This window comes from Lactuca virosa, chromosome 3 (assembly GCF_052849685.1).
Source record: "Lactuca virosa cultivar CGN04683 chromosome 3, Lactuca_virosa_CGN04683_v6, whole genome shotgun sequence".
Classification (NCBI taxonomy): domain Eukaryota; kingdom Viridiplantae; phylum Streptophyta; class Magnoliopsida; order Asterales; family Asteraceae; genus Lactuca; species Lactuca virosa.
The window spans coordinates 23,444,533-23,516,621 of record NC_136428.1 but is presented as its reverse complement, the minus strand read 5'-3'; the positions used below and the strand labels follow the sequence as shown (position 1 = coordinate 23,516,621).

The following is a 72,089-nucleotide window of genomic DNA, read 5'->3' as shown; positions in this document are numbered from 1 at the left end:
AGAAATCCATCTCATCACAGCGATCGGATCCTGCGTCCCGTCAAACTCTGGTGGCTTCGTGTTGCTGAACTCTCGAAGCAACAACGAGTCACCTCCCTGAGTCTGGCAGCAGCTACAGCAGCCACAACCTCAGTCACCGCTGCGTACCCCTCATCAAAAGTCTCAATCAATGTGGTCTTGATAGACCCAAACATCTCCGGAATCTCGGCTCGAATCGCCGCTGCCACCTCATCGTGGATCATCTGACGAAGCTCCTCGTCACTCACGCCACTCGGCTCGGGTCTGTGACGTGTCCCAACCATGATGTCTCTGAAATATAACATAAAAATATCAGAGACTCGCTCGAGCATACTTGCACTCGATAACTCAACCCTACTTGTTCCTTAGTACCCAAAGGATTCTTACTTAGAGTGCGCACTGCTCCGGTGTCTTCAGTAGTACGGGCCCTATACTACCGTCCACACCGCATCAGTATTCACCCTAAGTCCTCCTCCTTGGATCCCAGATCACAAGTACTCTATATCTCACTGGCATAGGCTACCCTTGGTAGACCCCTCATCAGCTCCTCACTGCTACCTACTCGCTCTCAAGCATCACATAGCAGCAAAATCCTTCCTAGGCTAAGGCATCACAAAATCAGGCCACTCTAGTCCTAATATGAATACCTAGCCAACTCTATCATGCATATCATATAATAACATATCTCATAACACATAATGTAAGGGTATTTTGGGAAATCACCGTTCAGGCGCTGGCTGATCGTACACACTGCTTCCTTCTGCCTTTCTCAAAATCTTTTACTCTCTAAAAAAATTGTTTATTTTATGAAAAACTTTCTCAATTCCTCAGTTTGAGTTCAGATTCATCCGAGATGCACCCGAATCCCTCAAACCAAGGCTCTGATACCAACTTGTAACAACGTAAATTTCCAAAACAATTTTTCATTTTTAAATCATACTTTCAATCACACGATAATCACAAAACATAATGTATCCACTGTGTCATAATAAAACATGTCCCGGAATCTCAATAACATAAACTCTATAAGTGTGTACGGATCATGTCGGCGCCTTCCCGCGATCATCACTAGTACCTGAAACACATAATATAACAACTGTAAGCATAAATGCTTAGTGAGTTCCCCAAGATACCACATACAACACATACGCCTTTCCAAGCCATAACTCTGTAGGATCTTCCGATCCATTTGTCTCAGGGGATTTCCGTCCCGAATCCCGGTAGACCTTCCGGTCCTACCCGTATCGACCTTCCGGTCCGTAACCACTTGACCTTCCGGTCCATATCATCTTGACCTTCCGGTCCATATCATCTTGACCTTCCGGTCCTTATCGTACATAACATACATAACACATACATATCACATAACAACATACAGCTCATACATCTCATAGCATATAAGACCTTCCGGTCACACATAGGTACCCTTCCAGGTACAGTATAGTGAGAAGACTCACCTCAATGAAGTCGGATAAACTTTCGTGCTCAACGTCCCGACTTAGGCTCCTCCTATTATTCAAATAACATCCCCAATCAATATTCTCTCGTGATCTCATCTCTACAGATTGGGTAGAAGGCTATTCTACCCTTCCCTGAACTCTCTTGAATCAGTCTTGACTAGAACCCTAAGGTCAACGAAAGTCAACGGTCAAACTTTGACCCGACTCGTCGAGTGCACAAGGGCGACTCGGCGAGTCCATGCGGGTCCTCTGAATCCTTTCAGCCTCTCTTGGCTCGTCGAGTCATCCTTCCACTCGACGGGTTACACCTGTCACGAATCGTGGGGCAACCCCGACTCGACTCGTCGAGTCCACTTATGGACTCGGCGAGTTGCTCCCATAACAACTCTCAAATGACCTTCTGAGGTCAGATCTGCTTCTCTAAACTATAGATTTGGCCTTCAAGTGCTCAAAGGTCACGTAAAGGTGCAACCTTTACGTGCATGCAACCCACATCAAGTCATAAATGGAGAAATAACTCTAAAAATGGCAACCTAGTCTCCAATCCTCCATGAACAAGCATAAAGCAGAATGGGAAAGGTTCTCTGGACCTCTATGGGTCCAGATCTGAGGTCTAACCCAGCAAGGGACCATAACCTCAACCTTTCAAGCCTAAAAAGGTTTATAGAAAACCCTAAATCATAGATCTTAACCCAAAACAGAAGGGAAGTTCGATTTGATACCTCAATAGTGTAGATCTGAACTTGAAACCCTGGATCCACAGCTCCCTTGACCTCCTCTTGTTTGAAACTACTTCTCTTTTGCTAAAACACACAAGAAATGGTGAATTAGCCTTCCTCTTGCACCACAAACCTTCTCTTTCTCTCTCTAGGGTTTCTCAGGGGTGAAGTGGCCGCAATGGAGGCTATAAAGGCCTTTAAATAGGGCATAGGCCCCGAGAATTAGGGTTTCACTTAACAGCGCGGACTCGCCGAGTCCACGCATCGACTCGTCGAGTCCTTCATTAAATCAGACCAGAAATGCGCGATCCCACTCGGCGAGTCTGAGCGCCTACTCGTCGAGTCCCTCTCTAAAATTCAATATAAATACTTAAAATAAGATACCTGGGAATCCGGATGTTACAAAAGCCCCCAAATTTACATAAAAAAACCGGTTATGCCCAAAATCAATTTTTTTTGCCACAGATGCCTAACATTTGCCCCTCATGTTTCATTTTAATGTTTTTTACCGGTTCCCCTTTACCAACCGGTTACATCCACCCTTTTAACCCCCAAACATCATCGTCTTCCGTTAACATCGATCCAAAGTCTTTCCCTCCCCTGTCTTCTATTCTCTCCCCCGTCTTCTACCCTAAGTATCTGTAAAATGTCGACTTCGTCTGCCAAATCAAGCTTCCAAGGTGGTCCAACATCGAGAAAGAAAAGAATAGTTAGATGTGGATGTGGAGATGTGTGCAAGGTATCTGTTGCTCGAACACCTGAGAACTATGGAAAGAAGTTTTACGGGTGCCCTAATTACAAGGTAAACAATTTGCCGTAATTTATAAATTTCTTGAGAAACCTTGAAAAAAGGTATGTAATTCATACAAATTATTGTTTTTCTAGGTGGAAGAAGAGGACTGTGGTTTTTTCAAATTGTACAATGAAGAAGATGGCCACATTATCGACCCAACTCACACAAAGCAGGGGCAGGGGCAGGAGCATGGACAGTTGAAGACTTTGGTAGAAATAATTGTAGGTCTCTTAGTTCTTATTTTGGTAATGGTGACAATAGTTGTTTTGAAGATGTAAATTATTTTGGATTGGCTTTTGGTAGAATGTTTGGATCGACTTGGCTTTTGGTAGAATGTTTGGATTGATTTTAGTTGCAAATGGAAGTACAATGCTGAAATTGGCTAGTAACGGTTGTTTTGGATGAAGATTTTAGATACAAATTATTTGTGAAATGCAAATGGTAAACTACAATGATGAAATGGTACAATGTTGTGAAATGGTAAAGTACAATGAAATGGTACAATGCTATGAAATGGTACAATGCTGTGAAATGGTAAAATACAAATTATCTGTGAAATGCAAATGGTAAACATAACAAACATATGGTTCATAATATAGATTAAATTGCTAAATGGTAAAGTACAATGCTGAAATTGGCTAACTGTAGTTACAAATGATACATAATATAAATGCCAATGGTATGGATAAAAAAAAACATAATATTAAATAACAAACTTAACAAACATATTATAACCATAATGAGGGGATTCATTACATCATATTCATGTACCATTACAAAAGATTACAAAAGATCAACTAACATGTACCATCCATCCATTTGTACCAAATTGCCAAAAATATATCCCAAAAAGGCAACCCAAAAGGTACATGAGAACAACTGGATGAAAGGTGCACTTAGTGGGTGTATAAACTAAGATGTACAAAATGTGCCAAAAAGGGCTTGCTGTGCAAATGCCCAAGTATACCATCTCCACCTAAATCCCCCATATACATAACTAACTACTCCAGATTCACTGGATTTGAACATGTGGAACCACCCCCATCTTTATCAAAAACTGCCTTTTTAAGCTTTAGTTTAGTGATCCTCTCTGATGGCTTTCTTTTCCTTGTCTTAGGCACTATCAGATGACCTTCATCATCAGCCACATTCCCATCATCAGCAACCTCATTATTTAGAACATCACCATCAGCCTCATTCCCATGATTAACACCTTCACCTTCAATCACATCACCATCATCTTGATTTTCAACACCTTCAACTTCAATCACATCACCATCATTTACAAAGTCAGCTTCACCTTCACCTTCAATCACACCACCATCATTTACAAAGTCAACTTCACCTTCACCTTCAATCACACCACCATCATTTAGAACATCATTTACAAAGTCAGCTTCACCTTCATCAACATCATGCTCATCCTCATTTAAGTCCTGATGCAAGAAATAACTGTTGGGTTTTAGTATACTACAACATCCTATGGTGCACATACAACCCTAAATACCTTGGATCTATGTTTTCTCTATTATACATGCAAATGGTTTCCAAGGCATTAAACCTATAACTAGCATGCATATGACATAAACCATATAATATACTAGTTAGGGAAACATACCTTTTATGTGGCTTGAAGTCTTGATGTATTTGGCCTTAAGAGCTTAGCACCAATAGTATGAAATGCCACAAATGGAATCACAACACACCTAGGACAAAGGTGGCTCTTGAGAGAGAATTCCATGCACCCAAACACCTCCATATTTCTCTAAGAAAAGAAGTGGTGATTTTGGCTATGGAGTAACCTATTTATATGTAGGATTCCAAGGGTCATGGGTATAACCCATAATCCATACCCATGGGTTTTATGATCCATGGTTCATGTGGCCCAACTCTTTATGTATCCATACATAAACTTGGTCCAACATGGATCATAAGCCCAACACATATAAATATAACTAATTATCATAATTAGTCCTATAGATTTAATTAGTCTCTTTTGATCACTAAATTAATTCCAAATTAATTCTTGATCGATACTAATTAAAACATATGATTTCATATTAATATATTATAACTTATAATATATTAATAAACCATAAATAACCTTCTCTCAAAAGTCCATCCTAACAAATTGTCCAGATGATATGCAACCCAAATGGACCATGCTACTCTCGGGTCAAGTACATACCAATAATAGTTATGGGCTTAGACATCTAATCCAACAGTCTCCCACTTGGATAAGTCTAAAACTATTATTGCAAGTACGACTTCATAACCCGACTAGCAATCGTAGCTCTTAAAGCCGCTGTCGAACTCTGAACAAATCAATGACGCGTCCATTAGATAAGGGATCATATATTCCTCCATTCTAGATATCATATGGACTGAGACATGGATTATAATCATTCTCTCTGTCCATTTGTTGTTTCCCGATTTTCGATTTATGATGACTGACTGATTGAACAAATCAAATCAGTCCTGGCTTGGCCAAGCACTCACATGTGTCATCGCTAAATCATCGAGGGGCCCACAGATATCGCTTTTATCCCGAAGGTAAAAGGAATGGATAAACTTCGACTCATATGGCTTGTTCTACTACTTGTTGAATCATACACAAAGGCACGTTTTATAACATCGAGTTAGCAAATGCATTTTCTTGCAATCAATGTATAACCAACTCATAGTAACAACTCATATCTCTAGGTTTGAAGAATATAAGATATTATCGTCTCATGATCACTCGTGATAAAATCCATGAAGTGATTCAAATGAGCGCGGGTTGAATCCAATACTCAGAACTTATGAGCACTCATGAGTGTTGTAGCACCACTTTGTCCACCAACTTGGACCTCTACAAACCAACCCATGACAGTCTTGATTCATATCTACTTCCAACATATGACCGACTGTGGATGGTTTGAATAACTTAATCATTCAGGAAGAGCGACTTAGTTATTCTGGAAGTCAAAACATGCAAAGTGAAACACAAGAATAAATGAATCAAATATGGTATCAAACCCTATGAATATAAATAAACACTTTTATTTATCACCATACTGATTACTCATTATTCATTGTTTCGGTTTTATCAACTTTATACTTGAATTAAAAACACAAGTTGTCCCATGCTCCAAGCATGTACACTATGTTTTTCTTAAACAATAGCTTTGCTATACACCAAGTATGCACTCTATGTTTGTCTATGATCCTTACTTTGTGAAATAAACCAATTGAACATAATTTCAATGATTCTAATTTCACACTCCCAAATCCTTATCGAAAAATGTGAGAATTTCAAATTCCTATCATTTATCGAAATCTGTTTAGATTTTAAACTTATATGCACTGACCCTCCTGTAATGAATATGTACAAAGTCACAAAGACTTGTCAACAGTCATTATAAGGTATTCCAATGGAGATCAACTCCATGGAAACTAAGTCTCATATTCAAAGTACATTGCTTTGGACATGCTTCTTGCATTAAGTTTTCTAATCTTATACAGATAACATCCACCTATGGAGACAACTCCATATTCTCATTTTGACTATCACTTCTGAATAAGAGATGCCTCTTTTCAGAATATGTCAATATGGTCCTTCCAAAATTAGCACTATACTTCCAACTGTCCCTAAGCAACCAATCTTTGGTAAACCTCATATTGTCCTCGACAATTGCTTAATCATTTTAGTCATATCCAATTCTAGACCTTTTCCCTTCTTAATGCCTCTGGGCATTTGGAAAAATTTAGAAATGACAAATATTATAGCACATGCAATCGATCCTGTACCCAAAGCAAATGGTACACGATTCATGATGTCTCACATAAAGACATGATTCTAGACCAGTCTTTTGCTACAATATTTTTATTTGCCATGTTTTCAAAATTTGACTATGAAGAGGGATGCCGTAATCATAATCGAATTTTGAGAACGCAATATATAGAATTTCCTTAAGTTGAACCAATCCAACATGAAATTCATATATATATTCTTGACTAAAGATGATTAAGGTCTCAATCTAAGCCTTTAGAACTGAAATGAAGTATATCCTCTCCCTTAATTATAGCAAAACAACTTTTTCAATCCCTGCAGCCTCACGAATTGAAACTTTTGTTTTCTATAACTAACATTGCTAACTTGCAACACTAACAATAATTATCATGCTCCCACTAACATGATGATTATTAGCATAACACTTATGCTCCCACTAGCTTTGACATGTACTCAAAAATCAGCTGGACTTCTAGAAATCAATACTTTATTGACTTTCTTACCAAAGTTCAGATTTCTGATACGAGATGCTTTGATAAAACTTTATCAAAATCATACACCTTTCCTTAGATAGCATGCATGTGTGTCTAAACAATTTCAGAACTATGAAAAGGGATGCCGTAATCATAGTCTCAATTGTTTAGACCTTTTGCCATCTGCTTCAAATCTACTTGGTGGAAGTGTTTCCTCACCATCATTTTCATGAATCGGAGAGAAACCTTATGACCCTTAGATTTTATGGTGTATGTGTTCTTATCCATGTGAATCGTCAAAACCATAGTCACAAGACAAGGATAATGACAAATCCAAACTCATATGGACTGAACTTATGCAATCTTAACTTCTTGCCACCTGGCAGTACAGGGCCTGCCATTGCTTCCAAGTTGTTATGCAACCAATTGAGAACTTTCAGAACTCCTTTGCAAAGCCAACTTTAACTGGAATGGGCACAGAATATGTCAACACGATAGGTTATAAACCTCAAGTCGTGTGCTAGTGAAGAAGCTCAGGTTTTATTCTTGATTAGTTCTTGAAATTCTTTTTAGGATCTTTAAGACTCCCACTATCCTCTTGACATATAATACTATGTTGCCAAATATTCAAGAGATAGTGCGGATTCTTTATCAAGACAAACACTTCACACAATTGGCCTTAGTTGGTCTTTGTTTTATCCAAAACATCACAACTTACCAATTTCAAATGTACAAGAGTAGGACACTTTTACTCTTACATTTGACAAGTGTTTTAAACCTTTCTTTAAGATATGTCACTCAAGTTACAATCTTGGAGTATGACTCTGAGAATTGTTTTGGAACGAAGTATGACTCATCTTCCTGATCTAACCATTTCAACAATTCATGACTCCTCTTCTTAGTCATAAGAATGCACTAAGATGACCTTTAGAGGACTAATTGTGATATGATTTCTAAATCATTAATATGATCACAAACATGATACTAAAGTACTCTCCCATCTTTTCAGATTTGAGAAACTTTTATCTTTCTGCCTAATTTGATTCTTCCCATTCGTTCTGCCATACATTGAGACTTTTCCAATGTTTCAGAATTATACTTAAACTTGTAAGTATAACCATATTTACTAAACTTTAGTAAATCAAATAGTCTTAACGAGCTTTGTGGTGGACATGACCAGTGCACAAGAATGTGTACTCGATCCCTTTAGTCCTTCACTTGACTCACACATCCATGTGAACAAGTAATTAGTCTTGATTTTCCAATGCTTGAAAGTTCTCATTCATCATACTATTCAACTTGCATGATTCCAAGTTTCATTCCAATTGAAACTTGGGTGATGAGAAACTTTCCTGATTTGGTAAATTTAGACACTACCACAAATGAAAGAATCAAATCCATTTTCCAATATTGCTGTCAGTGGAATCATATAAGCAACAATTTTCCACAAATGTCATTGTAAGGATACTTCAAATAAATAAAATTAAACAATTTTCTTTTATTTTAAAACTTTGCGGAAAAACTTATCCTTACAATCCACATGGAAAATTGTTGTTATCTATTCCTTAGCAATATATCATAACTTCTTAAGCAACTGCTCAAAATTCTAATGCGCTCGAAATCCACCTTCGCGATCAGAATCAGCATATACTTCCTTTAAGATTTCTCTCTATTCTTTGATTCTTAAAACATCAACATGTGACCCAGTCACATCATGTAATGAGGATCTCAGAATAGAACTTAACAGAGTTAGATAATGGGCTCTACCTGATGTAGAGTCAAACTTATTGACTTTAACATCCTTAGGTAAATTTGGCAGCTTTGCAATCAACGCCCCTTCCTTTGGCAGCTTTGCAATCAACGCCCCTTCATAGTAGTCCCAAAGGAACTCACTATGTGACTTATAAAGTGATTGAACATCCAACTTTCTCAAGACTTTGACACCCAACTCTCCCGCTTGTCAATATGTGACTTCATCTCTAAGATGTGATCACACATAGACCTTGCTTGCCATTAGGGCTTGAGTGACCTTGAACTTATGGGTTAGGGAGAATAATTGGAGGAGGTGGAGGAAGAGAAGTATGACTTCCATGAGCCAAACTTGGGAAGTCATATTCATTAGGAAAGCTTGGTTTGGGAAGATCATTGTTGTCTAAACCAGACATCAACAATGGGAGAAATTCACGTAAAGTTGATTTAAGTCCTTAATATAACACCCAATATGATATATTAAGGCTAGGACCCAACAAAATATTTTATAACTTGCAAGAGGGATGACGTAATCCAAGCTATAAAATATTTGAAGGTAGGTGAATGACGATTCACCAATTTCCACCAAGATAAACGAAATGTATTATTAGGTTTTAATTGGTTTTGAAACTCCTAGATTCTTTTGAGATTCATTGAACTTTTCAATGGCATGTTTCAATCTCGAGTGTGCCCTTTAGGTTTTGTGACTGGGATGCCGAGGATCACAAAACAAGGTGTGAAGTAACCATGCAAATATACTTGGTACCCTTAATATTTACCCCTCAATCGATGTGCCGGTTAACCACACACGCTCCAACGATACTATGATAAACATTAAGTTACCCTTTGCCTACCTTGTTAAGTCCAGGTTAGTGTGCCGGTTAACCACACACGCTCCACTAACAGCTTAAACAAAGTGCAAAGTGTAATTTCATGGATTAGCACCTTATTCACATTTTCCTAAGTAACTAAGATTGGGAATTTATAAGTGTTTAGTGTTGGGTTATGAGCATTCTAACACTCCTAAGTGTACATGCAACCCTAAATACCTTGGATCTATGTTTTCTCTATTATACATACAATTATGAACATCCAAGGTATTATCCTAATCTAGCATGCAAAATAATAAATATAACAAGATAGAATACATACCTCTTTGATGTAGAATGTCTTCATGAAGCTTGAGTGCCTAGTGCCCCAAGTGTGACACCTCAAATGGTTCACACAACACCAAATACACTTGGAATAACTTGAGAGAAACTTGAACACTCCTTGAAATCGTCTAGCCCTCACACTCACACATTAGTGCACGATTTCTTGAGCCATGGGATTCTTTTATATGGTGGCTATTAGGGTTACACCTTGTAACTCATAACTTTACCCATTCCTTATGCTCCATGGATTTTAACCTCCATGGAGTATCCATGGGTCACCCCATGGACTTAGTCCAACATAAGGAATCTTGGATCACAAGCCCACATATATAAGAATGAATGATTTACACAATCAACCCATATATTTAATTAGTCTCCTTTTGATCACTTAATTAATTCCAAATTAATTCTTGATCAATACTAATTAAATAACCTTATTAATATATTGAAACTTATAATATATTAACCAACCTTAAGTGTTATTTCTCTCATTATAGTCTATCCAAATGCATGATGTCATGCAACCCAAATGGACCATGCCGGGTCGGGTCAAGTCTTACCAATTATAGTTATGGACTTAGACATTAATCCAACAGTCTCCCACTTGGATAAGTCTAAAACTATTATTGCGTATGACTTCAGGAACCGATCAGCGTAGCTCTCAAAAGCTTCTGTCGAACTCTGACCTTGTCGATGAACTCTGACCTTTGTCAATGACTTGTCCATTAGATAAGGGATCATATATTCCTCCATTCTAGATATCATATGGACTGAGACATGGATTATCAATCATTCTCTCTGTCCATTTGTTGTTTCCCGATTTCCGATTCATGATGACTGACTGATTGAACAAATCAAATCAGTCCTGGCTTGGCCAAGCACTCACATGTATCATCTTTAAATCATCGAGGGGCCCACAGATATCGCTTTTATCCTGAAGGTAAAAGGAATGGATAAACTTCGACTCATATGGCTTGTTCTACTACTTGTTGAATCATACACAAAGGCACGTTTTATAACATCGAGTTACCAATGCGTTTTCGTGCAATCAATGTATAACCAACTCATAGTAACAACTTATATCTCTAGGTTTGAAGAATATAATATATTATCATCTCATGATCACTCGTGATAAAATCCATGAAGTGATTCAAATGAGCGCGGGTTGAATCCAATACTCAGAACTTATGAGCACTCATGAGTGTTGTAGCACCACTTTGTCCACCAACTTGGACCTCTACAAACCAACCCATGACAGTCTTGATTCATATCTACTTCCAACATATGACCGACTGTGGATGGTTTGAATAACTTAATCATTCAGGAAGAGCGACTTAGTTATTCTGGAAGTCAAAACATGCAAAGTGAAACACAAGAATAAATGATTCAAATATGGTATCAAACCCTATGAATATAAATAAACACTTTTATTTATCACCATACTGATTACTCATTATTCATTGTTTCGGTTTTATCAACTTTATACTTGAATTTAAAACAATAGTTGTCCCATGCTCCAAGCATGTACACTATGTTTTCTAAACACTAGTCATGCCATACACCAAGTATGCATACTATGTTTGTCTATGATCTTTACTTTGTAAAATAGATCAATTGAACATCACTCCAATGATCCTCTTTTCACAGTCCCAAATCCTTACTGCAAATGCAAGAATTCCAAATTCATGCCATTTACTGAAATCTGTTAGATTCTAAACTTATATGCATTGATCCTCTTAATGATTATGCACGAAGTCAGAAAGACTTGACAACAATCATTACAGAGCATTCCAAAGGAGATCAGCTCCTTGGAAACATCCTTCTTTCATTAAGGTTCCTAATCTTACACAGATTGAATAATTTCTAACTTTGAAACATTTCCATATTCCATTTTGACTATAACTTCTGAACAAGAGTTGCCTCCTTACAGATTATGTCAATATGGTCCTTCCAGAATTAACATTATACTTCCAACTGTCCTTGAGCAACCAATCTTTGGTAAACCTTAGATTGTCCTCGACAATTGCTTAATCATTTTAGTCATATCCAATTCTAGACCTTTTCCCTTCATAATGCCCCAGGCATTTGGAAAATTTTAGAAAGGATGAATATAGCACATGTAATCGATCCTATATCCGAAGCATATGGGACACGATTCATGATGTCTCACATAAAGACTAAACCAGTCTTTTGCTATAATATTTCCATTTCAATTTGCCAAGTTCTCAAAATTCAGATTATGAAAAGGGATGCCATAATCATAATCGAATTTTAGAACGCAAATAATGGACCCATATATAGAATTTCCTTATGTTGAGCCATTCCAACATGAAATTCATATATATATTCTTGATTAAATACGATTAAAATCTCAATCTAAGCTTTTAGAATTGAAATGAAGTATAATTTCCTCTCCCTTAATTATAGCAAAACAACTTTTTCAACCCCTGCAACCTCACGAATTGAAACTTTTGTTTTCTATAATTAACATTGCTAACTTGCAACCTTTGTCATAATTATCATGCTCCCACTAACATGATGATTATTAGCATAACACTTATGCTCCCACTAGCTTTGACATGTACTCAGAAATCAGCTGACTTTCTTACCAAAGTTCAGATTTCTGATACTAGATTGTTTTGATAAAACTTTATCAAAATCATACACCTCTCTTAGATAGCTCACATGTGTGTCTAAACAATTTTAGAACTATGAAAAGGGATGCCGTAATCATAGTCTCAATTGTTTAGACCTTTGCCACTTCTCACAAGTCCATGTTAGTATGCCGGTAAACCACACACGCTCCACTAACGACTTTGAGAATGCAAATATCACAATTGTTATCTAGCTAAAATCTACTTAGTGAAAGTGTTTCCTCACCATCATTTTCATGAATCGGAGAGAAACCTTATGACACTTAGATTTAATAGTGTATGTGTTCTTATCCATGTGAATTTGTCAAAACCATAATCACAAGACAAGGTTAGTGACAAATCCAAACTCATATTGACTAAACTTGTGCAATCTTAAATTCTTGCCATTTGGCAGCTCAGGTGCCTGCCATTGCTTCCAAGTAGTTGTGCAACCAATTGAGATCTCTCAGAACTCCTATGCAAAGCCAACTTGAATAGGCACAAAAATTTCAACACGATAGGTTATAAACCTCAAGTCGTGTGCTAGTGAAGGACTTTAGGTTTTATTCTTGATTAAGTCTTGAAACTTTCAAGAGCTTTAAGACTCCCACTGTCCTCTTGACATATAAGACTCCCTTGTCAAATATTCAAGAGATAGTGCAGATTCTTTATCAAGACTAACACTTTACATAATTGGCCTAAGTTGGTCTCTGTTTTATCCAAAACATCACAACTTACCAATTTCAAATGTACAAGAGTATATAACCTTTTACTCTTACATTTGACTAGTGTTAACAAACCCTCTTTAAGATATGTCACTCAAGTTACAATCTTGGAGTATGACTCTAAGAATTGTTTTGGAACGAAGTATGACTCATCTTTTTGATTTAACCATTTCAACAATTCATGACTCCTCTTCTTAGTCATAAGAATGCACTAAGATGACTTTAGAGGACCAATTGTGATATGGTATCTTAATCATTAAGATGATCATAAACATGATACTAAAGTACTCTCCCATCTTTTCAGATTTGAGAAACTTTTATCTTTCTGCCATACTTTGATTCTTCTTATTCGTTCTGTCTCACATTGAAACTTCTCCAATGCTACAGACTTATACTTAAACTTATAAGTATAACCATATTTACTGAACTTAAGTAAATCATGACGAATAGTCTTCTTGATCTTTTGTGGTGGACTTGACCAGTGCACAAGAATGTGTACTCGATCCCTTAGTCCTTTCCTTATTCACATAAGGAATTAGTCTTAATTTTCCAAGCTGAAAGTTCTCATTCATCATACTATACAACTTGCATGATTCCAAGTTTCGGTCCAATTGAACCTTGGGTGATGAGAATCTTTCCTTATTTGGTAATATTAGACACTACCACAACCGAAAGAATCAAATCCATTTTTCCAATATTGCTATCAATGGAATCTTATAAGCAACAACTTTTCACAAATGCCATTGTAAGGATACTTAAAATAAATAAAATCAAAACCTTTTTTCTTTTATTTTAAAACTTTGCGGAAAAACTTATCCTTACAATCCATATGAAAACCTTGTTGTTATCTATTCCTAAGCAATATAAATATCATAACTCTTAAGTAATAGCCCAAAATTCTGATCACCGAACCATGCGATTGAAATCCATCTTCGCGATCAGAATCAGCATGTACTTAATAGAGTTAGACAATGGACTTTACCTGAAGTAGAGCCAAACTTATTGACTTTAACATCCTTAGGTAAATTTGGCAGCTTCGTAACCAATGCCCCTTCCTTTGGCAATAGTTACCTATGGATCCTTGATAATGGGACTATCTCAGACTTCGCCTCTCTCTTTACCATTGGGTCAACAGAGTTGACTATGGCTGATCCCTTTCCATTGGGAAGAGAGAGCTTTACTGGATATCCAATGGCATCATTGTCAATGTCCATAGCGTTTTAGGAAGTTGATCTTAGCAAATAGATAAGATCATTAAGGGTCTTGTCTTAGTCTGTTTCATAGGATTCCCAAAAGAACTCACTATGTGACTTAGAAAGTAGTTGAGCCACCAACTTTCTCAAGACTTTGACACCCAACTCTCCCGGCTTGTCAATATGTGACTACATCTCCAAGATGTGATCACACCTAGACCTTGCCTTGCCAATAGGGCTTGAGTGACCTTAAACTTTTTAGGAACTTGTGGGTTAGGGAGAATAATTGGAGGAGGTGAAAGAAGTATGATATCCATGGGACATCATCTTCATTTAGGAAAGCTTGTTTCAAGAGATTTGGGAAGATCATAAATGTCTAGACCAGACATCTTTTTGGGAGATATTCAAGATAGTTGATTTAAAGTCCTTAATATGACACCTAATATGAAATATTAAGGCTAGGACCCAACAAACTATTTTATAACTTAGAAGAGGGATGCCGTAATCCAAGCTATAAAATATTTGAAGGTAGGTGAATGACGATTCACCAATTTCCACCATGAAAAACGAAATAATTTATTAGGTTTTAATTGGATTTGAAAGTCCTAGATCTTTGAGATTCATTGAACTGTTCAAAGGCATGTTTCAATCTCGAGTGTGCCCTTCAGGTTTTGTGACTGGGATGCCGAGGATCACAAAACAAGGTGTGAATAACCATGCAAATATACTTGGTACCCTTAATATTTACCCCTTAATCAGTGTGCCGGTTAACCACACACGCTCCACCGATACTATGATAAATATTAAGTTACCCTTTGTCTACCTTGTTAAGTCCAGGTTAGTGTGCCGGTTAACCACACACGCTCCACTAACGACTTAAGCAAAGTGCAAAGTGTAATTTCATGGGTTAGCACCAAATTCACATTTTCCTAAGTAACTAAGATTGGGTATTAATAAGAGTTTAGTTACTTAGTATTTATCATTAATACTTTTAATGAAAGGAGAATTATAGTCCTTGTCCTACCCGTTCGGCTAACGACCCTCCACCAGTCAAGGAAGCGGTGGGTGAGAGTGGACACCCATTAAACTGTCATTTTATAGGCAGTAACCTTATACCCCCCTTATACATCGGCTTCGTGAATGAGACCTACTAACGGTAAGACTGACTTTACTTTTATACATATATATATAAATATTATTAACTTATAATATTATAAAGTATAAGGGTTGAATTTTAACTTTTAAAATTCTAAGGGCTAACTTGGAATTAAAGTATTCATAAGTGAAAACTTTTCAAATTCCAAAACTTGAGGGCAAGTTTTGAAACTATTCAAAACTAATTAATTCCATAACTTATGAGTTTAAAGTAGTTTTAATTAAAAAAAAACTCTTCAAGTTCCATAACTTGAGGACAAGTTATGGAAGACTTTAAACTAATTAATAAAAAAATATAACTTTTTTTTATTGTAACTTATGGAACTAATTAAGGTTACATTTTTTTTTAATTTAATGAAGAGACTCTTGAACCTCCATAACTTGAGGACAAGTTATGGAGTCATAAAACCATTTAATTAGAACTAGACTCTTCATTTTGTAACCTTTGCCAACTTTTATGAGTTTTATGATTCTTAAATGTGACTTTTCATATAACTTGAGGACAAGTTACAAAAACACACTTTGGAATCAACTCTTAGATTAAAATGGATTGAAAACAACTATTTCACACAACTTTTCTATTAATCTAAGAACCTCATAAGAACAAGATAATTCAAATCATCAATCTTCAAGAAATTAGCATGAACATACAAACTAATACAAATCTTGAAATTATGACAATTATCTTAGAAATTGGATTAGCATGAACATTACCACATCAAAAACAAGTTTATAAGTCCAAAAACATGTTAGGGTAATGTTCCTAGTCCAATTCCAGCCAAAACAATCGAATATATGCATTCAACTCGATTTTTCAGCTACTTTTGCAAGTATAACAAGAAAACAAGCCTAGGCTCTGATAGCACTGTTGGGTTATGAGCATTCTAACACTCCTAAGTGTACATGCAACCCTAAATACCTTGGATCTATGTTTTCTCTATTATACATACAATTATGAACATCCAAGGTATTATCCTAATCTAGCATGCAAAATAATAAATATAACAAGATAGAATACATACCTCTTTGATGTAGAATGTCTTCATGAAGCTTGAGTGCCTAGTGCCCCAAGTGTGACACCTCAAATGGTTCACACAACACCAAATACACTTGGAATAACTTGAGAGAAACTTGAACACTCCTTGAAATCGTCTAGCCCTCACACTCACACATTAGTGCACGATTTCTTGAGCCATGGGATTCTTTTATATGGTGGCTATTAGGGTTACACCTTGTAACTCATAACTTTACCCATTCCTTATGCTCCATGGATTTTAACCTCCATGAAGTATCCATGGGTCACCCCATGGACTTAGTCCAACATAAGGAATCTTGGATCACAAGCCCACATATATAAGAATGAATGATTTACACAATCAACCCATATATTTAATTAGTCTCCTTTTGATCACTTAATTAATTCCAAATTAATTCTTGATCAATACTAATTAAATAACCTTATTAATATATTGAAACTTATAATATATTAACCAACCTTAAGTGTTATTTCTCTCATTATAGTCTATCCAAATGCATGATGCCATGCAACCCAAATGGACCATGTCGGGTCGGGTCAAGTCTTACCAATTATAGTTATGGACTTAGACATTAATCCAACATTAGTTACTTAGTATTTATCATTATACTTATAATGAAGGGAGAATTATAGTCCTTGTCCTACCTGTTCGGCTAACGACCCTCCACCAGTCAAGGAAGCGGTGGGTGAGAGTGGACACCCATTAAACTGCCATTTTATAGGCAGTAACCTTATACCCCCCTTATAGACCGGCTTCGTGAATGAGGCCTACTAATGGTAAGACGACTTGCTCTTATACATACAATATATTAAACTTTTAATATTATAATAGTATAAGGGTGTATTTTAGACATTTAAAATACTTGGTGGTTTAATCTATTAATTAAACCATACTCTTAATTTAATTAAACTTAAACCATGTCATTATGGAATTATTAATTCTCTTTTAATTAAACACTTTAATTATCTATTAATAAAGTCCATAAGAGTTAATTGAATTATTCAATAAAAACATCATAATTCCAATTATTAAATTCAAAATTAAAACCATTTAATTAATTGTTTAAGTTATGAACCCAAGAGTTTTAGAATTCAATTCTTTTTTTTTTATCATCAAAAAAACTTTTTCCAAATTCTAAAACTTGAGGGCAAGTTTTGTAATTCTTGAAAACCTTTGGATTCCATAACTTATGGAATTAATGGTGTTTTATGATGAAACTTTCCATGTTCCATAACTTAAGAACAAGTTATGGAATTCTTTAAAACATTAACACCAAATTTTGTAACTCCATAAAAACTTTGAATCAAATTTTTTTTTTAAAAAAAACTTTCATATCCATAACTTATGGAAGTTTCAAAAACCTTTAAGATCACAACTTTAAAAAAACTTTTGAGCTCCAAAATTTTATGACAAAATATGTAACTCCTTAAAACATTTAGATCAAACTTTTAAAACTAATAAAATAATCATATCATTTTATCTTTTACTAAATTTGACCTAATTCAACTCATATAACAAATGATTCAAATTTTACAAATAATTCGTTTTTTCATAAAATCAAGTAATTATCATAAAATTTGACAAACTTCATGTTTTTTTTTTCCCTTCAACTTGAAAAAAAAATACATTTGCATCAAATATAATAGAAAACAACCCATGGCTCTGATACCACTGTTGGGTTTTAGTATACTACAACATCCTATGGTGCACATACAACCCTAAATACCTTGGATCTATGTTTTCTCTATTATACATGCAAATGGTTTCCAAGGCATTAAACCTATAACTAGCATGCATTTGACATTAACCATATAATATACTAGTTAGGGAAACATACCTTTTCTGTGGCTTGAAGTCTTGATGTATTTGGCCTTAAGAGCTTAGCACCAATAGTATGAAATGCCTCAAATGGAATCACAACACACCTAGGACAAAGGTGGCTCTTGAGAAAGAATTCCATGCACCAAAACACCTCCATATTTCTCTAAGAAAAGAAGTGGTGATTTTGGCTATGGAGTAACCTATTTATATGTAGGATTCCAAGGGTCATGGGTATAACCCATAATCCATACCCATGGGTTTTATGATCCATGGTTCATGTGGCCCAACTCTTTATGTATCCATACATAAACTTGGTCCAACATGGATCATAAGCCCAACACATATAAATATAACTAATTATCATAATTAGTCCCCATAGATTTAATTAGTCTCTTTTGATCACTAAATTAATTCCAAATTAATTCTTGATCGATACTAATTAAAACATATGATTTCATATTAATATATTATAACTTATAATATATTAATAAACCATAAATAACCTTCTCTTAAAAGTCCATCCTAACAAATTGTCCTGATGATATGCAACCCAAATGGACCATGCTACTCTCGGGTCAAGTACATACCAATAATAGTTATGGGCTTAGACATCTAATCCAACAATAACAAGGTTAATAAACTACCATATCATATAAATAGGAAAAAACATATATTTAAAATTAAAATTACAAGGTTAATAAATTACCATCTCAACTGGTGGAGTGTCATCAAGTTCAATTTCCAACCACCCCATGCTTTCAATTTCAGCCATGGAATATCCTGCTTCAAGTAAATTTGCTATTCCTTCAACACTTATCTTGATTTTATCTGGGAGAACATCTGATGCATGTCCTTCAGTGAATTCAGGTTCTTCACCACCTTCATTCACCAATGGAACATCAGATGCATCTGATTCATTTCCAAAACCAAGAATTTGATCAATTGCATCTCCAACTTCATCAAGACTTTGTTTTAGATCTTGGGCAACCTTTACTGGAACATCAACTGCTTCTTATTCTAGCACCATAACTTCTTCTTCTTCTAGCACCATAATGTCATCTTCCTCTTCTATCACCTCATTCACCAAAGGAACAACATTAACAGTAGGAACTTGAGCAACATTTTTTGGAATATCATTAACAACTGGAACTTGGTTATTGACCAAATGAACTTCATTAAAAACTGGCTCTGGCACCTTCACTGACACCTCAGTTTCTTCCTCTTCTATCATCTCATTCACCAAAGGAACATCATTAAGAGAAGGAGCTTGAGCAACCTCATTTGGAACCTGGTTGTTGACTTCATCCTGAAATTTGGTTGTTGACTTCCTATTTTGCCTTCTTACAGCCAATTTCTTCCTTCTAACATCTGGGACAGTTACTTCACTTGACTGAGAACCCACAGATGCAATGTCACCAACTCTGAAACTTGGGCCTCTTAAACCTAATTTCCTCATTTTTTTGCCAGTGTTAGAACTTGAAGCATGTAGACTGTCCTGTTGACTTGCTTGTTGACTAAGTTGAGTAGTTGCAGTTGATGTCATAGGTGGTTGACTGCCCTGTTGACTTGCTTGTTGACTAGACTGAGTGGGTACAGAAACATGTGGATTGGATCCAGCTACATCACATTTCCTAGGCCTCCCAATCTTCTTTGGTGGCATAGGAATTGGTACCTTTTTTTCATTCTTGCAGCCTTTTTTATTATGCCCATACTCAAGACAATTAGCACATCTTACTGTCCTTGGGGGTTTCACCCTTGAAGTGGAACTAAACTTACTCTCTTTCTCACTTGCATGCCTCCTTCTTTTGGTTCTGGGCCTACCAGGCATTTTCCTACCAACAGGTGGCAAAGGCTTGTTGTATCCAGTTAGAGGCCACATATTACTCCCATTCACAGGACTGATGTTTGTAGAGTAGCATTCCTTGAATTTATTCACTGAAAAGTAGTCACTAATATATCCATCTGGAGTTTGATGGATATAATTAATGGCTGCTATGGCATGGACACAAGGGATTCCAGATAAATCCCATAATCTGCAAGAACAAACCCTACCATCCAAATCTACCTTGTAACTAGCACATGCTCTTCTCACTTCAAATACATTTCCTAGGCTATGCACTACTAACCAAAGCCTGCATGAAGACAAAGAGTATGTATTAGTCACTATATATCAATTGTAATGACAGTTAGAAAAAGAAACAATTATTTTGTGTCTTACCTAAAGTTCTTTCCAAAAAGATTCATCTTCTTAATCACCTCTGGACATATATTACCTTTCCATTTACTGCATTCATCATTCATAAAGGAAAACCTGTCCATTATGTATATCCTTATCTCTTCAAGCATTGTAATCAAAGGTTTTTTCCTAGCTTCTACAATTATGGAGTTGAAACACTCTGAAATACCATTCTCCACTGCCTCACAAGCAAACCCTACACTCATGTAAGCTCTGCACCATGTTTTGGGTTCTTTTGACATTAGATACTCATATGCACTAGGGCTTATGGTCTTTATTTTTTCCATGTTTCTCAAGAAGTCACCTTCAACAGAACTCATTGCACAAGCCCAAAACAGCTTCTTCAACTCCAATCCAGAGAAAGCTTTATTAAAATTTGCATAAATGTGTCTAGCACATTGTCTGTGCTCCACATGTGGCAAAATAACCTTAACAGATTCAAGCAAACCCTGTGAACAAACATATTATCTTAGTATTTATAACCATAATGAAATAATCAAATTGAAATATACTATGATTATTAGGGAACTTACTTTATGTTGATCAGAAATAACAACCAAATCTACACCAGTACCAAGGTCAAGATCATCCTTCAGAAGCTCCAGAAACCAGATCCAATTATCCTTGTTTTCCACATCAACAACAGCCCAAGCTATTGGGAACACCTGGTTATTGGCATCTCTACCTATGGTTGTGAGTAATTCACCTTTTACCTGGCCCTTTAAGAAGCATCCATCCAACCCTATTACCTTCCTACACCCTAATTTCCAGCAAACACTTAAAGATTTGAAACATATGTAAAACCTTTTAAAATAATTCTTATCATCTGGATTGTTAGTAACACCAACTTTGCATGTAGACCCAGGGTTTGATCTCAACAACTCTTGGGCATAATCCCAAATTCTTGCATAGTGTTCATTTAATTTACCCTCAATCAGTTCTTTTGCCCACTGTTTTGCCCTTCTAACCTGTCCTATAGATACCACACATCTATACCTTTGTTTGATGTCACTGATCATCTCCCTAAGTTTAACTTTGGGCTTATTTGCTATCTCAGTAACATAGTGTCTTCCAATTCATTCCGGGGTAACAATAGACCCAAATTTAAACACTCTAGAACAAAGATGCTCAGAATTTATTGCCTTAACCTGGAAGGTTCTGTCATTGTACATCCAAGCTGCATAAAGTCTAAAAGGGCATTTATTATCTTCATGTCTCTTACCACATCTTGCAACAATTCTTCTATTGTCACTCTTTTGAAAGTATATTTGGTACCCTCCATTTACTACATAGTTTGTCACACAGAATTTCAGTTGTGCAGGTGATTCGAACACGTCCCCTAACTTAGGTTCCATCTTATCTCACCTAACATTTGGATCATGTATTCTGTATTTGTTAGTCACTTCTTCCTCTGCCTCCTCATCATTTTGCAAATCATTACCATGGTCCACTCAATCTTTCACCTCATCAGTCATACTTGCATTTCTAATGTTCGCATCACAAAGTAGAATGTTAAGAAAATGATCCTTACATTTATCAAGCCTTGATACAAACTCCTGTCGTGGTTCATGATCCATGTAAATCCCATGCAGCTCAAAATCCATCTCATTTAACCCGGAAAATGGCTCGTAAATTCTAGCAAATGGGTCGTCGTAACCATCGTCTGAAGAACCCATTTCTAACCCCTGCATAATCGCAACCATTATCATGAAAAGTAAGCAATTAATGGAGATGATTTCTCGTAAAAACCATGATCAGACCCTAATTTCTTACCTCTTGAAAAACCCTAGCTTCAGACAATGGGAATGCTTCAACAGATGGAGTGTTAACGGAGGAGAAACGGAGGAGAGGGGCTTAACAATGTTACCGGTTGCAAATGGGGATGTAACCGGTTGGTTAAGGGGAAACGGTAAAAAAACATTAAAATGAAACATGAGGGGCAAATGGTAGGCATCTGTGGCAAAAAAAATCGATTTTGGACATAACCGATTTTTTTATATAAATTTGGGGGCTTTTATGACAAAAACCCTTTTTTCTGTTCTTACTCGTTGCAGGATCTTCAAAATAGAAATCAAATCCCCAATACAAGTTAGAGATGACGTAAACAAGTCACTTCACACACCAAACCAATTCCAATTATGCACTAAAAAAGAACATTTAAAGAAGTCATGCTCTATGGATTCCACATCACAGCCACACCAATTGCAAGACAACACGTTAATCATCCATGTTGATTTGGTTATCTATGCATTTCGTCTCTTTTTGTTTATTCGGACGATTCTTAAAGTGATGGTTTGTTATTGTTTTATCCCCTGACAAATAGAAAAACTTTTATAACCTTTCTGATTTTTAGAGCTTTTCTTTTTATTGTTTTGATTTTTTTAATAAGATTAATATAAATGTGCCTCGTCCATTCCCCACCCCTTTTAAACATGTATCACCCTCATCTTTTATTTAAGAACACCAAAAAAAACCTTCATTGTTCCTATTTGTTGTTGGGGCGGGTGACCTTCATTCTCTTTGCCACTAATGTCAGTGACCGTATCGGGATGTAAAAGCTTCGAAAAACATATAAAAAACTTTAAAAAGTAAACTTCGTTTGACGAAGTTTATCACTTGATGCCTCTTAACAAGAGGTAACTCTGAATCTATAACTCTATAAGATTCAAAGTGTTTGTTTGCCACTTTATAAATTATCTTAATACTAAAAACACATCTTACCAAATCTGACTTTAAAACTCATCTGAAAAAAGAAAAAAAAAAGGCAAGCTCTCTCTCTCTCTCTCTCTCTCTCTCTCTCTCTCCGCCTTTACAATCGACTCTCCACTTCTCCACATCGTCTCTCTCCGGCCTTTTCTTTGGTCGCCGCCGGCATCCCCTGAAACTACCTCCGGACAGCACCATCCTCTAGCCCTTCACCACCTGCCCTGATTAAAACAAAATGCGACTTTTTTTCCTTTCTCCTTCGTCGACACATTGCCCCTTCTTCTCCCTCCCACCCATTCTCCTACTTCTCCGATCTGCAGGCGTCTGCTCTCTCCGCCACCGGTCATCTAATTTCTTTGTAACATTTTTATTGAAAGTGTGAATTGATGGTGAGGTTTTTCGGTTACCATTTGATCCGAAGCAAATTGCAAGTGTGAATTACATCTAATTTCTTTTTATGTGATTATTTAATTTGATGTATGTGTAGCTTCCATTTTTCTTAATCTGTGAAATAGTGAATTTGATTGCAATTAAGATAGAAACATTAAAGCAAATGTGGTGCTTACATATCAGATATGCATCAAACAAGTCTATCGTGACACCTTCAATGGTGAGTTCCTTTCATCCTAGTATTTTATGAATGGTTTAACTGTTGTTTAATGAATTGTGCTTTGGTCCGGTTTGCAATTAGCCCTTGTTCTTCTCATTGTTAATTGCAATTTTTGTTGTGTTGGGGCTGCCATAATTCGATACTATTAATAGTTTAAACTTTAAAGCTTATTGATTTTGTGTGTCTCATTATTTATTATCAGGTTTCTCTTTGTAAAACAGGTTGGCATAGTGAATAAAGAGCATTTCAAGATTCATGATTTTTAATTAGTATGCTTGTTTTCCATCGTTATTGTGATTTTGTGTTTTATGTTGTGCCAACTAACAATGGATCCTTTTAAATTTAGGTTAGAGATGATTAAAATTTATGTGGAATTGTTTATATATATATATATATATATACAATTGTTTATATATATACAGAAAATTTAAAATGTAAAGTGTTTTGGTTTTTGAAATGAAATAGATTTAAGCATGTAAATTAGCTACGTATTGTTCAAGTATCCCAATTCAAACTTCTACATTTAGCTTTGTCATAGCATTGTACTTCCTATTTCTACCCAATTAGAATAATTGGTTATAGTTTTAAAGTACGATGTTTTAATAAGATAAATGTTGAAAGTATAATGTTGTAACGGGAAGAAGTGATACAGAAGGATAAAATTATTATTTTAATCATTCAACACAATAATTCAGAGATTCAACCAAATAGCATATTAAAAATTCAAACTCTTTTTGAAATTCATACATTTTAAAAATTCCTAAAGAGCCCATCATCTTCCAACTCTTGCTCTACCACTAAGGCTGTGTTTGATAAGTGTCTGACCGAGTCGAGTCAGACAATTTTGGCTGACTTGGTCAGCTGAAGGCGTTTGATAATTCAATTTCGGGTGTCTTTCTCGGAAAGAAACGTCTGAGTGGGTTAGAAGATAAAAACTTGCTGAGTGAGAAAGGCATATGCGGTTTCCAAAATTACCCTTGTGACCTAACGTTCCCATTCTTTCTTCTCTTCCAGCAGCGCCTCCATTCTTTCTTCTTCTTTCAGCGCCTCATTCTTTCTTTCTTTCTTCTTCTTTCAGCGTCGGCAGAAACCTCTTCCTCTCCTACCGATTGAATCGTCCTTCATCTTCTCTCATCAGGTAAGCTTCTATCTTTTTCCTCCTAATCACTTCCTTTGTTCTTTCTTCTTATTTGCTGAAACAATTGTTGTTCTGTTGCTGTTATGTTGTTATAATCTTGTTTTATAACTGAATATTGTTGTTATGTTGCTGTTATGTTGTTGTGATGTTGTTGTTTGTTGTGATGTTGTTTGCTGTTTTGTTGTTGTTTGAAGTTCCGATTTTTATTGTTATGTTCCAATTCAATTCCGATTTTTGATGTTATGTTCTTGCTTGCTGTTTGATTTTTTAACATTTATGTTTTGTTTCTGAGATGAAGAAGATGAAGAACCCGCAAATTGATGAAGAAAATCTGGATGTGTGTATACTTAATTTAGACCGATTAGATAATTTGAGAGGTGAATTGAATTGGGGTTTTGATGAAATGAGAAGTTGGAGTCTGAAATTGCTGGGAGTCAAGAAATGTGAAGCCATTACTGAAAGTCAAACTCTTAACAAAGAAGATACAATTTTTTTTTTCTGGGCCTTTAATGAAATGTGAATATTAGTTTGAGGGTGTGGACATGAATTTGACAATTGGCACAATTTTAATATTGCAATTCATCACAGTTCATATTTCATGTGAATTTTAGATTTTGTGTTTAAATTCCGAGTTTATATATTCCAATGATTATTAGTTTACTTACCTTGGTAATTTTTAATGTTTTTGCATCATAAATTGTAGTAGAAAGCTTATTTTTGTCAAAGTTTAATCCTCTGTGTAAAGCAATTTCATCTATCATTGTATAAAACATCAGGGGTAAAATGGTCATTTTGCATCGGTCAACACATTCAGTCAGATGTACAATCAAACAACATGGTTTCTTACTTGGTCAGAACTTATTACTCAAACAGACATTTCCCAGTACTTTTTCAATCAACAACTATCAAACGGGACCTAAGACAACTTGGAATCCTACCAAAAGACACAAAAATCCTGCTAAAAGAACTTCGAGTCTTTCTCTCCCTCTTTCTCGTTGTTAAAAAAGAAAAAGACGTTGCAATAGTCACATCAATCTGCCCCATTTCCAGGTTTAATTTGACGTTTGATTTCAGATTTGGTTTTGGTGTCATTGTATTTGGATCAAGGTGGGATGAGATTAGTGAGTCCCAATAAAAATATAAAACAAATAATAAAAACTGAAAAAAAACACAATCATTTTTAATAAGCTAAATATGGTCATTACATGTCACACATGACGAAACCAAAAAAAAAATAATACCACCCATCCGAATGAAAAATAATAATAATAATAATAATAATAAAAATAAAATAAAATACCACACATCCTAAACCACGGGGAGGATCCATGCAATTTCCTGATCTTCGTTATTTTATTTATCTACATCAAACAACGGATACCCATATAAAGTTTATCATATTAACTTTTAACCTGGGATGTATGTTTAGCATTTTATAGCAACAAAAAAACAAAAACAAATGCAACTAAGGTCAGTTTGGTTGATATGCTTAGCATTTTATATAATGTGAAACTCTGCATTTCATCATCAGAAAAATCAAACTTCTTTTTGTCAAATTTTCATTCTTTCTTTGATTCCGGTATACAAAAAGAAATCATAATCTGCAACTCTAAATCTGGATATTCATAGGCACAAAAATACAGTCTTCAAATACATTTAACTATTTCCGGGTTCTACCAACTACCAAAGATTTGCTTCAAAATTATAAGTTTTTAATTCAACCTTGCCTCCATTTTGTTGATGGCTTTCTCTATTGCAGGTACATTCTTGCTGAAAGTTGACCACTGCTCAGCAGTCAAACTGATACCTATGAACAACAAGGTGAAGCTCTCAATTCAATGAACAACAAACAGATCACAGCAGAAAAAATATGGTAAGATGGATCATGTATGTTAATACCTTTAGAACTAGGAAGCTCTTTGCCATCTTTTTTGTAGTACTCCCTTATAGACACCAAATGTTTTCCTTTGAATTCAGTAAGAGTCACCCTTCTTTTATCTGACAGCTGCAATATAAAATATTATACTCAACATAGTTACAGCATTTGCATTTCCCCCAAAATTTATGTTATACCATTACTAGCTGTCTAATTCATGAGTAACTCAACTGGATTTTGTGTTCTTTTCTTTCTCTTACTTATTAATGAACTACACTGAAAACTTTTTTGATTTATCCAGATAATTCAAATTTTTAGGGTTGTGTGTAACTGAAGGGTAACCAAATTGAGCAGTTTCTAAGTTTTACTTAATTTAAGGAAGAACTTGGTGAGCATAACCAGGTGGATTTGATGATATTATCAAAAACAAGTGTAAGTACATTATGGACCAACAAAGTTACCATCGTATAGATGTTAGGGTTTTTGTTGAAATCAGATTAGGATTTAAGTTCCAAACAGTTAACGCCAGAAAATTTTGAAATTAATCAGAAATATTTGACGTGAAGCAGATAAAAATACATTTTATCCCCAAATTTCAAAATTGGCGGTGTTTAAGAAACCAAATTAGGGTTTCAAACAGTAAGAAAAAATTCTCAAACAAACTTACTCTGCAGAAGATAAGATCTCCTTCTTCGTCGTATTCCTTATCGCCTTTCTTCCTCTTCTTCTTTTCATCCTCGCTATCTTCTTCTTCTTCCTCCTCTTCCTCTGGTTCATCTGCTTCGACCGCCTTATCACCAGCCTCTGCTTTCGCCTGTTGTTCCTCAAGGTACGTCTGGACGACATTTCGAACGAGCTTCTTCCGTTCAGACACCGATAAATCCATTCCGAGCTTCTCGGAAGCTGCTTTCCGAACTTGGAATTCCGTCGTAGAATCCATATCTGAATCCTTCAGCACCTCCAGCACCGTTTCCTCAATCTTCTTTGCCATTTCGGAATCCATAATTGAATTTTAAGATGACTTTTCCGTTTGTTGCCTCTCTGAAACAAACAGCAACCGATCAAACACTCGTCTTCTAGCACTAATCTGGGAAATGTCCGAGGATACTTCCAGAAGGTATTTCAAGTATTTGAAAGTTGAAATCAGACATGAAAATATAAATTGGCCTCAACCATTACCATTGCTATAGATTCTGGGCTTACACTTTGGCCCATTTTATGTACAGTTTACTAAAAATCGTCCATTAATAATCAGATACGTAAACTGATTCTTAACAAAATAAAATTGAAACATCTTGCAAATTACTACAGTATCACAGATTTTTAGTAATAATAATCGATAAAGAAATCTATCAATATCTAGCAAATGAGTGTTACTGCACAAAATGGCAAATATTTAAAGAATTTTGTACGAAAATGATACATTTATTTGGGCGAAACGTACTAAATAGCAATTTTACCTCCTATGATATTTAAGTAACTTATTTTGTTAATCTATCCCTAATAGAAACTAATCTATAATTTGTCCACAAATAAGAATATGCAACTTGAAATTTGGTTACGGATTATCGTTTGCAGAGTTATTGAGTTGAATGCTTATGTAGCATATGACATTTTATTGGTAAAATTTAATACCGTGTGGTAAAATGATAAATAAGATTATTTTGATTCGTTTATTTTTTTCTCAAAATATAATATTATCTACTAAAACTTATTTAGTTGTATGATATATATCTTCCACTTGAATGTTGAATATGTTTTTTTAAACTCTTCTTCATTCTTATATTTTAAAAATCATATTAAAAATTTCTTTGGCCATAAAGGCATTGATTTGTGTTCAATCAGTGGCGAATCTAGAACCCAAAACCACGTGGTTCCTTAAGTAAGTGAAACAGAAAAAAGTAAGAGAGTAAATAATACTAGTGGCGGGCTAGTGCCTGGCGGAGGAGCGGTGTTGGGCCGGTAGTGATGGTCGGACGGCGAATGACAGATGGGTGGAAGCGATCATCAGGATGACATATTTCAAGCATTTTTTTGCTATTTTATCCTTTTTTGTTTAATTTTAAATGGAGTGGATTATTGTCTAATTATTACATTGTAAATGGATCGAAGCATTGAGTTATTTTAATTGGATTGAAATATAAAATATAGGGTTTATACACTTTGATCCATTTTTCATTTTAGCAAATTTTATAAGGTAGATCATTGAAAATTTATTAGGTAGTTCCTCCTTTTTTATGCACAATTTATACTATTTAAAAAAAAATAGGTGGGTCCTAGGACCCACCTTCACAAAGCATAGATTCGCCCCTGTGTTCAACTAGAAAGGGACTATAACTGTCAACAAGGCTTTTTTATTTGGTTTTGCTTAAACGGTCATCTATCAAAATCTCACATCTTGTTAGATTGCCCGACCTTTTTTAGAATGAGATCAAATGTTACAAGGTCTTTGTAACCGGATTCAACTTAGGCCTGATTCGAATTAGTTGACCCTTTGTGCATCTCTAACTCGATGTAACACAAACTATTTTGATAGAACTCCTAAAAGGTTCTCTAATGTTTATTAGTTGTTATTACAAATTATATTTGTACCTTCTAAATTGTTGCGTTTTTTGAAATGATCAACATGCTCTTGGACCAAATATGAATAATACAATAGAATTCAGGTCTCCATCGCCATAGATATAGTAGGCCTCTCATCGCCATCACATGTCTCCTCTTTGTGCAAACCATATAGCGGCCACACCAAGTCTGCAACCCATGTGTAATGATTATGTGTTTTTTTTTTCAATTCTTGTTTTTTGGTTTTAGATTTAGGATTTGTTCTATTTTTGCTTGGTTCTTTTTTTCAATTCTTATTGTTGAGTTTTAGATTTAGGGTTTCTTCTATTTTAGAAATAGGTATTATTTTTTTTGGTGGGGTGAGGGGTTGTTTTGGGGAGGAGGAGGTTAGCTTTTTATTTTAAAACCCCTAAAAAAATTTATTCTATTTTGTGTGATGAGGATTTCATCTCCTCTTCACCCCAACCCCTAAATTTTCAACTTAGGTTTTATTAAGAAAAAACGACAATCTCTGCCTTTGGTTTGGGTTTCTTCAATTAGATTAAAGCTTGTGATGAAGAATGTGATGTTAGTATTTCGATTAGATGAAGGTGATGTCAAATAATCCAAATTTAGTTTCAACATAGATTTGATTTTCTGTTGTTTTTGTTGTAAAATAAGTAAATCAAAAGGAATGACCTAATATGGTAATATAGTTATCGTTTTGTACAAAACGTTTAGTTCTTATTGTTTTTTTGTAAAATAAGCCCTTGAACGTATTATTTTTGTACATATTCAGCCCTTATGACCGATTATTCCAGGTTAGGTTCTCAGTTTGTACATATTTAGTCCTTAATGTTATTTTTTGCAAAATAAGTCATTGTTGTTTTTGTATACATTTAGTCATTATGATAAGTTTTCTTCAGGTTTTGCTCACATGGCATCGTATGTGGGACAATCACTAATGAGGTGTTCTCATATGTGACTCGTCTGGGATGTGGAATCATGTGTTTATTGTCTTCGTATTGGTAATAACATTGTAGTTTTGATATTAGTAATTATTATAGTACAATATCAACTATATTTAATATCAATACAAACTTCATTCAATATCAATACCAACTACATTACATTATGTGAAGAAAATACATTATTCATAATGATTTAAATTGTTGGAAATAATGTACACGTTCATAACAATTTGTAATGTTATTATTAATAACAGAGTCCTTTTGCGTTACACACAATGACAAATTTAAGCAATCGTTGACATGAGAGTGATCAAAATTGTTAGTTTATTAGTGATTAACAAATTAATAGAAGTTTGTGACGCGTCTCCTTACTCCTCGCGACAAAATCTTAATCGTTCTAGGGTTTTAGTATTTTGCGATTCAAGATGGTTGAGACAGCCCCCTCTTTAACAGCCGCAAACTCTTCTTTAAAATTCAGGGTCAACTTGAAAAGAACAAAAAACTATTTGCTGAAAAATTGTCAAAATCGACATACCAAGGAATTAAGGAAGACACGAAACTTTTTTTAAAGGTGTTATTTGTCTTGGAAGTGCAAATTCGAGTTGGGAGAAAACAATCATAAAGAACACATTATTAATGAGTGTGCCATGTAGGATGTCATATGAGCAAAACCTAAAGAAAACCGGTCATAATGACTGAATGTATGCAAAACAAAAAAAATATTAAGGACTACATGTGTACAAACTAAGAACTTAACCTGAAGTAACCGGTCATAAGTATTGAATATATACAAAACAATAAGTTAAAAACTTATTTTACAAGAAAAAAATCAATAAGGACTAAACATATACAAAACGAAAACTATGCCCGGCTAGTTTTTCATAAATCAAAATTGCATTATCAAAAATTAGAGACATGACAAAGGTAAGAGGTGAGGATGGATTAGAAACTTAATAAAATTAAATAAATAAACAAGAAATTATAAAAAAAATTCATTTTACATACTTGACGGTTTGTTATTAACAATATTAATCAAAAAGGCTAAAGATGCAACAAAATAAAACAACAAGGACTTAGTTGTCTTCACCATTCAATAGTTTTGTCAAACAAGATGGACCTAATTTTGTCTACAAATACAACATATTTTAGGTCATTTCTCATTGTTGTCCCATACAGGCTTTACATATTGTGATATTGGCATCATTCATTTCAGATATACACATATATGATAACAATCTCGAATTGATATCGTAGCCCTAACCCATTGAATTGAAAACAACTTGTTTGAAGATCTTCTCTTCTCTTCATCTCTTAAATTTCTTTGGCCCTTGTTTCTTGTCGCTGCAAGGATTTATGGGTGACAAAACTCAAAACTATCATCAGTTGGATAAATAAAGTAAAGAAGGTGCTACTGCGGTTTGACTGAAGTCAAAACTCGCTACTATAAACTTCAAAAGTTAACTACATTGAAGTTTTGTAAATTGTAGTCCGAACCCAAAACTTGTTTGTGTTATATTTCCAATAAGATTCGTTGAAATAGTTAATCTGAGATTATCATGCTTGAAAAAGAAGCTAAGTTGATAAATGATAAATCTACAGCTACCTTGATTGAGTTTCTTCAGTGGCTGCGGAGGAGGAGGTGGTGGTGGTGGCTGAAATTCTTGGGACGCTCCCAAAGCCAGCAACTTCATCCATGCTCTGGCCTTGGCGGCGGTAGCGACCACCGGTGGCCACAAAATCAGGGCAAGGCCTGTAAGCCTTTATAGGCCACCAACCAAACCCTGGTACGGTTGCAATTCCACCTTGAATCCTTCCTTCACCATTGCATCCCCACCCTATCTCTGCTTTCCCACATGCCTTACAACCTCTACAACGCAATTCAAAATTAAATTTCTTAGACATTAAATTCATATGAAATTATATATGAAAAATACCCTGATTGGTTAGTAAGGATGTCAGATGAGCTACTTTCCTCTTCTTCTTGTTTATCGACAGTGGAACTGGAAGTTGAGGAGGAAGCTCGGCCTCGGAGGAGTATAAATGGAGATTGGGCCCGCGAACTTTTAGAACCAAAAGAGGAAATAGAAATTGGGTGTTGATGGGGAGTTATCGGAGCGGAGAAAAGGGTTGTAGCAGCCATTTTCGGTCTCTCGCTCTCTCTCTCCGCCGTGAAAATTGGGAGTTGAGGCCAAGTCGAAGGGAACCGTATCTTGAATCTTAATGTGAGGTTGAGAAGAAGCGATTTAATTTTTATTTTCTTTCAAAAGCAGATAATATTATTTGGCCTAGGTTTTTTTTTTTTTTTTGTCTTTCTTTAAAAAATAATAATAATAATGATGTGTATTATTCATTAGTCATTAACAAAGGATCTGTAAGGTGATTAAGCTGAATCACTAAAATGCATTTACCCATCGAAAACAAAAGAAAAAAAAACAAAGAAAAAAGTTTCATATAGGATCTGATGATCGAATCCAAAGTAAAACAAACATATATATCCTTGAATCCTAATTAAAACAACTCTGTACCATTTTTCCCTAAACTCATATAAAAAGAAACTCTTGCTTCCTTGGTTGCTTGTAAGTAAGGTGTGTTGTCAGGGGGGCAGCATGAGCATCATAGGTTGTGGTTGATCTGCAGCAGCATTAGCAAGCATGAGAGAGGTATGATGATGAACCATGTACCACTGGCCATTATGAAGCTCAAACACATTTGTCACATTCAGAGGCCTCTGCTCCATTCCTACATAAGCTTTCATTGTCACCCAAGCCACGTCACTCAGCACCCTTGACCTCACATCCCTCACCTCAAAATCAATCCCTGCTTCCCCCCCTTCCCCTGCTTCCGCTTCCCAGTTAAATGCCAGCTGCCAGCTCCCTATCACCCCATTATACCTGTGCGTAATCATATCTTTTGTTAATAATAATTATATAATGAGAATGAGAATAATAATAAAAAATTCATAGCTGAGCTGACCCACCCGGTAAAGAGCTCCCCTGAGGCATGAATACATTTCACATAATCTGCATTAAGCCAAAGCCGACCCATGTCTGGAACAGATCTTTCTCGAATCATCTCAAAAAATTGTTGATTTATATTCACAATTGCTCTCGTAGCTGCGTAGTACGCCTTCCACCCGTTTGCAGGTGTTACACTATCTTGTTCCATTGTAAAATCCTGCCAACAATACATACATCCCATTAACATTAACAATTAACAATTAACATCTACATCTCACTCAATCAATCAATTTCAACATAAACCAAAACAGGAATCAACATAACTTTTTCTAACATCTTTATTCTTTAATTAACACATCACGTAACCACCACATCACCATTGTTCCAAAATGAAATCCATATATATTATTTAAAAGCAATCTTAACTTCCATACTTCACACCTCACTTTACAAACAAATCTCATACCATACATTTCCATCTCTCAACACTTTTAATTAATTCAAAACCTACACAACTTCTCTACACTTCTAGGAACATATTATATGTCTCCCAAATTATATTTGAAGCCACAAAACGCAAACGCATTTCCTATATGTATAAGAAATCAGTAAGGATCATCTTCTACAAACAGTGGATCCTCATAATTAATATATTAAAATCAAGTTCCTTTATCGAGTAGATATCCATATCAAAGTAAGCACCAACAAATTGAAATAGTAATCTGGGGAAACATGACTTCCATTTTCAGAAGATAAAAAATCGGATTATGATATTAGACATACTTGTACAGTTTCAGCAAAACAATCTCTATTCTCGTCTCGCAATCAAATACCTGTAATTTTCTTTCAGGTCGATATTTTCATGGATCCAAAAGACCAATTTGTCGGAGAGAAGTCTAAAAAAAAAAACTCTAGATAGGAGGGAGGTATGTGTAATTATGAATACAGGACACATAGCTACAAATACCATATGTGTCCTGTCCATTAACTTAGAGAGTTAGGGCAACGGTTTCCACGTGTCAAATACACTCTATTTTTTCACTGTCTATTCAAACAATTGTGCTTATCATACGTTACACTTTTTGTTGCATATTTATTGCTTCATCTTATACAGCTGCAAACTGTATGGACCTTCAATTATACATTCAAATTGATTGCCTTGTTGTTAATGGCTGCATACTTGGCAAACATGATAAATAAATCAACATAAAACTAGCTATATATAGTCTCACCAAAGCCAGTATAAAAATTTCAAACTATTTTCAGCACAATATCAAAACCCTAGCTCAGTTTTGAGTGTCCATTATACCCTTTGATGATTCCAAAGCTTTAGCCGTGGTACCATACTTGACAGTTGACACTCAATTGCATAATTAGATGCAGGACAACAACAAATTTTTAGTCAAAAAGCAGACCAGAAACCTAACCGAAAACATATATTATCCAAATTCAATTCGATAACGACAAATGATGACATCGCACAAAGTTTCTAATTATAAGAGGACAGGAATCCAAATCACACAATAGCATAAATGTCTGTCCTTTCCCCTAGAATTAGGCTAATATTTGCAATAGCATACAAATGGCAACCAATTGCACCAAAGATCCTCAGCTATGCAAGGGTTTGGGATAGGCAGTCTTTTCCCTTGCCTTTTGAAAATAGGCTGTTATTGTAACTCAAACCCAAGAATAAAGAAAGTTTCACATAACATGCAGCAAACTATTAAGCAGATTATACGAAATACAAAGTAATTTTGGGAAAAGACTGAAAGGATAATAACCTTATGATAAAGGGCCTTCCAAGCATTATCATCATTAGCAGCCCTCCGCATGGAAGAATTGGTCATTGACAGCCTACAGAGACTAGGATAATCCAAGTAACTCAAAGCATGTGTGGTGATTTCCGGAACTAACTGTTCCATCATTGACGCACCTATCATCTGTTGCCGCTCCCTCTCCACCATCACCACCTGTCCTCCACCGCCTCCACCATTCATCATCCTCGCCGTCGCCGTAACAGCCATAGAATCAGTAGCTCCAACAAACCCCTTAGAATTAGAACATGCACAATTACAAGCCTTGGTTTTATCCGATTGTGAGAATTTGAGCAATCGGAAGGGTAGGAGTGAGACGAAACAACAGACTAGAGTCACGATTAGGGCTAAGAAGAGAGAAACAAAGGGAAAATCGCCGTTACCGGAGAAAGGAAAGGACATCTCCATTGACGATATTCATAACACATGAAAACTTCAGCAAACATAAACCCTAGAGTGAGATAGAACTCCTTGTAAGGCGATGATATCACACGACCTCTTCTTCTTTTCTGAAAAAACCTAACGTTCCGGTGGCATGAGGTGCCAGCAAGCCGCCCTGAAGAAGAAAGGGAGATTTTAGAAAGGGAGAAGAGACGGAGGTTTAGAGAGAGAAAGGGCCGGTGAAGACGACCTGTAACTGACGACGAGAGTATGAGTAACGCTGGTTAGTCATGGTACTGTCTATGTTGGATGCCGTCAATGGTTCCGTTAAGAAATTCACACAACTTTGAAGGGTGATTTTGTCTTTTGCAAAAATCAACATGTATTATAAGAAAGTCAAACACGCCATATTCTCCATGTATATTTGGTTTAAAATAGTTAAAGAATAAAATAAGTAATTACAATAAAGGCATTTGTGATGTTTAATTTTAGGCTTGAGGGAGTTGTTTATGCCACAAAGGTTGCTACCTCGAGCCACCCTCGACAAACATCGTCTCATGGTTTGTGCCAAGGGGCTCATTGGGAGTATAGCGATAAGAGAGAAAAAGATTTGGTGGTTGGGAGGTGGCCGGATTTTGACTTTTTCATTTAGACCTTTTGGTATACCGGCCACGAGCCGGTTCGTGGTCTACGTGGCCACGATAGTGTTCCGTGCACACCACCCCGGGTTCTCGTGGTCGGTCGTGTTCGTTGAGACTCGTGTTCGGGAGGACGATGGAGAACGGCGAATGGGAGAAGAGGAAAAGAAGTAGTCGTTGAACGGCTACTACTTTTAAACAATTTCTATTTTTACCTATAAATACCACATTTTTACACTCATTATTTACACCATTTTTTCTTTCTTTATACACAACAATTTTATATCAATCAAAAATGGATCCAAACCGAAACAGAGGAGGGAGAGAATGGCTCTGTGCGATTTTACGAGAGATAAGGCGATCCAGAGGAGAGAGTGCAGAAGCGGGGTATTCAAAATTGTAGAATTTTAGAATTTTAGACGATCCCTCTTTAAAAACGCGTGTTTAGTTAAAAAAATATATATAAAGCGGCATTTGTAGATGACACACACTTATAATAAGCGCCCTCCGTGTTTTTAATTTTGTTTTGTTTGACACTAATTTTAGGGCACGCACAAATGCGTGTCCTCTATCCTTCAAATTTTGGAAAACTGACATTAATTTTTAGGGCACGCACAAATGTGCGTCCTCTATCAGTGTGTGTCATTAATTGCGCGTCGCAAAAGGCTGTTTTTCTAGTAGTGGCTTATACTTATAAGACTCAAGATTATGGGACCAAAGAACATGAAAATCAAGAATCTAAAGGGATCTAACATATTGACCAACAAGATTCAAGCTTTATACCTCCTGGTAGATGTTGAAGAAGAGTAGAGTCTGGATCTACAAGCCTTGGACTCCCCAAGCACACCTTTAATGACCTCCTTCTTCACAAAACACACAAGGAAACACTTACATGCTTCAAAATCATCCCAAGATGGCTAGGTTTTCGAGTTAGGTGCTCAAGAGGGTAGAGGTTGGTGATAAGAAGGATATCAAGGGGTTAGAGTCCTTAAATAGGGCTCAAACCCCAGAATTAGGGTTTTTACTATGCGCACTTAAGCCCTGCGTAACATAAGCTACACCCCACATAGCTGAATAAAATTGTGTCCCTCAGCAAGCACTACGCCCCTGAGTACTTAGAGTGCGCCCTGCGTAGTGCAAAACTTCTATCTTTAAGCTCAACTTCAAACAACCATAACTTCTTCGTTCCACCTCCGTTTTCGGCGTTCTTCATATGCACGAAAAGGTATTGAAGAGCCCCATAATCCTATCTAGTTACTTTTGTCTTATCACATACCGAACTAAAACCATAATCCATTCAAGAAGCCCGATCTATAAGTTTTCCCTTTCTACCCTTTGGTTCCATCACACAAATCAAGGGATTATATCTCACAACCAGCATTATCAACCTTCAATAAGGTCTAAACTTTCCTTCCTCAAAGCCCAAATCCTTTTCATGATCGAATTTCGGTCCACAACCCTGAATTAAGAAATGATCTGAAATAGGGTGTTATAAATAAACACATGAACCTTCACATTTCAACACACATAAATCACAAATACATCTCTCAAAACCTCCATCATTTTATAAAAAATGTCATCGTCGTCATCATCATCATCATCATCTTCTTAAGACGATGCTATCGGGAGCGTAATATAATCAATCATTGCCTTACGTCATATGCTAGAACAACAAATTAATAGTCATGAAGCGAGCATTGCGTAACATAAACGAAGAATATATATCCAAAGATAGTGTGAAGCACCCCACCAACGTCTCATGCATGATTATTTTGACCGACATGCTCTCTTTCAAGGATATTATTTCTATTGACGGTTCTGAATGCATAAAGATTTGTTTATGCATATTGTCAAAGGTGTGAGTGGAGTGTATGGTTATATCTGGTAACGCCCTGGCGCAAGAGGTACGTTACGCTTTGATCCAATTCAAAAATGTATAGTTGTATTTCGTATGTTAGCATATGGCACCACTCCTGATGCACTATACGAGAGTTTTATGATGTATGCACATACCGTACAAGAAAGTCTTCAAGAATTATGTAGATCTACCATGTCTTTGTACGGTCCACGAGTCATCCTATTTCCAGTGACATACAAAAGTTGTATGCTCGTCATGCTAATGTGCTTAGCTTTCTTTGGATGTTAGGAAGTTTAGATTGCAAGCATTGGAGATGGAATATGTGTCTAAATGTATATCATGGACAATGCACAAAGGACAATTATCATTATACGACAACCGTACTTGAAGTTGTAGCCTCATAGGATTTATGGTTCTGACATGACAACTTCGGTAGTCCCGGTTCAATTAATAGCGTTAATATTCTCAATAATTCACTAATAGTCAACAAAATGTATGACACTACGTTAAAACCCTATATTCTTAATAAAAACACACTATATTATTTTTTTACTGCGTTGAAACCCTATATTTTCTGAGATTGTCTAATTTAAGACTTTGATACATGTAAACTCTAGACAGTAGAAAAATGCTAGGTAAATCAGATCTTAAGGGTTTGTTGGTTATAATCCCTTATATTAGGAATTTTAAGAAAAAAATATGGAGGTTCTAGCGCACCAAAAATATCATATAGTGGTTTTTTTTATGTTTGGGTGAAAAAATGTTGGGTTTTCCTTATGTTAGAAAACCTTAAATTAGACTTTCAAAAAAAATATATGGGTTTTAATACACAAAAAAAGTTTTTTTTTTTTTTTTAGAATTATATGAAAATATGTTGTATTTTTTAGGTTTGCCCATAAAAATTGAAATAGCATGTTATGATAATGTTTTTAATTTTTGGCATTTTGTACCATTTTGAAAATTTTGAGGCTTACTTTTTTATTATATAATTTTTTATAATATATATATATATATATATATATATATATATATATATATATATATATATGATCAAATAAATTATATAATAAAAAAACAAAAATAATATATAATATAACTAAACTGTAAAATGAATTGTTATGAAGTATAAGTATCCGGCCAAAATCATAATATCAACTAGTAAAGTGGCCCCCGCGTTGCGGGGGTTAGATGTTTCATTTTTACCATCAACACCACCAAAACCCTTTTTATTGTAAGAGCCAAGAGGATTGGAAAAGGATCCGTTACATGGGTCTGTCTCCTTTGTATGTGTATGTATGCTCCAGTAGTAGACAGAAGAACGCGATGAGTCAGACTGAAATTCGATTTCTAGAGGTGGTAGCAAACACATTTTCTAGCAGTTGGGTTCTTGAGGAGCATGGCTTTCATATGTAAACTCCGCAACATCTTTAACTCTTCTTCTCTATTTCCTTCAAGGTCTATACAGAAGTATATAACGAAGTTCATTTCCTGATGGAAATATGTTAATCCTCACAATAGAGGGCATTTTGGTAATTTGACATAATAGCAAGAAAATAAAATATATCAATTGTAGCAGTGGAAATTGTTGATATGTTGCTATTATTTGGTAGAAAAGTACAATGTTGTAATAGAAGAAATGGAAGTGCGATGATATAAAAACAAATAAGCATAAGTAATTTGCTATTTTTTGGATTTTGTCTTCATTACTCCATGTATACCATTTAGGTTGACTGCATAGCATGTGGCGTGGGATTTTTCTGATTTGGTTCCCATAGTAAATGTCTTCGAGGGTATCTTTCAGAGATTATCAGACTGCAAAGAAAATCAAATGAATTTTTTTGGTCACGTAGTTTCTAAAAAATGTAACAAACATCATATCATATAACAAACAACAAACCTGACTTGTTATGGCAGCAGATGCAGTGTCCGATGGTGAAGGTAAGGCGACAGATCTACATAGTGGACAGATGGAGGTAGGCAGAAAAGCATGTTATGGCAGAAAAGCACTTGCCTGGTCCCCCTTGGTCATCTTTCTTGGGGCCTACAACAGAAACATGCACGCATGAGGATGATATGGCACATCAAATGTCATTATAAGCACAAAAGAATTGGTTGGTGTCGTTTTTATTTTTACTATACATGTAATGAAAAGGTCAATTAGAAATCAGCTATAACTTACCTGGAGAAGTAACAATCTCTTTAAGCTTTATGACATTCTCATGATGCACCTTCTTTAAGATTTTGATCTCGCAAACGGTAGTTATTGAGAGATGTATTTAGACAGTAGATTTAGATATTAGACAAATTCTATAAGTAGTTGTTTAACAATGTGTAGCGGAAATAAGTTTTTTGCAGAAAAATGTGTCTTAAATGAATTTCAATATTTCATTATACTTCATTTATCCCTATAAATGACAGTAGTGGAACCGGAATATTATTAGTTCACTTACCCTAATGTCAGCAACTCGATTTCGGTAAAAAAACATAAAAGCCTGTTTCAAACTAAAATGCGGATATTAAAAAATAAGAATGAAAATTAATTCAAGAAATCATGAAAACATTAGAAAAATGAGATTTAAAGAAAACATGCCTGTAATACTCCCTTGTCGATTATTTCTTTCTTTTTAATCATCACTTTCCAAACGCTTTGTTGTTTTTAGTTGTTCCTTCTCGAAAATTTCTTCCAACCGTGTCTTTTTTTGGTTTCTTTTGGCCACAAATTTGATCTGTAAGTTCTGTAATACAAAAACAACAAAATAAATAAGAAAATGGGAATACAAATTAATGCATCGTTAATCGTTATTGATTTTAATCAACGTGTACAAATGCTAAAAACCTTCAACCCATTTGATAATGAAACATTTAATGTTTCAACAAATAATGACAACCGCAATGTAAATCAAGAGTGTAATCAAATAACTATTTTATTTTATCTATAAAGAATTTGATGAGATAATCATAAAAAAATAATAATAATAACAATTGTATAAAGCCACTCACCTCAAATGTTGATTCTTCAATATCATTATCATCATAATCCAAGAGAAAATCCAGTGAAAGTGAAGAGGAACGAAACTGTGACAGAAATGGTAAAATACATTATTTATTGCAATTTTCCCTAATTTTCAATATACTTAATTAATGGAACCAATACATAAGTTAAAATCACATACTTTATTACTCTCTTTTGTTTGGAGAACCCATATCTTTAACATCCGTTTCTTTTTTCACTTTCCCATCCTTTAACTTCTCCTCAGTTTCCAATTTTTCATTATTTTCAGACTGGACAATAATACCCTTCGTAGATAAAGAGTTCAAGATGACCTTTAGGCAGTATAATAATAATTGATCAACGGACTACATTTAAATCTAAAATTATAATAATATGCTTTACCTTCAGTCCTCTGCAACAAATTGTTGTAGTATTTGTAGTTAAAAATCATACCCACCAGATCATGCAAAACTTTTCTGTCAAATGAAACATAATCCAACAAATCATTAGTTAGACTTTAAAGTTGTTTTATGCTTACTTTCCTAGAGCTAAACAGATATACAACATAAAAAATGAATTATGTAGCATTAACGTTTCAGTCATTCGATTGGTATCTTGAAATAATCACATTTGCAAATGAAACTCAAGATATTAAAAGTAACAGGTAAAAAATACAATACCAACGATGGATTTTTCTCCTTGGAAAATCAAAGCCATCTGAAGGCCCGATATACGATGTAGTACCAGTCGAACAAAGCAAATGTTGCTCTATTTCGGCATCTCCTGCTTACGTTTATTCCAAGTCACTTACCTGCAAGGGCAATATTGTAATTCATTAGTTTGTAATAATATTTAACTCGTATTAGAGTTTGACACTTTCTTCATACTTAATTTTCACCATTCATACTTAAAACACTTTCTTCAAAGTCAACTTCTCAAAAAAAAATCCCTCTCTGACTTTATCCTTGCTTGAGACTTTATCCTTCTCTAACTTTTTGAATAAGTCAACTTCTCAAAAAAAATCCTAGCCCCAAATCAATCCTATTTCCAACTAATGTCACATTTTTTTTCATCTACATTCATACTTAACTTGTTAGCCCAACTGAACTTGCCAGAGGGTATTATTTTTAGAAGATCATGTTATAAAGTAATGATGTTTAAACAAAAAAATTAACAATAAGATAATAGGGTATGGCTTTTTCCCCGTGTTTATGCTTCACTTCAAGTTTGTATTCAGAAAGAGAACCATACCGCACATTAACACCCTGTTAAATTTTGATACTGAAACTAAAGAGAAAAAACCAAAATTTTGACCATCATTTGCTAATGGAGCGTTTCTGTAACAAATGCAGCTTTCTAGAGTGAAGTTTTTGCGTACATTTTTAGCACAATCTACAGTTTTCGCTTCATAAGATGGGAGTAGTGAAAGTACCTAAGAAAAGAGTAAATGTGAGACAAAATTTTCAAAAGATAAATACAACGCAAGGCAACCGGTTTCAGTAATAAAAAATCAGGACTCATTGCTATTCCCATTATTCAAGCAATAATCACACAATTTGTACAGTATCTTTAAACATAATAGCAACTGTCATTCTAAGAAAAAAAATATTCGATTATTTACGGTTAGGCTAATGATTATCTAGACATAATGACCCGAAAGCGAAAAGCAAACAGATTGTAATTAAAAGATACAATAAAAAATTTCAAACCCTTAAAACACATTTCAACTCTCAAATCCAAAACTTGATTCGTGGGCCAAATCAAATGATGTATAAAACTGCAAATATTGCTTCTAAAAAGTTATATGTCGTTCCATGATATTTTTTGGAGAATGAAAGCAAGTTATTTGTAGCCAATAACTGAACAATCTGCAGCAACTTGTCATTACCGGTTCAAGAAAAGCAAAAAAGATAAAGTCACATCAGGCTCTACATTCCCAGCCTGAATACAATTACACTCAAACCCTTTTGGGTTTGGGAAGCAGGTGTCAACCACAGGAATCGTTCAATATACCTACAAATAAATACAACTAATCATTGATCATCATAATCAATCTGTCACAAAATTCCAGTCATAACATAAGACAACGTTATAAGTTACCTTTAAGTAACAGAGTAATAGGTTGTGTAGCTGCTCTAGCCTCCTTTTCGGGCGATCACCAAAGTCAATGGAAATAATAGAGGGAAAACGGGACACTGGAAGTTAAGAATATAAACAATTATTTCACCTTCAACAATTGAAATGGGTAAAACCCCTATTCTCATATTCTAATGTAACAATAAAACATACATGGTGGTCGGTGGACATTTTTGCCCATATCAAGAACAAATGGTGTGTGTGTGTGTGTTAAGTTAGAATCTGCAGAAAACAAAAATAGAATTGATTTAAAGTTGTAACTGAACTGAAAAAAGATCAATTTCAGTTCGAATTTGTAGAAAACGAATTCACAAATTAGAAAAAGGGAGCGGGACGACGTTCCAGAAGAGAAGCCATCTCGTTCCATAAGAGCATGGCCTCAATCTCTGTATGTGCTTCAGCCAAATACCCTCTTTGCCCCTTTCCTGCTTTGAATCCGGTGGGTTTGAGTTTATAAAACAAATAATAAAGAAGAGAAATAGAAATTAGACATGTAGAAGAGAAAATAATCAACGAAACTTGGGAATTTACAGCATAGAAAGAGGGTCAAATGGCGTTGAAGATGAAAAAGAAAGAGAAGGTACCTGTGACGATTTTTTTGCAGGTCGAACTGTTAGTCGAAAGGTTGGAGAAGTTTTTTGGTTTTTTTGAGATGGTAGACTTACAAGCGAAGGTGAGGTAGAAGTTTGACAGAGCGATGTCGGTAGAACCACCGACTCTACCGATTCCTCCTAGAATCAAAACTCTTTGACGTGTGATCAAAGATGGAAGACAAAAAGAAACGGGAAAACTTCGGTATTAGAGGTGGTGGCCGGTGGAGGACGCATCGTTGTTCTACGACGTTTTGTAGGCAGTGGACAGAACCATCCAGAAAGCAAGAGAAAGAAATAGATATTATTAGAGAAGGAAGATAAGGCGGTGGGAGAAAACCGAGAAGCATCGGAGACAGTGACCACACTTTTATCAGATGGACCAGGAAGTACGAAATTGTAATATTAATAAAGAGTTGGACCAATTGTGATATAGAGGAAATATCTTGACCAAATATGTCAAAAAACCAACAGGTTTATTGTTCCTTTTCTTCAGAACTTTAATATATATATATATAATAATATGTTAGAATGTTAGAGATTACTAAGCTTTAAAAAAAACTTTTATATCTGTTGGAACTTTGCTTATAGCCTAAAAGTATTATCCCATATTGAAGAAATAAAAAACATTGACTAGCTTTATAAGCTTTTGTCTCCACATATTTTTAAATTGATAAAGCAAGACAATAAGTCATTTGGGCTACAATTGTGGTATTGGGCTATCATATTAGTCTTGGATTAAGTTTGTCATTCAATATAATTAATGGTCAAAAGATGGCCTTGGGCCTTTGGGCTCTTCTTGACTAATTAATTAATTTTTATATACATAAATTCCAAAATTGATTTTTTAATTACAAAATCTGTTAATTGTTAATTAACTGATTGGAAGTTAATTAGGCAGTTAATTTTGGTTTTGGAACAGGTATGATGGTTGGCAGTTTTTAACTGCTATATGACATGTTATAAATAGATGATCAATTGACAGATTAAAGGGTTGATCATATACACAATAACACCACTTCTTTCACTCTCGTTTTTATGGGAAGTCAAGGAAGCATGAAGAATTTCGTCAGGATCAAGATTCAATCTTGATCAGATTGTTGTATTCTCTAGATAGATCCCTACCAGGGAAATTTCTGTCTTAGGACACTACAAAGCAGACCTCAATCTCTACTTATTTTCGTGATTATTGAAGCTCTTGTAAACATCCAAATACAAGTATGTTCTTCTGATTATGAATCTTTGCATATTATTTTGATTTATTTATGTTTTTGTTTGTTCAATTCCGTATTTGATTAGTTTTGTCATAACAATGTAAGACAGAAAACAAAAAGTGAAGAATGGATCAAAATTCCATCATCAAAACACATGTGGAAAATGTAACGCCCGTGTTTCTACGATAGGCATTAATGATGATGTAATATTCTAGGTCAACCTTTGTAACTCATTTTGAAGAAATAAAAAGGAATTATATGATTATTATGTGAATTATGTGTTTTATGCTTAATTATTAGGATTTAATTAATTAAGAATAAAAATAAGCGTCGAAAATAAATATGAGATAAAGCCGATATCTATTAAGAAAGTTGTAGTGGTCGTGACAAGGATTCTGGATATATAAAGAATACCGAAATCCGAGTTATAACGAAGAAGTTATGACCTGTCGAAGTTCCGCGACAAAACCGGCACGGCGCCGAATGACGTAAAAAGTGAGTTTTTGATAAACTACTTTTTAGCATTGGTGGTCTAAATGAAAGTCGTAGTGTTCGTTAAACCAAGAGTATGCATAAAAAGAACGCCCAAATCTGACTGCGTATGAGGAAGTTATGATTTTTCTAAGTTTCAGCTTAGCAGTAGACAGCTAAAAACTTGAATTTTAGATTGAGTGATTTTTAGCCGACACAACCTAAACGAGAATCGAAGGTCTCGTCAATAGTAGTACAACGGTAAAAAGACAGACGAAAACGGACATCGGATGAAGAAGTTATGAATTTTTAACGGATTTTCCTGTCCCGGTCTGTTAAAAATAATAATATTAAAAAAAAGTCAAAGTTAGTCGACGAAGTCTAAACGAAAGTTGTAGAGCATAATTTTACCTACGCGTGCATATAAAGAACGTCAAAAACGGAGCCCGTATGCGAAAGTTATGGATTTTAGAAGTTTTTGGCTCAAAAATCGAGAAAAACACGAAATCCGAGAAATTTCGCATGGTCCGGAATAGGCCACGTTACCCACTCCTCGCAGACACCCCGTGTCCGATCTCGGTGAGTCATCAGACACGTGTCCGATCCGGAGAGTCGTCCGAAGCGCGGTCCAATAGGCATCCAACGCGTGCCCTCCTTGCGTGTCCGAGCCTCGCACCCGCCACCTACCTCCCTCACATGCGAGCCATCTGGAGCCCCTCGCTACTGCCGCGTATCCCCCTTCGGCCGAAGACATCCGAATCCTTCCCTATAAATAGTGCCTGCGAGATCTCCCGGATAATTTTAGGAAATTGCCACTTTTACCCCCTAAATCCATATTTTAGCTATTTCCACTTCCCCCGAAGCCCCGATATTATTTTCAACACCCGAAACACGTCCCGAAGAGCCCGAGAAATTTATCTTTTCGGTTTTAAAGCTCAACCCTCGCAGAGCCCGGTTTTTCATTAAAGCTTCCGGTTTCATCGGAAACGATCATTTTAGGAAACGAAGTGCTGCCCGATTATCGTTAAATCAAGTGAGTGTATAGTCACTTTCATCTTACACATAGATATGAAGTATTTTATATAAAATACGTGCTATGTATATATATGTTGTTTGTTTACTTGGGATGGATGTTGAATGAATGTTTTATACATGTTTAAAATAATTTAAAATGTATATATATTTTATCTTCAAATATGTTGGGTAAAACATGGGTAGATAAAGAATGAGGGATAAAAGTATTGTATAGATGTACGTTGGTAGCTATGAATTTAGTACAGTATAGATGTACGTTGGTAGCTATGGATTTAGTACGTTGGCAGCTATGGACTTAGTGCCTGTTGTATAAACATTGGCGACGATGTGACTTCGTGCCTATTTGACATAATTGCTGAGGAAAAGCAGTGTTGTCACTCCGATGTTTGCCTTATTTGACATAAATTGCGGAGGAAAGCAATGTTGTCATCCCATTGGTTGCCTTATTTGACATAAATTGCTGAGGAAAGCAGTGTTGTCACCCCGATGGTTGCCTTATTTGACATAAATTGCTGAGGAACGCAGTGTTGTCACCCCGATGGTTGCCTTATTTGACATAAATTGCTGAGGAACCCCCGAAGCAGTGTTGTCACCTTGATAAATCCTTAGGCTAGGTCCCTTGTGATAGTTGTTTTAGGGGCGTAAAGTGAGGATAACGGGAATGGGTAATCAGGGTTATTTTTGGTTGATGAAATTAATGAATTTATTGTTGAATGATGAAATTAATAAATTTATTATTTGTGGGTTGAAAACCCTATATGCTCACCAGGCTCCCAAGCCTGACCCACTCAGGTTCTTGTATTACAGGTAGTGGCAAAAGCATAGTTGGATGATTTAACGAGAGATTTTGGATTATAGGCCAGTAGATGTAAATAAATGTTGTAAGGCGTATAATATACTGTTTATGCTTTTGATATGTATCGGAACATGACATCCCGAGGTTTTGTTATGAAATGGAGAATATATTTATTTAAGAAATGTTTTGATAAATATTATATTTGTTTTGGGAACAAATTCCGCAACATGTTTTGGAAAATTACTCTGATTTTATTTTAAAAGCATAAACTAAATCGGTCCTTTCTGGCCGAGAAATTTGGGGATGTCACAGAAAAGCCTGAGAAATTCAAAGGCTCGGACTTTCAGAGATGACAACAAAAGATGTTGTTTTATATAACAACTCTTCATGTTTCCAATGTTCTCGCTGATGATTCTCCTTCTCCTCCTACTGGTGTAACCACTGTAGAAGGAAAAACACCACCCACTGCAGCCCAATTTTGCAGAACATCAAAGGGTTGTGGAAACTTGGAACAGAAATGAATATAATTGCATAAATTATATTCTAAATGCCTTGGATGATTCTCTCTATGATATCTACTCTACGATGACTACTGCAAGAGAGATATGGGAATCATTGTAAAAGAAATACAAAACAGAAGTGGCATGTTCCAAGAAATTTCTGATTGGAAAGTTCATGAATTTCAAGATGGTGGATACCAAATCTATCCTCAAACAAGTGGAGGAAATTCAAGTCATTGCACATGATCTTGAAGTTGAAGGTATGGGTATAAACTCTAACTTTCTTGTTGGTTCAATCATTGAAAAACTTCCTCCTTCTTGGAAGAATTTCAAACTATATCTTAAGCACCTAACTGATGACATGAGTTTTGAGCAACTTGTGTTGGGAATTTGTGTGGAAGAAGATAACAGATTGAATGAGAAGGCAGATGCAAATTCCTTATAACCAAGTGCAAACTTTGTTGGAGAAGCGAGTACTTCAAGGACCAAGCATAACAACAAGAAAGGGAATCAAGGCTCCAAAAACTCTTCCAAAGATGGCAAAAACCATGGCCTAAACAAGAAGAATTTCAAAAAGAATTATGGTCCATGCTATGTTTGTGGCAAAACAGGACACAAGGCCAAAGATTGCAGATTCATGAGTGTTCAAGGAGGAAACAATGGAGAGAACAATGGAAATAATGGTGGTAATTCTGGTGGAGGAACTTCTGGTCAAACCAACTTGGTTGAATCACCAAATCAGTTTGTTGTTGTGATTCAAACCAACATGGTTAGCAATTGTGTGGATTGGTGGATTGATATTGGAGCCACAAGGCACATTTGAAACTCTCGAATCATGTTCTCTACATACCAGAAAGTCTATGATTCTGAACCAATGTTTATGGGGAATAACTCTACTTCAAAAATTAAAGGAAATGGAAAAGTGAAGCTACAACTGACTTCTAAAAAAGAACTTGGTTTAAGTGATGTCCTGCATGTTCCTGAAATTACTAAGAATATGATTTTTGGCCCTATTCTTAGTAACAAAGGATTCAAACTTGTATTTGAGTCTGATAAGTTTGTTCTGACCAAGGATGGGATGTATGTTGGAAAGGGATACCTTAGTAAGGGTCTCTTCAAAGTCAGTGTCTTACCTTTGTACTATGGTGTTGAGACACCAAACAATGATGTAACCAATGTTAATACTAATGCATTAATGGGCACTACTAGCCCCTCTTCTATGTATATGCATGATCCTTCTCTTTTGTGGCATTCTAGATTGGGACATGTCAATTTTCGTTCTATTCAAAGAATAGCAAAACTTGGCATGTTACCAAAATGTTCAATAGATAAAAACATAAAATGCGAGGTTTGTGTAGAGTCAAAATTTTCACAACATCCTTATAAATCAGTTGAAAGATCTAATGAAATACTTGGCTTAATCCACTCTTATTTATGTGATTTTAGAGCAACACCTACAAAAGGAGGAAAGAATTATTATATTTCATTTATTGATGATTGCAGAAAGTATTGCTATATTTATTTGTTAAATACCAAGGATGAAGCCTTGAATTCTTTTAAGAATTACAAGACTGAAGTTGAAAATCAACTTGACAAAAAGATCAAAATTCTAAGGTCTAATCGAGGAGGAGAATATGAATCCAAAGACTTTGCTGAATTTTGTTCTTTAAATGGTAGTATACATCAAACAACTGCTCCATATATTCCTCAACAAAATGGAGTGGCGGAAAGACATAATAGAACATTGAAAAACATGATTAATTCAATGTTAATTACTTCTGGAGCACCACATAATATGTGGGGAGAAGCATGTCTTGCAGCAAATTCAATACTTAATAGAATTCCTCATAAAAAGAGTGATAAATCACCCTATCATCTGTGTAAGTGGAGGTTACCCTCTTACAAAAGGATGAAAGTGTGGGGTTGCCTTGCTAAGGTACAAGTACTTCTTCCCAATAGGACTAAACTTGGACCAAAAACCATAGATTGCATCTATCTTGGCCCTGTCATAAATAGTGCAACCTATAGGTTTCTTGTGTATAAATCACATGTTGATGATATCCATAACCAAACCATCATGTATTCAGCAGAGGCTGAATTCTTTGAAAATATTTTTCCTTTTAAGGATAAAGGGAAAGAGGTTACCTGCTCTAGGAAAAGACCTCTAGATGATGGACTGAATGAACCCATTCTTGAAAAAAGTTTATAGTCAAATGAAGAGAGTTCTTCAAAGGTTCAAGAAGAGAACTTAGAACCTAGGAGAAGCAAATGGGGCAAAATAGCCAAAGATTTTGGACCTGATTATATGACCCATGTAGTTAATAAAGAACCCCAAACATATAAGGATGCTATGGATTCTTCTGAAGCTCCTTTATGACAAGAGGCAATCAAAAGTGAGATTGACTCCATTGTGCAGAATAACACTTGGAAATTGGAAGATTTGCCACCTGGGTACAAACCAATTGGGCACAAATGGATATTCAAAAAGAAGTTTAGACCTGATGGTACCATTGAGAAGTATAAAGCTTGGTTAGTAGCTAAAGGGTATCGTCAAAAGGAAGGTCAAGACTTCTTTGACACCTACTCACCTGTTACAAGAATTACATCAATTCGTAAATTGGTAGCAATTGTAGCCATTCATAATTTGGAAATACACCAAATGGATGTGAAAACTGTTTTCTTGTATGGTGAACTAGATAAAGAGATATATATGAATCAACCTGAAGGTTTGTGGTTAAAGGTCAAGAAAACAAAGTCTGTAAGTTAGTTAGATCACTTTATGGATTGAAATAGGCTCCAAAGCAATGGCATGAGAAGTTTGACAACACATTGCTTTCTAATGGGTTTAGAATTAATGAATGTGATAAATGTGTTTATGTCAAACAATACAAGAATGCTTATGTCATCATATGCTTGTATGTGAATGATATGCTTATAATGGATACTAGTTTGGATGTGATCAATCAAACCGAGAAAATGCTACACTCCTCCTTTTCCATGAAGGACTTGGGAGTAGTAGATGTGATCCTTGGTGTAAGAGTTCAAAGAAGACCAGATGGTTATACTCTTACTCAGTCCCATTATATTGAAAGTGTACTCAAGAAGTTTGGACACTATAATGACAAGCCGATAGTCACCCCTTTTGATCCTTCAAGTCATCTTAAGAAGAATAAAGGTGATAGTGTAGTTCAGTTAGAATATACTCAAGTTCTTGGTAGCTTAATGTATATTATGAATTGTACTAGATCGGACTTGACATATAGTGTAAGTAGATTGAGCTGTTACTCCCACAATCCTAGGAAAGATCATTGGTATGCATTAGTGAGAGTGCTTAGATATTTAAAGCATACAATGAAGTATGGATTGCATTACACAAGATATCCTCCTGTTCTTGAAGGGTATTGTGATGCAAATTGGATTTCCAATACTTCTGAGGCAAAATCCACAAGTGGATATGTATTCACTCTTGGTGGAGCCACTATCTCTTGGAAATCATCTAAGCAAATTGTGAATACTCGTTCTACAATGGAAGCAAAATTTGTTGCTTTAGATAAAGTTGTTGAAGAAGCTAAATGGCTTAAAAGCTTCCTAGAAAGTATTCCTCTGTGGCCCCAACCTGTTACTGCCATTGGCATACATTGTGATAGCATGCTTGCTCTCAACAGAGCACAAAGTAAGATATACAATGGAAAGTCGAGACACATTAGGTGCAGACACATTACAATAAGAGACTTGCTGAAGAATGGAACCATTTCCATTAGTTACATAAAGTCAAAGGAAAATATAGTTGATCCCTTGACAAAAGGCCTTAGTAGAGAGCAAGTTCTCTTCACATCGAGGGGAATGGGCTTAAAGTCAACACAATGAGTCAACACAATGAGTCACCACCTGGCGGAAACCTAACCTAGCAACATTGGAGATCCTATGGTCTAGGTTCAATAGGAAAACTAGTTGGGGATGACTCAAAGAAGCACCAACACAAAGGTATGCTCACTCCTATGATATTTATTTTGTGTTTTCCGTTGATGATATAGGGATGAATTCTTTATTCTTAATAATGTTGATAGGTCCTATAGTGGAATAATATGGATTGTTCCAGATTAGCATTACCTATGTGAGATGGATGCGAGGTCGCATCTTTGGGAGCTGATATGGCTAAGCTGTAACATCCATAATTATTACAAAACTTGTTTTCAAAATAGTATAGTGTCAGAGTATCCCAGAATCAAATCATGAAATCATAAGGAGGTGTACGATCACGCCTTCGCCTTCCCGCGATCATCAGAAGTACCTGAAACAAAATCAACAACTATAAGCCCGAAGCTTAGTGAGTTCCCCCAAAATACCAACGCCATACAATCATAATCATATCATATAAACAAACACAGCATGCATAATGAGCCATCAATCTGATTGGACCGTCTCACAGGCCATCAGTTTATTTGGACCGCTCTCCGAGCCTTCGACACGTCTGGACCGCCTCTCAGGGCCTTCAACTTATCCGGACCGCTCGTCGGGCCTTCGGCCTGACTAGTATGCCCTAACCGGGTCTGCAGTCTATCCGGTCCGCCCTGGGTATCTTGGCCTACAGCACAAAGTAGGACTTGCCTCAACCCAATCCCACAAACCAACAAACATGTGCACATAAATATCATACGCTAGCTAGCATGTACATATAATCATACAGATCTACAGATTACTAACATAGCAACCAACCTATAACCAGGATACCGATCTAACCGATCACTAACATAGCAACCATCCTATGACCAGGATACTGATCTAACAGACCACTAACATAGAAACCATCCTATAACGAGGATACAAATCATAAGGGCCGACCTTGGTGCCTTAGACCCTATTGATATAGTGAGAAGAACTCACCTCACGATGTCGAACTGTAGTGATAAGATCAAACTCCTGAATCACAGCCAAGAACTCTACCACCTATAACCACCATAGGACCAAGTCCATCAGAATCCCAAATTACCAAAATACCCTCAAAAGTCCAACTGGTCAACCCTTGGTCAAAGTCAAGGTCAACACTCAAAGTCAACAGTCCATGTTGACCCAACTTGTCGAGTGCAGCTAGCAACTCGTCGAGTTCCTTAAGAACTCAAGAAATCATAAAAACCCTAATTAGCTCGCCGAGTTTCCAACCAACTCGTCGAGTCCATGCATGTCCAAATGTCGGGAAAACCCTAACTGACTCGTCGAGTCTTCTTACTGACTCGCTGAGTTCATGTAGAACCAATACAGCCAATCTTCAACCGACTCGTCGATTCGGCTATGCGACTCGTCGAGTCCCTTTAGTTATTTCTCATTCAGACATTTTTAAGCTACCCCAAAGCTCCAAAATGCAGATCTAACCTCCTAGGGCATGGTTTCTACGTAAAGTTGCAAACTTTACGTGCATGCATGGTCCTAGATGCCAAAACCAAGTTAAAGGAAAGGTTTAACCCAAAGAGAAGGGCTCAAGCTTGCTAAGTCTGATAACTTTATGGATATAGGGACTTAGAGAAGTCCAAATCTGAAGTTACAACTTCAGATCATGACCAATACCCGAAATGGTTCACATATATGCTAAAATGGCCCTAGACTTAAGCATGGAGAGATCTAGCTAGAGGGAAGTCAAGGTAACGACTTGTTAGCTTCAAAATGATGCCAAGATGAAGTAGAGTCAGATCCACAAGCTTTTCTTTGCTCCAAGCTCCTTAGACTTCAAGCCTTCTTCACAAAAAACCACTTTCCAAGCTTCTTCACTCACACAAATTGAGGGTATTCGAGATTAGGGTTTTCTGGACTCAAGGGGGACGGTAAGGGAGGCTGGGGGAGGCTAATGACCCTTTAAATATGGTGCAAAACCCCGGAAATTAGGGTTTCATTTTCCAGCTCCTATTCGTCGAGTCAGGGTCCTCCGACTCGCCGAGTAGGTCCAATAGTCCACGCGGGCTAACCCGCCTCTACACGACGAGTTGGGGCAACCAACTCGTCGAGTAGGTCCATATATCAGGTTTTAAAACTTATACCTGAGAGTCGGGGTGTTACATAAGCTCTCTAAAAGTCTCATAAAGAAAGGATTGTCCACGACCGAAATGAACACAACGGTAAGAAATGATCCATGTTTAGATATGATATGTATGATACTTTTTGTTTTGACTCTACTATACAAAGTGGTTAGTTCAAGACTCTAGTTCACTACCCACAAAGTAGATGCAAATAGTATACACTATGAAAGGTTCAAGTTTTTAAAACACCTCTTCAGATGCATGTCATATTCTACTTTCCTGATTTGAATATCAAAGTTCTCTTATTTTATATTCAAATGTGGGGTATTGTTGGAGTTTGAATAGAAAATGTGGGGAATTGTTGTAACTTTGCTTATAGCCTAAAAGCATTATCCCACATTGGAGAAAGAAAGAACATTGACTAGCTTTATAAGCCTTTGTCTCCATATATTCTTAAATGGATAAAGCAAGACAAAAAGGCATTTGGGCTAGAATTGTGGTATTGGGCTATCATATTAGTCTTGGATTAAGCTTGTCATTCAATATAATTAATGGTCAAAAGATGGCCTTGGGCCTTTGGGCTCTTCTTGACTAATTAATTAATTTTTATATACACAAATTCCGAAACTGGTTTTTTAATTACAAAATTCGTTAATTGTTAATTAATTGATTGGAAGTTAATTAGGCATTTAATTTCGGTTTTGGAACATGTATGATGGTTGGCAGTTTTTAACTGCTATATGACATGTTATAAATATATGATCAATTGACAGATTAAAGGGTTGATCATATACACAATAACACCACTTCTTTCACTCTCGTTTTTCTGAGAAATCAAGGAAGCATGAAGAATTTCGTTAGGATCAAGATTCAATCTTGATCAGATTGTTGTATCTTCTAGACAGTTTTCTACCAGGGAAATTTCTGTCTTAAGACACTGGAAAGCAGACCTCAATCTCTACTTATTTTCGTGATTATTGAAACTGTTGTAAACATCCAAATACAAGTATGCTCTTCTGATTTATGAATCTTTGCATATTAATTTGATTTATTTATGTTTCTGTTTGTTCAATTCTGTATCTGATTAATTTTGTCATAACAATATCTAATGGTAAAAAAAAGTTTGAAAGCCTTTTCAAATAGCAAAAAGCTTCGAAAAAAACTACCATCGAAGATGTTCAAAAGAATATTCGTGTATTGTAGTGATAAAATTTTGTTGTTTAAAAAATTATAGTTATTTTCGTTGTTCTAAGTGAACTGTCATTTTTTTTTTGTCTAATTTGATCATTAAAGTTTTTTTTTCTCGTACTATGTCTATCTTTCAAAATCTACATCAATTAAACCCTTGCTCTAATTTCTTTCACGACGTGTAATTAGTTTTAATATTTGTTATTAATTTCTTACACATGTGTATTATGTATATTATGTAGGAGGAAAACAAAAACAGTTTAAATTAATAATAGATTTTTTAGATTTCTTGAATCCTATAAACATCGACTTACAGTGTATTATGTATGTGGGAAACAATAACAATTTAAAAACGGATTTTATTAGTTTCTTAAACCCTATAAACATCCACTTTTGGTTTCTTTTTTCTCATTAATCAACAACCAGATCGATCTTGAAGTGTGCTATCGAAGAAGGTGTTCGGTACCGGAACCGAAAGAACGGAAAACCAAACAAAATGATGGATTGGGAGAACTGGAAACACGAATACTACTAATCGGTTCCAACCGGTTCGGATTTGGTTTTCGGTTAAAAAGCTCACCCCTAGTACTATGGCTTTGTCAACTACTCAACTACTATACAGTCTTACTGAATTAGCATATATGGCTATTTTTGAAGCTTGTAAAGAAGCTACCTGGTTAAGAGGTTTATGCATCGAGCTTTGTAGAGATGCATCTGGTTAAGAGGCTATTTTTGAAGCTTGTAAAGAAGCTATATGCAAGGATTCTATATTCAATGAGAGAAAAATACATCTTGACATTAAAAATCACTATATTAGACGTTATTGCTAAAGATGATATCACGGCAAACAATATCAATATCCAAGACAATCATATTGATACGAAGACAAAGTTTGTTCCTGTATCCACGTTTGAACATTGCTCAAGCTTGGTTGGTATTCAAGATAAGTGTTAGTGGCTATTATGGCATGAGACTTGTATTCCGATTTTTTGAAGGTTCCAAGAATGATGAGTCATTACAATATCCGAACAAAAATGTTCAAAATCCCACTCACTTTGTTTGTAATCTTTTTCAAGGGAAGGGTTAATTTCAGCTCTTTCTGAAACCAAAAAGCCAGAAACATAAACTCTAAAAGAACTACAACAATACAATACAATACTTGTTCTAAAATGTAACATTTCTATTCTTGATGTGGAATAATAGTACATTAATCTTGGTCAATACAGGTTAAAAACAATGACCCCAGTGACAACACACGTAACAACCAACAATTTCCAACTTCTATCCTCCCTTTGTGTTTTGAAATGTCCAGAGGAATTATTACAGAGTCTGTCTGAAACAATCTTCAAGATGGCAGCAACAACAAAAGAAACACTCACACTCAACACAGTCAGCTCAGCCTTGTCCAGACTTTCTTGATCACCAGCAACCTTTGCAATAGCTTGCCTGGAAACAGTAAATCATTTTTTTTTTTACTACAAAAAAAAGACAAAAAAAACTTATCTTTTTTAACCTGAGCATGGCGTTTTCTTTCACAATAGACTCCAGATGGGATGACACAAAAGCCTTCCACGACTCCAGGTCAGCAATTTCCTTTTCCTGATAAGTATAAATACAAGTTTTTATAATAAAGTTCATCACTTTAAAAACTTTGAAAAAAATTAAAACAACACAATGTACCATAGTCGCCTTCCATAACAAAAGCTCCTTGATTTCTGCTCTTGTTTTCTCCACAAGTGTTGAATACTTGACAAGCTCAACATCAAGATGAGGAAGAACATCCCCATGTCTCTTGTTCAGTTCTTTAATGTAATCCTCCAATAAAGATAAGTTCTTTTCAAGTAGTCTCACCTTTTGCATCAAAATCTTTAAAACAGCATCACCATGTATTCTTCCATTACCTTTTGCTACAAGTTCAGGTATTTTAGTCACACTCAGGGATTTCTTTGCCACATCATCATCAACCCTTTTTCCATCATCAACACCTTCCATCTTTTTACTAGTAGCCTCAGTGTTTCCCTTTTCACCATCGATAATATTTCCCTTTTTGGGACCTGTAGATTGTGGTGATGCAGGGGATGCAGTTGAATTAAGATTTGTTGATTCTTCTGAAGTCACAATAAGATCTTCAAGCATCTTTTCGATTGCATCTACCCCATATACTTCAATTACATTTAGTGTACAATAAAATTCTGACCCATAATGACTAATTAAAGTCAAATTCAAGTATCTAGCCCATTTGGGTTCAGGCAACTTAAAATATTGGTCATGTTTAACGTTTTCAGCAACAAAATCTCCAAGATGATACCATATTTCAGATGGGAAAACCAAGCTTCCTGATAATGAAAAGTGTTTGAAATTAGAAGAATGGTGTTCAAAATTTGCAATCTTTACAGCATCAACAAGAGTCTCTTCTGAAAGCTCAATGATAACATATTTCTCCAAAACAGAACACGGGTTTCTTAGATATTTGTCATGATCTAAACCCAAGATGTTGCTTGCTCCATTTGCTTCTTTATTGTGTGCTAAAACTTTTGCACCCTTGGATGCAGATGCATAGTTGTAATCGGTTCCATCTGGCTCGAGCCTATGGGTTATGTTGACTAACCCACTTGGTGCACCATTTAAACCAATATCTTGCTGTGTGCTGTTTCTAAACTCATCAAGATCAAGATATGTGAGATGGGCCCTTCCGTTTTGGATGTCTTCTTGTTTCTTTTCCATGTAACTATCTTGAAGTTCTCTCTCACAAACTAATGCAGAGTAACCTAAAACTTTTGAAACTACTTCTTCAACAGGACTTGTTCCCTGAACATGGTTCTTTTCGGTATCTACAGAGCTATTATGATCATGAGAAGCAGCACCAGAATCGGATACATTGAACTCTAAAAGCACCCTATCTGTATGATTTTGATCTTGTTCTTTCATATACGGATGTGTAGTAGTAGTAGTAGTATTAGTGAAGTTCCTATTATATGCATCTACATTCCCTGGAAATGGTGAATAAACAACATTAAGATTATTCATTGAAAACCCTAGAAGAAGAACAATTTGAAAATGAAATAAAACGACGCCAATATCAAATTGGGTAAATAAACTAAGCTGAATTTAACAAATGGGAATCTCAGAATTCACACGATGAAGCAATATCAGGCACGGATACGTACAGGGCTAAAAGATACGGTAAAATTAGGGCTACCGGGGTTCTTAAAATGCGACGTAAGTTCCAAATTAAGAAATGGGTATTTCAAATTCATAATATTAAGCAGTATGAGACAGAAATGAATAGTGGAAAACGGAAAAAGGGAAGAATAAGACCTTCGTTGCCATGATTGAAGCCGAATGTAGAGAGGACAAGCAGAAAAGGTAACCAAAATGAGATCATTAAAGGCAAAGAGAGCTTGAAAAAGCTCTGGTCGTGTTGTTCCTCTTGGAATAAAAGATAATTATTGGTGTGTAAATTGACATTTGTGGGGGTGATGGGTTTCTGCATCTCTCATCAAACTCACAGTTATATGATCACCCATAAGAGTAGACAGGAGACGTTCACTCTGTTGTAGGTTTTAGAAGCGACCCTCTTCCCTCTCGTTTTCGTTCTCGTTCTCGTTCTCGCTCTCTCTCATACAAAAATATTGCTCTGCTTAAGGTTAAGGCCATGTCTCCTTCTCTCCTCCTCCGACTCACTTATGGCCGCGTTTTTCTAATTAAGAATTCACGATGAAGATTTGCAAGCCAAGCCATGCCTTACAATGACGACACGTTATGTCTACCCTCAAGCTTACAAGGGTGCAAACTGAAAATTAGTACCATTTTTGGTTAATGCTTCTTTAGTTCCCTTTCTTTTCATGGATTTACACTTTCTTTTCCGAGGAACGAAAATTTTAATTTGGGAGAGAATCAATACAACATACATATTTACAATATAGCCCCCTAAACTATTAAGGGTTACACACTTTATTTCATATCCTAGATACTATTTTATATTTTTATATCACATTTTCTACCGACAATAATAATCATACAAAGACAAATGACAAATAATTATAATGACAAATAATTACAATGCAAAATTAAAGACATGACGGAATTAATAAAAAATTAAGATAGGATTATACATGAATGATGCGTCGGGATGGATTGACGATGGATTGTTTAAAATATATGAATGATTATATGAATAATCTTGGGTATATTTGGATAGAGCTATGCTATTCAGAAATAGAACGACTAGTTCAACAGAGGAAGAACTTTGAGATCAACTCAAGTCTTAGACACTTAAACTTAACTTGTTTATTTCATTCGGGCTTAAGGCCCTATTTATAGGCTCAAGAGAGCCGGTTACATAATTGAGTTGCAATTGTTTGATTGCAATACGACATACATATTTACAATATAGCCCCCTAGACTATTGAGGGTTACACACTTTATTTCATATCTTAGACACTACTTTATATCACATTTTCTACCGACAATAATAATCATACAAAGACAAATGACAAATAATTATAATGACAAATATTTACAATTCCTTCCACAATGAAAGGACGTGTGTCTTCAATAATGTCTTTAATACGTCATTGCTTTCGTCATTCCTTTTTTTTAGGGGGGGGGGGGTACCAATGAACATATAGTGAACAAAAGAGATAGACACAATCAATCCAAAACACCTCCGTGATTGCCCGTGAAGACAACTAGGTTTTGGGGTGGTGTTCACTAGTGGAAATCCCCTCCACTTAGGATCCACATAGGATAGCTACGCGTGAAAAAGTCTTCGTACCGGATGGCCTTAGATTTTCTCAAAGAAGTTAAGTCTACAAGAAAGTTTGTATGGTTGAATCACAATTAATAAATTACAGAAATCATTTTGATTTGCAGTTGCATCACATTCTTCAAGGTAAATTTCAAGCCTAATATAGGCTTGGATGATTTCAAAAAACCACTTGACGTTGTTATATGTTGAGAAACAAACCTGATAACGTACAAATTTGCTTTAAGAAAATTATGTTAAAAAAAAGTAATTCATATATCTTAATTCAATTATGAACTATTATTATCTCTTATGGGTTCCTTGGCATAACGCTCCTAGCCATTAGCCAACTCTTAAAATTGAAACTTTAAAGACTCAAACAATAAACCTTCCATAAACAATAGACTTTCCATATGGATTGGCCAATGCATGTTAGGACACGAATTTCGAAAAAATATGTCTTGTTAGATTTATTAAACTTCTCAAGAAAATTGCATGTCATGCTATAAACCAGGACCATACAATGTCTATATCTTATGAAGTTATGGTTGTTATGTCTATATGAATAATCAAATATATCATATGTATATCATTGGTTACTACCGTTTTGCTTGCACATCATAGCTCCTTAAAGTCAATATTACCGATTTTAACATGTATTATTTTACCGTCCAATCAGTTTTAGGACCAAATTGACATCTACAATGAGTCTTCCACATATCTTGCAACTCTGCAACCCTACTAATTCGGGTTTTCCTTTTCTTTTTCCTTCACCGCTTTTGTTACTTCAACCTTCATCAAGAATGTTAGAACTTCAACCACATGGTATATTATCCAATCATCTTCTTAGTCGGACTTGGCATCTATGCAACCCCATCCCAATTCTTAAAAACCATATTTGTATGTGTATCTCTCTCTTGGGGTGCTGACACAAAGCTTCGACCTCAATTCCAGATGAATAAGAAAAGCATATGATGTTGGATTCATAACATTTTGGTCTTTTCTTGGTTCATCCAAAATTCACACTAATTTTTTACATTTCGTTCGACAACACATGCTTCTTTTCCCCATTATTCATTCGATTCTATGTACCTTCAAGCTTCACAAACTCATTATAAAACCTATTTGTGAAACTCACAAACTCATTATAAAACCTTGCTATTACAATCTTGCCAAAAAGAACAGATGTGCATTCTTTCGCCTGAAGGGGTTTGAAATTTCACGTGTGGGGTTTTATGGGTTTTGTGTTGTACATATGCCAAAACTCATGGCCTTGTCATTACATTACAAGGAAAAAGAAGAAGAACAACCCTCAAAGATTCATCTTGGTCTACTTAACCAAGTTTTATTTTTTAAGATAAAAAAAATCAATTTTGGATGTTGGGTATCTAGATCCAACAGTTAAAAATTCTGTTTTTTATGTGAATTTATTCAATCTCTTGATATTCTTCCTCCTTTTTCCACTTGGACATTTCTCAATTATCTCAATCCTGTTATCTTTCCAAGTTAAAAATTGGAGAAGAATACAAATTCCTTTTCATTCTCAAGAAACAATATAAAAGGCTATAAGAAGAAGCAAAAAGTATAGGAAAACTTAAGGTCATTAAAGCAACAACCATTTTGATTCTATAAAAGGCTATAATAAGAACAAGCAAAAAGTATATGAAAAATCATCCATTCATAATATGGTAGTTAAAGCCTCAACATGCACTTTATGACCAAATACATAAATAAAAAACTTAGTTGAATCAAAAAACATAGTGCATAATATATCATCATCAATCACTTTCCTACTAAGAAACATAAATTTTGTGTTTAAAAATGGTTGTTTTAGCGTTGTGAATTAAAAAGGGCTCTGCTGATGATTCCAGTGGCCTCTATATAGCGATCCACACACCTTGAAATGCAGCTGCTTTCTCCCCCACTCAAACTGCTGCCTGGTTTTGTGATACACTTGTCAAAGCACTTCCCCCGAACAGTCTGTTACCCAAACAAAAAATCATCAAATGTCAAAATTCTGAGCTATCTTATAAACTTAAAAAACCTTGATTTACTCATGAAAAACTCTGGATACCAAATGAAGTAATTAAAATTTTAATCATATCATAAGGGCCAAACAAACTCTGATCCAAAACACATGGCAAAACAATGTCTTCAGAAGCAAATGATTTTCAAAAAGCTTGAGTAGCTTGGTATGAGATGCATAAGAGAGACAATAATGTTGTAGTACCAATAGTAGTAGTTCATGCATACATTTTCTTGACTGCTTAACACCTCTACTAGACAATAGGCATAATGGTTTTAATGAAAAATATATTACCTATTGCCCTATGACTGGAAGCTGATTCTGATTGATTCATTTTAAATTTTAATTGAACACTACTAAGTAAGAAAGCTAGTGAATCGCCTAATCATACTCCAAACCAATTTAAGCTATACGATTTTCTGTTTGTAGGTTTTGATCCTTGGGAGAAATTGGATGTTTCATCCAATTAATAGTTCATATGATTAATCACATCTAAAAGGTTTTGGGCTATTCTTTGATTCTTAAGATTTCGTATAAAACAATACATCTAAGCAAGTTATACATGAGTCTCCATGGATTTTCAATCCTAGATCGCACCATATTTAAATTAAGAGAGCGTGAGGATTGACAACACAGATCTATGTTTAAAATCTCCCAAATTGAGCACTTTTTTGGAAATAACAAGCGCAACAAATATGAATGTAAACTCATCCACTATAGCGTATGAATCAACACTCATTCCACAAAAAAAAAATCACTGCTGTATCTCAATGTAAATCATACACATATAATGAGATTGATAGATATGGAAATACCTCAAGGAATTCCTCGGCGTAGGCCTGAGCAAGTTGAACCTTAAGCTGATCCATAAAGTCTTCGGTAGACATCTGAGATGACGGGGATGAACTCGACGGCGACGAGAATGAATCCATTTATGTCTATCTTTTGCTATTTCCGGTGTATGTGTATCTATAAACCCTAGTTTTCGTTTGTGAATGGTGCTCGTCTTTATTACCCCTAAAACCCTGTCGTATTTTACGTTTAAAACCCTCTTTTTAATTAGAATGACGATTTTGGAATATATCTTGCCATATAAATAGTCGGAGTTTAAAATGGAAAATCTTTTGAAAAGTTTAAATATTTTAGTTCAGTTTATAAAAAAAACTTAAATTTTATTTTGTTAACAGAGTCTCGATTATTGGGTAAACAATTCAAATCAACCATTTTTTTATCAATAAATTTTACCTGGTTACCTCTAAAAAAAAATTTTCAATTATTTTGGTCTAGTTTATAAAAAAATCCTAATTTTTTTACTTCAACTCTTTTACTCTTTCACTAAAAATCTACAAAATTCTTGGTTCAAATTATAAATAGGAATAAACGTCATCAAGTTTCCTAAAACTAAGGATCAAAGTATCTATAACAAATTGTTTGCTACAAAATAATGAAGTTTGCATCATTTTGAACTCTTCATTGTCCATATAATCCATTTCTCATACAAATTTATGTTACAAGTAATGTAAGATATTTAAATTTTTGTCGAACACCTTATTATAATCTACCTAAAAGTAGTAGTATAAGATATTTAAATTTGTGTCGAACACCTTATTATAATCTACCTAAAAGTAGGTTAAAGGAAAACCAATTGTTATGTTCATATAAAAAATCATTAATTGGTGACAAACCAATCAATACATTAGTGTGTTAGGTAAGGTTGTACGGATTCTACAAAAGAGCATTAGTTTTATCCTTAAATCTTAAGCGTATATGAACAATTCCTCCATAGATCAATTACTTCACATGTCAATAAATTTAAATTTTGAAACTCCAAAACACTAAGACCGTAAGAAACATGATGTTTGTTCTTCTCTGGATTCTCTTTTATGATCATTTTTGGTTTGACACATTAATGTTTAAAATGAAGCTATGTTTTAGATGACATACCGACATATAACATTGTGAATTTATATTATGCTTGTAACGTCCTAAATTTTCAAACCAAAATTTTATTTTAAAAGACATAATAAAACATTCAAACAATTTCCATAAAATTAAAGTATCAAATTGTTTCATCGCCACAAAATCATATTATAAAAGTGTATCAGAATCATCATAAAACAACGAAAGTCTAAAACAAATGTTAGTCGGGATGTACGTGTAGTACAATCAAGTTGGGCCCTTCCTTTTATCAGAAGAATAACCTGAAAAACATTTAACTTGAGAGTAAGTACAAAACTTAGTAAGTTCCCCAAAATACAATATAACACATGATGTGTATTTTCAATGCACTGATTTTTTTAATTATAAGTCATATTCTATCGCATCTAAACCACACCTTCAGGTAGTGAACCTGGCCGAGTATAGTATAGTTTTGATAAACAAGGGTATTGAACTCAAGGGGAATGGTAGTGAATTATATATTAGAATTTTTTATTATAGGTTATATTAATAAAAGAAAGCAGTAAAAAGCGGTTTTTATTATAAAATATCAATTCAACAACTAAACTAACTAGATAAACTAAATGGAAACATATCACTTCGGGTACTTTGTTTATACTAGATTTCATCTCAAAATAATGGTTAACTACTAAGTGCAATGGATATTTATTAATTATTCATTGGTTCCTAATATGACTTAGCTTAGACAACTAATTATAATGAATCTAAAGACTCTTAATTTCATTTCCATGCCATTAATTGTCCATAAATTCATTGTTGAGTTCGTATTAAGCAAGATTTGATCTTTATTAATCCTAATGATCATAAGAAATAAATCATGCATAAAATGGTCATCTACTCATGCACACACATTAAAGTCCATCATTTTATTATCTTAACCCTAGTTTATGACCCAAATCCAGTCATAATTACCAATGATCATGGATAATTATGATTCAAATTAACACAATCAGAATGGTCATCTAAACTATATTAATTCAGCAATAGGCAACAAAAGTAGCAATCTTTAACATATATGGATCTTTCAATCAAACTTGACAAAATAAATTAAATAAAAATAAACGGTCCAAATAGGAATTTAATCTAAAATCTCAATGATTCATTTGATCATAAACGCAAAGCATAGGGTTTTAACACCCTAATTCAAAAAGTAAAACACAAATAGAAACAATTAGAATGTTAATCATGGTCGGAACAACGAACTGATTGATTCCTGTCATGAATTAGCTCTCAAATCCTTCAAATCTTCACTCCAAAATAAATTAAATAAGAATTAAGGTTTATTTTCATATGGAGTAAATTAGGGTTGATGATATGCCATTAGCGTTAATTTCCGGCTCTATAACATCCCGTTTTGAGAAGTTTCTTATTTCGGGATTTCGGGCTATAAATGGATTGAGTAAAGGCCTTCGACTTTAAGGGAATGAGGTTTAGACCTTATTGGATGATGATAATGTTGATTAAGTGATTAAAGCCTTCGATTTGTGCTTGGAAGAAAAAGGGTAAAATGGGAAAAGTAATATTTCGGGCTTCTTGCATGGATTAAGGTTTTATGTAACGACGTAAATTTTCAAACCAAAATTTTCATTTTTAAAACACATAAAACTCATATATTATATTTCATAAAAACCACAAGTGTCTCAATGTCAACATAAATCCACAGACGAAAGTCAAATCCCAAAATCCTCAACATAGTCTCGAACAGGTGTGTACAATCATGTCGGCGCCTTCCCGCGGTCCTGAGAAGTACCTGAAACACATATCACCCCACAAGGTAAGCACAAAGCTTAGTGAGTTCCCCAAAATACCACATACACAAATAATAAGCCTCTCATGGCTATAACTCGACATGGACCCTCCAGTCTCATGCGTCTTGGTGTGGACCCTCCGGCCATGTATCTCAGTGAGGACCATCTGGTCTCACAGCTCGGTTTGGACCCTTCGATCCTGTCTCAGTGGGAACCCTCCGGTCCCACAACTCGGGTTGGACCCTCCGGTCATGTCTCAGTGGAAACCCTCCGGTCCCACAACTCGGGTTGGACCCTCCGGTCCTGTCTCAGTACAACACATAATATAACATATATATCACACAGACACAATTCATAATATCACATAACTCAAATAAGCACATAAGACCCTCCGGTCACACATAGATACCACTCATGGTAAGTATAATGAGAAAACTCACTTCGTAAAAAATCGGATAACCTCGAACTCGAATCACCGGTCTAGCCTCCGCCAACACATACGATAATTATCCCTAATTAATAGTGGCTCTCAAAGAAGCTAGACTAACCCTTCTATAAGCTCACAGAAGGGTAAAAGACCATTTTACCCCTCCATGGCCTTAATAGTCCACAAATTGACCAAACCCTAAAAGTCAACAAAAAGTCAACGGCAGCGCGTACCAGACTCCTACGCTGGGCGTACTCCAACGCCATGCATGCATCGGAGATTCCCGACCCTACGCTGCGCGTACTGGGATTACGCTCAGTGTACGTTCCAGTTTTGCTTTTCATACTCATTTGGTCTTAATCCGTTAAGACCTTAGCTCATATGACAAATCTGGACTCCCTAAGGGCTCTTACTCCATAAAGTCTGTGACTTTAAGCCTTTGCATGGCTGATAAAGCCACAAACACCCAAAACTCTCATTCTCTTATCTCAAAATGCTCATATCTAATGCATGGGTTGATTCACATGTCTAAGTCTTGATTTTTATGACACTATATCACTAAAGACGCTCAAAGGAGCTGATCATAGTCTCTGCAGCTTAATATCTCATAAAGCATCCAACTTTGGGACCAAAACCCTAAAATGGTCTAACATGATGCACAAAACAAAATAGTGAGAAAGCTTTGAGCTTTATACCTCCAAATGAAGCTCCCAACACAGATATGCTCAGATCAAAAGCCTGAAATCCCACTCCTTCTTCTTCAAGGCTCCTTCTTCACTCCAAAGAAACACAAAATCACTCAAATGCTCTCAAATGGACACACACAAGCTCAAGAACGAGGATTATGGTTTGCGAGGGTTGTTTGTCTGAGAATGGTGGCCAGGAATGAGGCCATCATATCCTTTATATAGGGACATACCCCAAATTAGGGTTTTCACTATGGGCCTAGTACGCCCAGTGTACTATGTGGATTCCGCGTCAAAAACACGCATATGAGTATGCTGAGCGTACACTCGCGTATGCCCCGCGTACTTATTTACCACATTTTCTCAATAAGGGCTAAATTCGACAATTTACCAAAAGAACAGGGCTTATAAGGTATACCTGGTCTTGGGATGTTACAATTCTCCCCCACTAGAATCAGACTTCGCCCTCGAAGTCAGGCTCCGAAAATAACTCTGGATATTGCTCGCGCATCTCGGACTCCGGCTCCCAAGTGCACTCGGACCCCTTCCGATGTTGCCACTGGACCTGAACCAAGGACACCTCCTTGTTCCTCAGAACCTTCACTTTCGGACCCAAAATCGCAATCGGCCTCTCAATATAACTCAGGCTCGCATCCACCTGAATGTCCTCTAATGGCACTACTACCGTCTCATCGGCTACACACTTCCTCAACTGAGACACGTGGAAGGTGTTATGAATCTGACTCAACTCTACAGGTAGCTCCAACCGGTAAGCTACCTTACCCACCCTGGCGGTCACTTTGAAAGGACCGATGTATCTAGGGCCCAGCTTGCCCTGTTTCCTGAATCGGATCACCCCTTTCCACGGGGATACCTTCAGGAGGACAAAATCTCCAACCTGGAACTCTAGCTCGGATCGTCGTCGGTCTGCATAACTCTTCTGGCGACTCTAGGTTGTCAGCAACCTTTGTCTGACCTGCTGAATCTGCTCGGTCGTCTTTAGCACTATCTCATTGCCACCCATCACTCGCTGCCCTGCCTCTCCCTAATAGATGGGAGTCTGACACCTCCTCCCATATAGAAGCTCAAACAGAGGCATGCCAATGTTGGAATGGTGGCTATTGTTGTATGAAAACTCAGCCAAAGGCAAATAGGTGTCCCAACTTCCTCCGAAGTCCATAACACATGCACGCAGCATGTCCTCAAGCGTCTGAATCGTCCGCTCACTCTGCCCGTCTGTCTGTGGGTGGTAAGTTGTACTGAAGTGCAGCCGGGTACCCAACTCCTCGTGGAACTTCTTCTAGAACCTAGAAGTAAAACACATGTCCCGATCTGACACTATCGATGTCGGCACCCCATGTCGTGCCACCACCTCTCGAACGTAGATCTCGGCCAATTTCTCTGTAGAAGAGCTCTCACTGATAGCAAGGAAGTGAGAACTCTTCGTTAACCGGTCTACAATCACCCATATCGCGTCGACCCCACGCGCGGTCCTCGGTAGCTTGGTGATAGAATCCATCGAAATCTGTTCCCACTTCCATTGGGGAATCTCTAAAGGCTGTAGGTGCTCTGCCTTAACCCGACGACAGGTCAAACACCTCTCAACTATCCATGCCACGTCCTTCTTCATACAGGGCCACCAGTAATCTCTCTTCAGGTCCAAATACATCTTAGTGGCCCCCATATGGATTTAGAATCTTGATCTATGTGCCTCCTCCATCAGTACACGACGAGCTCCACCTGTATAGGTCACCCAAATCCGCCCATAGAAAGTCATAAGCCCATGACTGTCTGTCTCAAACTCAGAAACCTGTCCGATCACACGCTCTCTCTTGCAGTTCTCCGGTCTCACAGCCTCCACCTGAGCCTCTCGGATGGTATCTAAGGCTGGAGTCATCACCGTCATCCTCATACACACATTCCGAATCGGAGCGCTCTCGGCTCTGCGACTCAAGGCATCAGATACCACATTAGCCTTGCCTGGGTGATATAAGATCTCACAGTCGTAGTCCTTCACTACATCCAACCATCTCCTCTGTCTCATATTCAGGTTGGGCTGATCCATCAGGTACTTCAGGCTCTTATGGTCCGTGTATATGGTACACCGGACACCATAAAGATAGTGGCGCCAAATCTTGAGGGCGAACACCACCGCCTCCAACTCCAGGTCGTGGGTGGGATACCTCGTCTCATGAGGCTTCAGCTGCCTCGATGCATATACTATCACGTGCCCCCTCTGCATCAACACCGCGCCCATCCCAGATATAGAAGCATCACAATAAACCACAAAGTCCTCCACTCCCTCGGGAAGGACGAACACCGGGGCTTCGTACAATCTCTGACGAAGGGTTTTAAATGAGGTCTGCTGCTCGGGACCCCAAGTGAAAGTAACACCCTTCCGGGTCAGCCTGGTGAGAGGAACGACAATCTTGGAGAAATCTCTAATAAATCTCTGATAGTAGCTGGCTAAACCCAGAAAACTCCTGATCTCGGTAGGGGATCTCGGCACCTCCCATCTCATAACCGCCTCAATCTTGGCCGGGTCGACCAATATCCCATTCTGATTAATGAGGTGTCCCAAGAACTGGACCTCTCGTAACCAGAAATCACACTTGGAGAATTTGGCATAAAGCCTCTCTGACCTCAAAACCCCAAGAATCTCTCTAAGATGCTCCTCATGCTGCTCTCTGGATCTCGAATATACCAGGATATCATCGATGAACACGATCACTGATCGATCCAACATAGGCTTGCACACCGGGTTCATGAGGTCCATGAACGTTGCCGGTGCGTTGGTGAGCCCGAAAGGCATCACCACAAACTCGTTGTGCCCATAACGAGTCCTAAAGGCCGTCTTCTGGATATCCTCCGCGCACACCCTCATCTGATGATACCCAGATCTCAAATCTATCTTGGAAAACCAAAATGCCCCTGCGACTGATCGAACAAATCGTCGATCGTCGGAAGTGAGTAACGGTTATTGATCGTCAGCTTGTTCAACTCCCGGTAATCTATACACATTCGGTGTGAACCATCCTTTTTCTTGACAAAAAGGATCGGAGCTCCCCACGGTGAGCTACTCGGTCTGATGAACCCCTTCCCCAATAGCTCCTGGAGCTGTGAGGATAACTCCTGCATCTCTAGCGGCGCAAGACGATAAGGTGCCTTGGAAATAAGCGCCGCACCCGGAACCAAATCCATCTGAAACTCTACCTGCCTCTCGGGAGGCACACCCGGTAACTCCTTGTGGAAAACATCCGGAAATTCGCACACTATCGGAACCTCGGAGATAGAACTCGACCTCTCTGTAGCAACCTGCGTATCCATCACGTATGCCAGAAAACCCATACAACCCTGCTGTAGACTCTGTCTCGCTCTGGCAGCAGAGCAAAAAGCTGATCCAGATCTAGTACCCTCTTCATACACTGTAAGCACTCCCCCACTAGGGTCTCGTATAGTCACCATCTTACGCTCACAGTCGATCACAGCTCCAAACCGACTCAACCAGTCCATGCCCACTATGACACAGACATCACCCATCGCGATCGGTACCAAATCTATCGGGAACTCAACACCGATAATCTCTAGTACACACCCTCGGAATACATCAGTAGCAAAAAACGCATGCTCGTCGGCTATAGAAACTCTCAGAGGTCGACTCAACGCCTCACGTCGGATACTGATGTGGCGACTAAAAGCTAAGGACACGAAAGATCGACTCGCACCCGAGTCAAACAATACTAAAGCAGGTAAAAAATTCACAAGAAAAGTACCTATACATAACACAATGTAAGTATAAACAAATCTCAAAACAACATAGATAAGGAGATACGTACCAGCAACAACATTAGGCGCGACGCGGACCTCCTCCGCGGTCAGCTGGAATGCTCTCCCATGAGCCCTCGGAGGCTCGGCCTTCCCTGGCCGGCTATCAGTAACACGTAAAGCAGCAGAAGTGGTAGTCTGGGTTGATCCCTGTGTAAGCTGGGGACACTCGGCCTTCGGATGGCCTGTCTGGTTGCAGTGAAAGCAAACAGAAGATCCCTTGGGGCAATCCCTAGCCATGTGCCCCTCCTTTCCGCATTTGTAGCAAATCCCTGCCCGACAAGATCCCTCGTGGGTCTTACCGCAGTTGCTACAAGAGCGGCCCCTCTGACCTCCGGTCCTCGAATCAGCAGGCTTAGCCCGCTTAGCCGCCAGTTGCGACTGTGTCGGTCTCCTATCTATCCCCTGCTGCTCTCCCTCCTCCATGGACTGAATCTCCAGATCAATCTCCCTGCTCCGGGCATTAGTCTGCAACTCAGCCATTGTCCGATAAGACGAGTTCGCCACGAACTCCCAAATGTCTCTCCTCAAAATGCTCAAATACCGACTCACACGTGCCTGCTCAGTGGACAAGTGCTCAGGCTAGAACAACGCCCTCTCATGGAACATCCTCGTAATCTCAGTCACTGACTCTGTCTTCTACTTGAGAGACAGAAACTCCTGTGCTAAACGCTCCCTCTCCACCCGGGGAACATACTCATCTCGAAACAACTTGGTTAACCTCTCCCAAGTCAACACATCATGATCTGCAGGAGTAAAATCAGTCGTCACAAACTTCCACAGTCCTTCGCTCCCAAGCGAAGCTGGTTCAGGGCGAACCGGACTCTCAGATGCTCTGGGCATGAACAAGTATAAAAGCATCCCTCAATATCAGAGATCCACCTCATACCAACAATCGGGTCCTGTGTCCCATCAAACTCTAGTGGCTTCGTGTTGCTGAACTCCCGAAGCAACAACGAGTCACCTTGCTGTGGCCTGGCAGCAGCGACAACTGCGGTGGCTGCAGCAGCAGCGGCATACTACTCATCAAAAGTCTTAATCAAGGTGGTCTTAATAGACCCAAACATCCCAGGAATCTCCGCTCGAATAGTTGCGGCCACCTCCTCGTGAATCATCCTGCGAATCTCATCATCACTAGTCCTACTGCTCTCGGGGTTGTGGCGTGTACCCACCGTGATGTCTCCGAAACACAACACAAAAATCATCAGAGACTCGCTCGAGCATACTCACACTCGATCACTCATCCCTACTTGTTCCTTAGCATCCTAAGGATTCTTACTTGGGTTGCATACAAATCCGGTGCTTTCAGTAGT

General features: G+C 36.5%; 5 protein-coding genes and 1 long non-coding RNA gene across 8 annotated transcripts; 1 reads left to right on the top strand and 5 right to left on the bottom strand.

Annotated features, from left to right (window-relative positions):
* Positions 1-23,674: 23,674 nt before the first annotated feature.
* Positions 23,675-26,052, top strand: LOC145162239 (uncharacterized). Of its 2 annotated transcripts, XR_013738977.1 has the most exons (3): positions 23,675-24,254; positions 25,333-25,392; positions 25,691-26,052. It is a non-coding gene; the product is annotated as an uncharacterized LOC145162239 (long non-coding RNA). The 2 variants fall into 2 exon arrangements; XR_013738976.1 differs by lacking the exon at positions 23,675-24,254 and having other exon boundaries at positions 24,782-25,392.
* A 499-nt stretch (positions 26,053-26,551) lies between these two features.
* LOC145165360 (RNA polymerase II transcriptional coactivator KELP-like) lies at positions 26,552-28,401 on the bottom strand. Of its 2 annotated transcripts, XM_079084092.1 has the most exons (4): positions 27,936-28,401; positions 27,292-27,397; positions 27,115-27,199; positions 26,552-26,753 (listed from the first exon to the last, which is right to left on the bottom strand). In XM_079084092.1, exons 1-4 carry the CDS (start codon positions 28,269-28,271, stop codon positions 26,750-26,752), a joined length of 531 nt encoding a protein of 176 aa, XP_078940218.1. In that variant the 5' UTR covers positions 28,272-28,401; the 3' UTR covers positions 26,552-26,749. The 2 variants fall into 2 exon arrangements, with proteins under 2 accessions (XP_078940218.1, XP_078940216.1); XM_079084090.1 differs by lacking the exon at positions 26,552-26,753 and having other exon boundaries at positions 26,925-27,199; positions 27,936-28,400.
* A 3,437-nt stretch (positions 28,402-31,838) lies between these two features.
* On the bottom strand, positions 31,839-33,018 carry LOC145165359 (uncharacterized). Its single transcript, XM_079084089.1, has 3 exons — positions 32,715-33,018; positions 32,384-32,647; positions 31,839-32,121 (listed from the first exon to the last, which is right to left on the bottom strand). Exons 1-3 carry the CDS (start codon positions 32,918-32,920, stop codon positions 32,085-32,087), a joined length of 507 nt encoding a protein of 168 aa, XP_078940215.1. The 5' UTR covers positions 32,921-33,018; the 3' UTR covers positions 31,839-32,084.
* Positions 33,019-33,207: 189 nt separating this feature from the next.
* On the bottom strand, positions 33,208-36,215 carry LOC145165358 (F-box protein SKIP8-like). Its single transcript, XM_079084088.1, has 3 exons — positions 35,519-36,215; positions 33,758-33,954; positions 33,208-33,671 (listed from the first exon to the last, which is right to left on the bottom strand). The coding sequence occupies exons 1-3, from the start codon at positions 35,957-35,959 to the stop codon at positions 33,374-33,376; spliced, it is 936 nt and encodes a 311-aa protein (XP_078940214.1). The 5' UTR covers positions 35,960-36,215; the 3' UTR covers positions 33,208-33,373.
* Positions 36,216-56,487: 20,272 nt separating this feature from the next.
* On the bottom strand, positions 56,488-59,109 carry LOC145165356 (SUN domain-containing protein 5-like). The gene is made up of 4 exons (XM_079084087.1): positions 58,677-59,109; positions 57,039-58,348; positions 56,872-56,957; positions 56,488-56,804 (listed from the first exon to the last, which is right to left on the bottom strand). The coding sequence occupies exons 1-4, from the start codon at positions 58,849-58,851 to the stop codon at positions 56,576-56,578; spliced, it is 1,800 nt and encodes a 599-aa protein (XP_078940213.1). The 5' UTR covers positions 58,852-59,109; the 3' UTR covers positions 56,488-56,575.
* A 2,655-nt stretch (positions 59,110-61,764) lies between these two features.
* Positions 61,765-63,138, bottom strand: TIM13 (translocase of the inner mitochondrial membrane 13). The gene is made up of 2 exons (XM_079081443.1): positions 62,947-63,138; positions 61,765-62,085 (listed from the first exon to the last, which is right to left on the bottom strand). The coding sequence occupies exons 1-2, from the start codon at positions 63,061-63,063 to the stop codon at positions 61,936-61,938; spliced, it is 267 nt and encodes an 88-aa protein (XP_078937569.1). The 5' UTR covers positions 63,064-63,138; the 3' UTR covers positions 61,765-61,935.
* Positions 63,139-72,089: the final 8,951 nt, after the last annotated feature.

Bases quoted from the DNA above. Each gene is read 5' to 3' on its own strand.
- LOC145165360 (XM_079084090.1), bottom strand. From the start codon at position 28,271: ATGGATTCCGAAATGGCAAAGAAGATTGAGGAAACGGTGCTGGAGGTG. The intron at 27,398-27,935 runs GTAAGTTTGTTT...TTTATATTGCAG, and splicing joins GAGATCTTATCTTCTGCAGA to CTGTCAGATAAAAGAAGGGT. The intron at 27,200-27,291 runs GTATTAACATAC...TGTTGTTCATAG, and splicing joins AGAGCTTCCTAGTTCTAAAG to GTATCAGTTTGACTGCTGAG.
- LOC145165359 (XM_079084089.1), bottom strand. From the start codon at position 32,920: ATGGCTGCTACAACCCTTTTCTCCGCTCCGATAACTCCCCATCAACAC. The intron at 32,648-32,714 runs GTATTTTTCATA...ATTGCGTTGTAG, and splicing joins ATCCTTACTAACCAATCAGG to AGGTTGTAAGGCATGTGGGA. The intron at 32,122-32,383 runs GTAGCTGTAGAT...AAATCCTTGCAG, and splicing joins ACTGAAGAAACTCAATCAAG to CGACAAGAAACAAGGGCCAA.
- LOC145165358 (XM_079084088.1), bottom strand. From the start codon at position 35,959: ATGGAGATGTCCTTTCCTTTCTCCGGTAACGGCGATTTTCCCTTTGTT. The intron at 33,955-35,518 runs GTTATTATCCTT...TATTGTTGGCAG, and splicing joins GGAAGGCCCTTTATCATAAG to GATTTTACAATGGAACAAGA. The intron at 33,672-33,757 runs GTGGGTCAGCTC...GATTACGCACAG, and splicing joins TCAGGGGAGCTCTTTACCGG to GTATAATGGGGTGATAGGGA.
- LOC145165356 (XM_079084087.1), bottom strand. From the start codon at position 58,851: ATGCAGAAACCCATCACCCCCACAAATGTCAATTTACACACCAATAAT. The intron at 58,349-58,676 runs GTCTTATTCTTC...CACCATTTCCAG, and splicing joins CTTCAATCATGGCAACGAAG to GGAATGTAGATGCATATAAT. The intron at 56,805-56,871 runs GTTAAAAAAGAT...TACTGTTTCCAG, and splicing joins AAAGAAAACGCCATGCTCAG to GCAAGCTATTGCAAAGGTTG.
- TIM13 (XM_079081443.1), bottom strand. From the start codon at position 63,063: ATGGATTCATTCTCGTCGCCGTCGAGTTCATCCCCGTCATCTCAGATG. The intron at 62,086-62,946 runs GTATTTCCATAT...TTTGGGTAACAG, and splicing joins ACGCCGAGGAATTCCTTGAG to ACTGTTCGGGGGAAGTGCTT.